The sequence below is a fragment of the Vicia villosa genome, linkage group LG5 (genome assembly GCF_029867415.1).
Source record: "Vicia villosa cultivar HV-30 ecotype Madison, WI linkage group LG5, Vvil1.0, whole genome shotgun sequence".
NCBI classification, from domain to species: Eukaryota; Viridiplantae; Streptophyta; class Magnoliopsida; order Fabales; family Fabaceae; genus Vicia; species Vicia villosa.
In genome coordinates, this window is record NC_081184.1 from 44,396,345 (window position 1) to 44,468,433 (window position 72,089).

General features: G+C 37.3%; 1 protein-coding gene and 2 non-coding genes across 3 annotated transcripts; 2 read left to right on the forward strand and 1 right to left on the reverse strand.

Moving 5' to 3' along the window:
• Window positions 1-21,894: 21,894 nt before the first annotated feature.
• Window positions 21,895-49,554, reverse strand: LOC131604588 (uncharacterized). The gene is made up of 8 exons (XM_058877021.1): window positions 49,387-49,554; window positions 48,943-49,258; window positions 47,956-48,084; window positions 36,815-38,162; window positions 36,558-36,739; window positions 35,456-36,053; window positions 22,945-23,080; window positions 21,895-22,545 (listed from the first exon to the last, which is right to left on the reverse strand). Exons 1-8 carry the CDS (start codon window positions 49,552-49,554, stop codon window positions 21,895-21,897), a joined length of 3,528 nt encoding a protein of 1,175 aa, XP_058733004.1.
• On the forward strand, window positions 40,191-40,297 carry LOC131608345 (small nucleolar RNA R71). Its single transcript, XR_009285611.1, has one exon. It is a non-coding gene; the product is annotated as a small nucleolar RNA R71 (small nucleolar RNA).
• On the forward strand, window positions 46,113-46,219 carry LOC131608391 (small nucleolar RNA R71). The gene has a single exon (XR_009285655.1). It is a non-coding gene; the product is annotated as a small nucleolar RNA R71 (small nucleolar RNA).
• Window positions 49,555-72,089: the final 22,535 nt, after the last annotated feature.

A 72,089-nucleotide genomic window follows, 5' to 3' on the forward strand; every position in this document is an offset into this window, starting at 1 on the left:
ATTTGATATGAATGATTGTTGTGTTATAATTGTGATATATGTGATTGAAACATATGTGATGTAGATGCGAAATTATATGTACTTAGAATCTAGATGTTGGTGAAATATGATTATGTACATTGTTTAGTAATCATGTATGATTATGTGGAATTGAATGAACTAGGTTGTATGGCAAGAACATGTGAATCTTGATTAATTGCATATGATGCATGTTTATGGGGAGAGTGAGGAATTCTTGAAATGTATTCTTATTGTATCCTTTGTTGGTAACATGCAGGTTTCGTGGATAGTGATGCTTCGAAGGAGGCTTAGCGTCGAGATTTAGATCTCTAGTAGGGTGTCGTGACTAAGTAGTCACTTGTGCTCTGGTCATATGTAACACATGGGGTTGGGTTTATATTTTATAACTTGTTGTTATGAGATATTTGTTTACTCGTACTGTATTTTGTATTTGAATGCGTTATTTTGTTGGTGAATGGCCTTGAGCAGAGATGTTGAGATATGGTGGATGATGTATGGGAATCATTCGAATTTACCATTTATTTGATGAGATGATTATTCCGCTGTGATTTGCATGTTGTTTTAAATCCCGTGTTATTTGGAAATGACTATTGCATGTTTAAAAATAAAATATTTGTTTTATTTTGAAATATGTGTAACGCCCTCGTGAGATGCATGCTTCTTTACTCTGATTTATGCGAATATATGCCTTATTTGCTTAGTATAGAAATGGGGGTGTTACATAGTGGTATCAGAGCACGGTCGGTCAGTTGGCCAGGTCATTTATGTTTTTCTATCCCTTTTTGTATTGGATTTGTGTATCTGACACGATCAATACTGTTTGTCTGTCGGTCGTTGGATGTCTTAGGACAATGGCTGCGAGAAGGAATGTTGACATTAATGTTGAGGCGGTGATGAGGTGGACTGGTGCGATTGGACAAGTGCCGCAAGAGAATTCCGGTTATGGAGGGAATGATGAGTTCTGGGCTTTTGGAGACTTCCTAAGGTGCAATCCGCCGACTTTTGAAGGAAAGTATGGACCGGACAAAGCACATGCATGGATGAGAGAAATGGAAAAGATTTTTCAAATCATGATTTGTACGGATGTACAGAAGGTGCAGTTGGGTACTCACATGTTGACGAAAGGAGCTGACGATTGGTGGAGTAATACTGTGTAGAGATTTGAAAGAGAAGGTATTGAAGTCACTTGGACTCTTTTTTGTGATGCATTTTTGGAAAACTATTTTCCAGAAGATGTGCGTGGGACGAAAGAAGTGGAGTTTCTAGAGTTGAAACGAGAAAGAGAACAATCCAGTGGGAGACCTTATGATGTCAAGAGGAAACAATCTGGTTTTGGCAAGAAGCTAAGTGGGGGAGGGACTCCTACTCCACTTAAGTGTTTCAGATGTGATGTTGAAGGTCATTGTGTTGCTGAGTGTAAGAAAGAGGTTGCTACTTGTTTCAAGTGTGGCAGGCCAGGCCACATAGCTGCTAATTGTGGAGAGCAAGGTCACATTAGTACCAAGTGTGACAAACCGAAGAAGGAACAAGTGAGTGGGAGAGTACTTGCGTTGTCTGGTGCTAAGACCACTACTAAGGATAAGCTAATCTGAGGTACGTGCTTTATTATTGATAGTGGTGCAACGTATTCATTTATTTCTTTGGATTGTGCTAAGAGGTTGAATCTTGTGTTATTTGATATGCGTGGAAGTATGGTTATTGATACGCTTGCTATGAGTTTTGTTTCAACTTCTTATGTGTGTTTGAATTGTCTGTTGAGTGTCTTTGGTAGAGATTTTGGGAATTGATTTTATTTAGTTCATTTTGTTAGAGCAAGTTGATGAGAATTTTGGTATAAATTGTTTGGAGTTGAAGAAAGTAATTGTAGTCTTAAGAGGATTTTGGATCTTGGTGTGTTAAGTAATTTCGAGTGTGAGTTCTGAAGGAACACTATTATGGTTTAGTAACGATGGTTTATGTTTCATTATGATTTTCGACTGTCTATTGACAAATTGAGGACTTGATCACCCTTAATATATTGTTGATAGAAAACGTGATCGTATTGGACGAGATAAACTTCTCTTACTAACTTGTAATTGTGTAAAGCGACTAAGGAGAAGTTGAAGAGTCGAATTGAGGAGTCGTTGAGAAGAGCTTCATTTGTCTAAGTGTATAGTCATAGAGTTTCACTTGTTTTGTCAAGTAAGAAGATGGAATGTCCTAATGAGGTAATGTTTTGAGGATGTTTTGATTCTAAGAGTGGCGATGATCATGTTGAGCATTTGAGAATTGTGTTGTCGGTGTTGAAAGAGAAGAGGTTGTTTGCTAAGTTTTCGAAGTCTGAATTTTGGTTAAAGGAGGTGAGTTTTCTTAGCCATGTGATCTCTAGTGGAGGTATTTATGTTGACCGTCGAAGATTGAAGCTATATCTCAATGGGAAGCTCCTAAGTCTGTTTCTGAGATTAGAAGTTTTCTTGGTTTGGCTGGTTATTATAGGAAGTTCATTGAGGGATTTTCTAAGTTATCCTTGTCGTTGACGTTGTTGACTAGGAAAGGACAAGCTTTTATGTGGACTTCGCAATGTGAATCGAATTTTCAAGAGCTTAATAGAAGGTTGACTTCTGCTCCTTTTTTGATTTTGCCGGATCCGTTGGAACCGTTTGTGGTGTATTGTGATGCTTCATTGTTGGGTTGGGAGGTGTTTTGATGCAAAAAGGACAAGTGATAGCTTATGCTTCAAGGCAAGTTAAAGTTCGTGAGAGGAATTATCTGACACATGATTTAGAGTTGGCCGCCGTTGTGTTTGTGTTGAAACTTTGGAAGCATTATTGTTTAGATCAAAATTGAGTCGCATAGTGACTACAAGAGTCGAGAATGAGGTAAAGAAGATGGTTGGATTCTTGAGAGAGTAGGATTTTGGTTTGAATTACCATCTTGGAAAAGAAAACGTGGTAGCCGATGCATTGAGTAGGGAATCATTGCATATTTCTATGTTGAGGATTCAAGAGTTGAAAATGGTTAGAACAATTTTCGAGATTGGAGTTTGGTTGTGAAGCGACGTCTTCTTGCGTTAAGCTTAGTATGTTGAAGCCTGCTTCTGGTGTTCTTAACGAGATTAGAGAGAGTCAGAAATTGGATTGCAATTGGTTGACGAGATGACATTGATTAATTAAGGTAAAGGTAATCACTTTTAGACTGACGAGATTAAAGTCCTGAAAGGTCGTGATCGAGTTTGCATTTTTGATATTTCGAAGTTGGAAGAGAGAATTTTGAATGAAGGACATCGTAATGGTTTGAGCATACATCATAATGCTACTAAAATGTAACAAGATTTGAGGAAAATGTTTTGTGGTAAATTATGAAGAGAGATGTAGCAAAATTGTGTATTTGAGTTGGACTTGTCAGAAACCGTTTAGTTGGCACAACAGCTATCTATTCCCGAGTGGAAGTGGGATCATATTTCTACAGATTTTGTTTCGGGTTTCTCGAGAACGTCGAGTAATTGTGAAGCGATTTGGATTATTATGGATAGACGGACAAATGTGTTCATTTTATTCCGATAAGGATGGATTATTTGATGGAAAGACTTGCTAAGTTGTACATCGAGAGAATTGTGTGTCTGCATGGTATTCCGTCAAGTATTGTTTTGGATAAAAATCCGAGGTTTTTCTTTTGGATTTTTAAGAGGTTTGCGGAGTGATTTGAGATTAGAGAGAAGATACTTGAAGGTTGAATGAAGGATTTGTACTTGGGGCTAGTTGCTTGAAGAGAATTTTCGAGGACGAAAATATTTTAAGTGGGGGAGAGTTGTAACAGCCTGATTTTATTAGATATTTTATTTATTAGCTTATTTGCGTGTTTTATTAATTATTTGTTTATTTAATTATTATGTGGTATTACTAATTAATTGAAATATCTAATTATATGCATTTGTGTTTAATGGTTTAATTAGGTTATTAGTAGTATACAATGTATTGGGCCTAATTAATAATTGGATGGGTGGGTAATAACATAACTAAGCCCATTAAGAAAAAGATAGTAAAAAGAGGAAAACTAGGGTTTTAGAGATAACACAATTTGGGGGAAAGGAAGAGAAAGAAAAGAATAGAGGAGAAAGAACATAGAAGAGAAGAAGAAGGAAATTGTAGATTTCTTGAAGAGGGTGGATTTAAGAGTTAGAGGTAAAGGTTTGAATACAAGTTCTTATAGACTATATGATTTGGTAATGTGTTTTGTTGTGATTATCTATTCATCTTTGCAATTTCATGGAAACATAGAAAAGTTAGGGTTTATGAACAAATGCATGAATTGATGATTTGGAATGTGTTTAATGGATGTTTAATGATGTTATGATGTTAGAAGATCCATAATATGTGTTGTATTTGTGTTTATAACATGTGTTCTATTGTTATTCGTGATGCTTGGTGTTTTCCAACTTGATTGGGTTGAGTTTGGGGGTTTTGGGATGGGTTTCGTATGCTGTTTTCTGTGTTTTGGGGGTTTCTGAAATCGCCAGTTCGCACCGTGAACCTCTGTTGGCGCCGCGAACTGCTTGGCAGAAATTTAGGAATTTTTGAATTCGCTCAGTTCGCGCCGCGAACCCTGTTGGCGCCGCGAACCCTGTTTTTACAGAACTTTTTCCAAACTTTGAAAGGCCATAACTTTTGATCCATAACTCCGTTTTATGCGCCGTTCGAAGCGTTGGGAAGCTAATGAGATTGTCTATATGATAGGATAGAATGGGTTGACACTTGTTTTATAAATTATGATGATAAATGAGAATAACATTTACCTATATGTGTATGTTATGGATGAATTGTGCATGATCAATGTTCATGGATGTGTTATGTGATATGATAACTGTGAATTATGTGATTGAATTCTAAATGCTAGTTGATGTGGAATAGTTTAAATTTGATGTTAATATATGGATAACATGTATGTGTGTATTATGAATTAAGACTTGTGGTTAATATTCATATATGTGTTAAGTGATGTGATATCCATGATATGTTGGAATGAATATAAATATACATTTATATGTACTATTTGAATGTGTCTTGTTGATAATGATCATTTAAAGGTGTATGTATTGAGAGGTGGATTGTATACTTGTAAATGCTTTTATGTGCGTTACGTTTTGGTATGTAATGAATAACAACTATTGGTAAGATGTGTGGTAATATATGCATGATGATTGTGATTGGATATATGATGGTTGTTATGCCTTGTTGTAATTGTTAATTGTGTTGTGAATGTTGTGTACAATTGGCGGATAATTCATAGAGTTGGATTATTGTGGTATGCGGTAAGTTAAGATTGATGAGATAATCTTAATTGCATAAGTTGTTGGTAATTGTACATACATTCATAGCATGGTCGGCTTTATGGTGGAAGCGGTGAAACTTGGGTTCACATGGTAAGAGACGTTGATCCTTGAATGGATACAGGCGTAGCAGATGTGATCCTTAATTGGAAATAGGCGTGTTGGCTTTGATCTTGTCCGGATCGGGAGCGTGGCTTGGATTCTAAACATTGAATCGGAAAGCGGTGAAACATTGGATTCACATTGGGTACCACATGCATAGTCACATGTCTTGCATTGAGTCACATTGGTGTTATGTGATGTTTGAATGTATCCAATTATGTGATTGTTATGTGTGTATGAGATGTGATAAGTGAATTTGGTGATTCATTTGATATGAATGATTGTTGTGTTATAATTGTGATATATGTGATTGAAACATATGTGATGTAGATGCGAAATTATAGGTACTTAGAATCTAGATGTTGGTGAAATATGATTATGTGCATTGTTTAGTAATCATGTATGATTATGTCGAATTGAATGAACTAGGTTGTATGGCAAGAACATGTGAATCTTGATTAATTGCATATGATGCATGTTTATGGGGAGAGTGAGGAATTCTTGAAATGTATTCTTATTGTATTTTACATTTCCCATTATTATGTTTTCTATAAGAAGTTGAATTCTCACCCTTCTGTTTGAATGTTATCCTTTGTTGGTAACGTGCAGGTTTCGTGGATAGTGATGCTTCGAAGGAGGCTTAGCGTCGAGATTTAGATCTCTAGTAGGGTGTCGTGACTAAGTAGTCACTTGTGCTCTGGTCATATGTAACACATGGGGTTGGGTTTATATTTTATAACTTGTTGTTATGAGATATTTGTTTAATCGTACTGTATTTTGTATTTGAATGCGTTATTTTGTTGATGAATGGCCTTGAGCCGAGATGTTGAGATATGGTGGATGATGTATGGGAATCATTCGAATTTACCATTTATTTGATGAGATGATTATTCCGCTGTGATTTGCATGTTGTTTTAAATCCCGTGTTATTTGGAAATGACCATTGCATGTTTAAAAATAAAATATTTGTTTTATTTTGAAATATGTGTAACGCCCTCGTGAGATGCAAGCTTCTTTACTCTGATTTATGCGAATATATGCCTTATTTGCTTAGTATAGAAATAGGGGTGTTACATAGTGGTATCAGAGCACGGTCGGTCAGTTGGCCAGGTCATTTATGTTTTTCTATCCCTTTTGTATTGGATTTGTGTATCTTACACGATCAATACTGTTTTTCTGTCGGTCGTTGGATGTCTTAGGACAATGGCTGCGAGAAGGAATGTTGACATTAATGTTGAGGCGATGATGAGGTGGACTGGTGCGATTGGACAAGTGCCGCAAGAGAATTCCGGTTATGGAGGGAATGATGAGTTCTGTGCTTTCGGAGACTTCCTAAGGTGCAATCCGCCGACTTTTGAAGGAAAGTATGGACCGGACAAAGCACATGCATGGATGAGAGAAATGGAAAAGATTTTTCAAATCATGATTTGTACGGATGTACAGAAGGTGCAGTTGGGTACTCACATGTTGACGAAAGGAGCTGACGATTGGTGGAGTAATACTGTGTAGAGATTTGAAAGAGAAGGTATTGAAGTCACTTAGACTCTTTTTCGTGATGCATTTTTGGAAAACTATTTTCCAGAAGATGTGCGTGGGACGAAAGAAGTGGAGTTTCTAGAGTTGAAATGAGAAAGAGAACAATCCAGTGGGAGACCTTATGATGTCAAGAGGAAACAATCTGGTTTTGGCAAGAAGCTAAGTGGGGGAGGGACTCCTACTCCACTTAAGTGTTTCAGATGTGATGTTGAAGGTCATTGTGTTGCCGAGTGTAAGAAAGAGGTTGCTACTTGTTTCAAGTGTGGCAGGCCAGGCCACATAGCTGCTAATTGTGGAGAGCAAGGTCACATTAGTACCAAGTGTGACAAACCGAAGAAGGAACAAGTGAGTGGGAGAGTACTTGCGTTGTCTGGTGCTAAGACCACTACTAAGGATAAGCTAATCTGAGGTACGTGCTTTATTATTGATAGTGGTGCATCGTATTCATTTATTTCTTTGGATTGTGCTAAGAGGTTGAATCTTGTGTTATCTGATATGCGTGGATGTATGGTTATTGATACGCTTGCTATGAGTTTTGTTTCAACTTCTTATGTGTGTTTGAATTGTCTGTTGAGTATCTTTGGTAGAGATTTTGGGAATTGATTTTATTTAGTTCATTTTGTTAGAGCAAGTTGATGAGAATTTTGGTATAAATTGTTTGGAGTTGAAGAAAGTAATTGTAATCTTAAGAGGATTTTGGATCTTGGTGTGTTAAGTAATTTCGAGTGTGAGTTCTGAAGGAACACTATTATGGTTTAGTAACGATGGTTTATGTTTCATTATTATTTTCGACTGTCTATTGACAAATTGAGGACTTGATCACCCTTAATCTATTGTTGATAGAAAACGAGATCGTATTGGATGAGATAAACGTCTCTTTCTAACTTGTAATTGTGTAAAGCGACTAAGGAGAAGTTGAAGAGTCGAATTGAGGAGTCGTTGAGAAGAGGTTCATTTGTCTAAGTGTATAGTCATAGAGTTTCACTTGTTTTGTCAAGTAAGAAGAAGGAATGTCCTAATGAGGTAATGTTTTGAGGATGTTTTGATTCTAAGAGTGGCGATGATCATGTTGAGCATTTGAGAATTGTGTTGTCGGTGTTGAAAGAGAAGAGGTTGTTTGCTAAGTTTTCGAAGTGTGAATTTTGGTTAAAGGAGGTGAGTTTTCTTAGCCATGTAATCTCTAGTGGAGGTATTTATGTTGACCGTCGAAGATTGAAGCTATATCTCAATGGGAAGCTCCTAAGTCTGTTTCTGAGATTAGAAGTTTTCTTGGTTTGGCTGGTTATTATAGGAAGTTCATTGAGGGATTTTCTAAGTTATCCTTGCCGTTGACGTTGTTGACTAGGAAAGGACAAGCTTTTATATGGACTACGCAATGTGAATCGAATTTTCAAGAGCTTAAGAGAAGGTTGACTTCTGCTCCTATTTTGATTTTGTCGGATCCGTTGGAACCGTTTGTGGTGTATTGTGATGCTTCATTGTTGGGTTGGGAGGTGTTTTGATGCAAAAAGGACAAGTGATAGCTTATGCTTCAAGGCAAGTTAAAGTTCGTGAGAGGAATTATCTGACACATGATTTAGAGTTGGCCGCCGTTGTGTTTGTGTTGAAACTTTGGAAGCATTATTGTTTAGATCAAAACTGAGTCGCATAGTGACTACAAGAGTCAAGAATGAGGTAAAGAAGATGGTTGGATTCTTGAGAGAGAAGGATTTTGGTTTGAATTACCATCTTGGAAAAGAAAACGTGGTAGCCGATGCATTGAGTAGGGAATCATTGCATATTTCTATGTTGAGGATTCAAGAGTTGAAAATGGTTGGAACAATTTTCGAGATTGGAGTTTGGTTGTGAAGCGACGTCTTCTTGCGTTAAGCTTAGTATGTTGAAGCCTGCTTCTGGTGTTCTTAACGAGATTAGAGAGAGTCAGAAATTGGATTGCAATTGGTTGACAAGATGACATTGATTAATTAAGGTAAAGGTAATCACTTTTAGACTGACGAGATTAAAGTCCTGAAAGGTCGTGATCAAGTTTGCATTTTTGATATTTCGAAGTTGGAAAAGAGAATTCTGAAAGAAGGACATCGTAATGGTTTGAGCATACATCATAATGCTACTAAAATGTAACAAGATTTGGGGAAAATGTTTAGTGGTAAAGTATGAAGAGAGATCTAGCAAAATTGTGTATTTGAGTTGGACTTGTCAGAAACCGTTTAGTTGGCACAACAGCTATCTATTCCCGAGTGGAAGTGGGATCATATTTCTACAGATTTTGTTTCGGGTTTCTCGAGAACGTCGAGTAATTGTGAAGCGATTTGGATTATTATGGATAGACGGACAAATGTGTTCATTTTATTCCGATAAGGATGGATTATTTGATGGAAAGACTTGCTAAGTTGTACATCGAGAGAATTGTGTGTCTGCATGGTATTCCGTCAAGTATTGTTTTGGATAAAAATCCGAGGTTTTTCTTTTGGATTTTTAAGAGGTTTGCGGAGTGATTTGAGATTAGAGAGAAGATACTTGAAGGTTGAATGAAGGATTTGTACTTGGGGCTAGTTGCTTGAAGAGAATTTTCGAGGACGAAAATATTTTAAGTGGGGGAGAGTTGTAACAGCCTGATTTTATTAGATATTTTATTTATTAGCTTATTTGCGTGTTTTATTAATTATTTGTTTATTTAATTATTATGTGGTATTACTAATTAATTGAAATATCTAATTATATGCATTTGTGTTTAATGGTTTAATTAGGTTATTAGTAGTATACTATGTATTGGGCCTAATTAATAATTGGATGGGTGGGTAATAACATAACTAAGCTCATTAAGAAAAAGATAGTAAGAAGAGGAAAACTAGGGTTTTAGAGATAACACAATTTGAGGGAAAGGAAGAGAAAGAAAAGAATAGAGGAGAAAGAACATAGAAGAGAAGAAGAAGGAAATTGTAGATTTCTTGAAAAGGGTGGATTTAAGAGTTAGAGGTAAAGGTTTGAATACAAGTTCTTATAGACTATATGATTGGGTAATGTGTTTTGTTGTGATTATCTATTCATCTTTGCAATTTCATGGAAACATAGAAAAGTTAGGGTTTATGAACAAATGCATGAATTGATGATTTGGAATGTGTTTAATGGATGTTTAATGATGTTATGATGTTAGAAGATCCATAATATGTGTTGTATTTGTGTTTATAACATGTGTTCTATTGTTATTCGTGATGCTTGGTATTTTCCAACTTGATTGGGTTGAGTTTGGGGGTTTTGGGATTGGTTTCGTATGCTGTTTTCTGTGTTTTGGGGGTTTCTGAAATCGCCAGTTCGCGTCGCGAACCTCTGTTGGCGCCGCGAACTGCTTGGCAGAAAGTTAGGAATTTTTGAATTCGCTCAGTTCGCGCCCCGAACCCTGTTGGCGCCGCGAACCCTGTTTTTACAGAACTTTTTCCAAACTTTGAAAGGCCATAACTTTTGATCCGTAACTCCGTTTTATGCGCCGTTCGAAGTGTTGGGAAGCTAATGAGATTGTCTATATGATAGGATAGAATGGGTTGACACTTGTTTTATAAATTATGATGATAAATGAGAATAACATTTACCTATATGTGTATGTTATGGATGAATTGTGCATGATCAATGTTCATGGATGTGTTATGTGATATGATAACTGTGAATTATGTGATTGAATTCTAAATGCTAGTTGATGTGGAATAGTTTAAATTGGATGTTAATATATGGATAACATGTATGTGTGTATTATGAATTAAGACTTGTGGTTAATATTCATATATGTGTTAAGTGATGTGATATCCATGATATGTTGGAATGAATATAAATATACATTTATATGCACTATTTGAATGTGTCTTGTTGATAATGATCATTTAAAGGTGTATGTATTGAGAGGTGGATTGTATTCTTGTAAATGCTTTTATGTGCGTTACGGTTTGGTATGTAATGAATAACAACTATTGGTAAGATGTGTGGTAATATATGCATGATGATTGTGATTGGATATATGATGGTTGTTATGCCTTGTTGTAATTGTTAATTGTGTTGTGAATGTTGTGTACAATTGGCGGATAATTCATAGAGTTGGATTATTGTGGTATGCGGTAAGTTAAGATTGATGAGATAATCTTAATTGCATAAGTTGTTGGTAATTGTACATACATTCATAGCATGGTCCCTTTATGGTGGAAGCGGTGAAACTTGGGTTCACATGGTAAGAGACGTTGAATCGGATCGGGAGCGTGGCTTGGATTCTAAACATTGAATCGGAAAGCGGTGAAACATTGGATTCACATTGGGTACCACATGCATAGAGTCACATGTCTTGCATTGAGTCACATTGGTGTTATGTGATGTTTGAATGTATGCAATTATGTGATTGTTGTGTGTGTATGAGATGTGATAAGTGAATTTGGTGATTCATTTGATATGAATGATTGTTGTGTTATAATTGTGATATATGTGATTGAAACACATGTGATGTAGATGCGAAATTATATGTACTTAGAATCTAGATGTTGGTGAAATATGATTATGTACATTGTTTAGTAATCATGTATGATTATGTGGAATTGAATGAACTAGGTTGTATGGCAAGAACATGTGAATCTTGATTAATTGTATATGATGCATGTTTATGGGGAGAGTGAGGAATTCTTGAAATGTATTCTTATTGTATTTTACATTTCCCATTATTATGTTTTCTATAAGAAGTTGAATTCTCACCCTTCTGTTTGAATGTTATCCTTTGTTGGTAACGTGCAGGTTTCGTGGATAGTGATGCTTCGAAGGAGGCTTAGCGTCGAGATTTAGATCTCTAGTAGGGTGTCGTGACTAAGTAGTCACTTGTGCTCTGGTCATATGTAACACATGGGGTTGGGTTTATATTTTATAACTTGTTATGAGATATTTGTTTACTCGTACTGTATTTTGTATTTGAATGCGTTATTTTGTTGATGAATGGCCTTGAGCCGAGATGTTGAGATATGGTGGATGATGTATGGGAATCATTCGACTTTACCATTTATTTGATGAGATGATTATTCCGCTGTGATTTGCATGTTGTTTTAAATCCCGTGTTATTTGGAAATGACCATTGCATGTTAAAAAATAAAATATTTGTTTTATTTTGAAATATGTGTAACGCCCTCGTGAGATGCATGCTTCTTTACTCTGATTTATGCGAATATATGCCTTATTTGCTTAGTATAGAAATGGGGGTGTTACACAGAGAACCTTCCCACCAAGGACAACTTCAATGGTACACGTTGATTGGCTACTCGATGGCCATGAGACTTGGTAACTGTCTTGAACGGTCACCAGCCGCTACCTTCTACATACTCCCGAATCTAAGGGATTTCCATTGGCATGTCATAACGTCAATCTTGCAAGGATTTCACTAGGGTCAAATGTCATCCCTAAATCCACATAGGCCATCCTTTAGGATTATATGTCACACGTCTGCATTGCATACATGGAATTACAATACAAGGAGTCTCTCACATGCCCACGCATTCGCATTTTCATGCATTCATACATTTACATTCGCATCTTCGCCCGCACCCACACTTCCCGTGCTAGCCGGTTTCCCAAAATTCCCGAAGAAAATCAAAAGATTAGACTGTGGAGAAAGGAGGATAAACTATTGAAAACGAACGCAACCTTACAAGGAGAAAAAAGGATGCCTTTCGCCATGCCAGCCGCATGTCCGTGCCTTGTCATAACAAGATTGTAAACACAACAAAGGTTATCATCAAGCAAGGATTAGTTCAACAAAAGAGTTCCCTCATAGATACACTCAAGATGTATCTAGTCATAAAGGGGTTCATCTTAGAACATATCAAACTTACAAGGACGCTCTACGATAACCTGAGGGCAAGGGTTTGTCCAACTGGGGCGACATCCTGAACAAAGAGGCATAATTACGATGGAGGGAAGGCGACGTGCGTTAATTCCACACCAAGGGGCAAAAGGGTCATAGGCTATCTTTATCAATCTACAAACCCTGAAGGTCGCAATGGTGTGATACTATCCATAGGAAAAGCAAAAGAGGTTCAGTCAAAGGAAACTCATGAAGTTCCGATACGACGAAAACCCACCGCTAACAATTTATTCCCAATAGGTTTGACATGTCCAAGGAGAACTCGAGGTTACCCTTCATTTCTACAAGTTCATCAACTAAGGAGTAAAACAAGGTCGATGGATCTACAGAAGAGGTTGTCCCTAGGATCAATAGGTGTTTATCATGTCAGAATTTCGACCCCTACGATTGCTAAGTGTTACTCAAGATAAAAGTTGTACCTTCGGATTGGCAATTTTAATGGGATGATCATGCAGGTTTTGGAGTAAATTCATTTGCTCACCACTACGAATTTCCATTCGCGCACTTCTATTCTATTCCCAATTTCAAATTCAGGGTCATTAACAAAATTAAGGGAGAATGAAGAATACAAATAACTAAGTCCAGCTAAACATATGCTTTCAAGGTAAGACCGAGCCGATGATGTACAGGCATTGTTTCAATCCCTAAACAGTGGAGTCATAAGGATGTTAATCCCTCGTCACCCCCTCGAGCCAGGAGTTGGAGTTTGTTTCTACTTTTTAAAAAAACCCTTGATTTTAACCAGGGGCAGGGTAGATTTCAATTAATTCAATGGTGTATTTTGGTTGTCAAGAGAATCAGTCAATTTAAGCAAGGCAAGCAAAGGTTCAAGCATAAGCAAGCAAAGTTTCAAGCATATCTTCTTCCTCGCGTTCATCCAAGATTGAGGAAGCAATGGAGGTAACATTCACAACATCTTCTTCCTCATTACATCATTCAAGATCAAGGAAGTGTCAAAGTCAAAGCTTGCAAATCAAAGTCATGGCAGTCACAATATTCAAAATCCAAAGATCAAAAGGAGCATTAAAAAAAAAGGAGGAAAACGTCCGCTAAGTCAAAACGGAAAATTTCATAAAAGAAAACAAAAATGACTTAGGCAAAATTAGGGTATCCCGATGGATCAAACTCAAAGGAGTTGGTTCATGCAAAAATAAGGGATAAAAACAAAGGCGAAATACAAAGGATAATCTTGTGACTACTAAACCATCAAAGCTTCACGTTAATGCTTGAATCTTTACAACATTTTTCATCGGTGCTTGGATCTCTACTAAATCTTTCCTCAACATCAAAACTGAAAGGATTCTCTTACATACAAAGCACATCCATTGGATTAGGAGAATTTTTAGGATCTGGAGAACATCAAGGAGAAAGGGGTGGGATAATTAAAACTTTGAGCCTTATATCTTTTGTTTCTTAAACCCTGAACCAAGGCCAAGTTACAACATTCAAAAGTCCTAATTGAGGCAAGGTTAACCATGAAAGCATATTAAGCAGGATTTTGTTATACTGACTCCTAGGTTTGTTAAAACTATTTCTAAACCATTGCGCTTCTTCAAGCATTCATTTCTAAATCATCCCGTCCTAATTCATAACGGTCTTCGATTTCAAAACTTGCATACACATCGCATTGGATTTACTTCTCAAATGGTACAACGTCATCTGCGAGTATACACTTAGCATCAAGGAGATCTCGAAATGGGTTAATCAAAGGTGATCCTTTCTAATAAAGACTCTGGAATGGGGGAAACACATCAAGGGGGTTCTCCTAAACAGGGGCAAAAATTTCAAGGATCACAGGGGCATGCAATCAAACATCCTATTAACTAGGGGCATTCATCCTAAAGGTTCAACCGACGTGGGGCACTCCTCGAAGCAATCTCAAATAGGGGCATGTCAAACATGGGAAGAAGTCAAATTCAAAAGGATAGAACACTATGGATAGTCCTCCATATCCTGGAGATCAAGGGCATATCCTTCAATCTAAACGTCAAAACACATGACAAGGTTATTCCTCGAGGCACCTCCCTCATAACTTGGAGATCATAGGCATCTTTTTCTACTAAACATTGAGGCATTGGATATAAAACCCATAAGGTAAACAATTCAAAGGTTAAAGGCGTGGAGAACCTCAAAGGGTTAAAGGCGTGGAGTAATTCAAGGAGTCAAACTGGGGCAAGGCGCACAACAAAAGAAAAAGGTGTTCCCACATTTTACAGATCTTTCTCCTAACTACGATCTTCAAAAACAGGTATCGGGGAATCGCGCTAGCATCACACCTTATCTTATTAAACAAACCTACAACTCCAGCGAGCTATATACGCTTTGGTTATTAATAACCTATCATTGGGGCATCATGCAAGTATATATAAATCATGCATTACATACATTGGTTAAGACATTACACCACACCTTTTTTAGGTAGTCTTCTTTTGGACAATGTTTACGATCCTTTATAGGAACCTCTTCAGGCAGTCTTATTTAAGACGAATCGTCATCCTTTCCAGGAACCTCTTCAGGTGGTTTTCTTTAAGACGTTCTACGAACCTTTCTAGATAGACGTCTCTAAGATATTCATTGTCATTCCAAGAACCCTTTCAGGTAGTCCATTTTAAGACATCTCTCAGCCTTTCCAGGCGGTCTTCTCTAAGGCAAATTGCTATCATTTCTAAAAAACCTTTTCAGTAGTCTTCTTTAAGACAAATTTTCATATCCATGCCAGAAACCTTTTCAGGTAGTCTTATAGAAGACATTGCTTCGTTTCACCCATTACATCAACCAACATATGCATAAGCATTATACACATACATAAACATTACCAAGCCGGCATAAGCATAGCCGAGGTATAGGTGCAAATATGGTTTAAACAAAGTTCAATGGGTTTAAGGAGATAAAGTCTTGGGATTGCATCAGCATTAGCATACATACATACGCATTAGCATATACATATCACGAAAAGCCCAATTTTTATTGGCAATCCAAACCACTTTAAAGTCCAGTTCTCGTCTTGGCAAATCACTTTAAAGTCTAGTGCTCACCCTAGAAAATCATTTTTAAAGTCAGCTCCCGTCTGACTGTTACCTCAAAATCCAGTTCCCGTCTGACTGTTACATTAAATCCAATTCTCGTTTGGTAGTCAGTTCCCGTCTGACTGTTACATTAAATCCAATTCTCGTTTGGTAGTCAGTTCCCGTCTGATTGTTACATGAAAACCCCATTCTCGTTTGGTAGTCGGTTCTCGTCTGACTGTTACAACAGCCCAGTTTCCAACCCTCGTGTTGTGATAGGTTTGTTTTCCGACCCACGTGTCGTGGATATTCGACCCTCGAGTCATGAATCTCCAAACAGGTGAATCTTTTCCATGCAGGTACGCTTGTCAGAACCATGGCAGGTAATTCCTTTGGTGCAGGTAAGTTTGCTAGAACTATAAAAAAAAATTCCTATTGGTGCAGGTAACTTGTCCGAACCAAGGCAAGGAACTTCTATTGGTGCAGGTGAAATTTGTCCGAACCAGGGGAAATGATCCAAATGGTGTAGGTGAAATTTATCCGAATCAGGGAAAATGATCCAAATGGTGTAGGTGAAGTTTGTCCGAACCAGGGCAAATGATCCAAATGGTGCAGGTGAAATTTGTCCAAACTAGGGCAAATGATCCTATTGGCGCAGGTGAGTTTGCGATAACCCTCGCAAATGACCCTATTGGTGCAGGTGAGTTTGCGATAACCCTTGCAAATGATCCTAATGGTGCAGGTAAGTTTGCGATAACCCTCGCAAATGATCCTAATGGTGCAGGTAAGTTTGCTATAATCATAGCAAATGATCCTATTGGTGCAGGGATTTATTTTTCCATATCAAGATTTTCTACACGGAGTTATCAATACATTTCAACCACATAGTGGTCATTCCGCAATCAAATGAATATTATCAGTCCTTTTTAGGAATCTTTGTAGATAGTCTTCTATAAGACATATTTCATCCTTTTCAGGAACCTTCCCAGGCAGTCTTCTTTAAGACATATTCCATCCTTTTCGGGAGCCTTTCCAGGCAGTCTTCTTTAAGACGTATTCCATCCTTTCTAGGAGCTTTTCCAGGCAAACAGAGTTTTACAAAGAATTTTACAACAAGGATCTACAAAAGGGTTTTCTCAATTGGGTTTATCACGTTAGTCCCTCGGCAGTGATCTGCTCCAAAACATCACCAATAACACGCAAAGGTTTTATCTTTCTTTTATTACTAACATACTTCAACTGACATAACTAACAATCATGCATCATTCAACTAACGTACCTCATTCATACATAATGCATGTACATGCATTGCTCTCATTTATTTTGAGAAGCTCACTGCATCATTCATTACATGCATCATAAACATTGCATAAAATTCAGGTTGCCTTTCTGGCCGTGCTACAATCAAAACACAGTGATTCCTTTCGAAAGCATCTGCTTCGCATTCGAAAGAGAGGGGTATTTACCTTGGGTGGCATCTGTAAGCCCATCTCCCATGGAATTTCTTCCCAACAAAGGCAAATTTTAGGGCATTTCAGTGTTCAACCATCTTCTACCATTAGATCACGATAGGCAGACGTGCCTATCCGACTCTTCAGGTTTAAGAAGATTGAATAGGGGCAGCTTTCATACCCCAAAATTTGCCCGATCAGATCTATATCTTTTAATTCATCGAGGGTCAAAATTAAGAGTCATGGGGTTTGACATTCCTATTGTCAAACCCGCCCTCTTATAAAATATCCTGAGAAATAAATGGGGTGCGATTAACAGGTGTTTCAAGGGTTTCGTCATTTGTTAATATTATTTTCCTTTTACTAACATTTGCATTTTTTTTTAGATTATTATTAGTAATTTTTATTACTTCTAACTATTAGTATTTAATATTATTAATTTTATTATTAATATTAATATTAATATTAGGTGATATTATTATTAATATTATCTAGGGTTATTATTATAGAATTTGTATATATTATTATTAACTATTATTATTATTATTATTATTATTATTATTATTATTATTATTATTATTATTATTATCAATTAGTATTACTCTTAGGTTATTAAAATGGAAAAGGAAACAAATCAAATTGGCCAAATTGCATCTGTTCACGTTTCCATGTGCAAAAGGACTGGATTTGCAAGCTTCCCAATATTCCTCCAAATCTCTTCAAATCTTCACTACATCAATACAAATCAAATCTTCTGCAGAAAATAAAAAGGATCTCTAATTTCCTAATGAAAAAAAACCCTAAAACTATAAAAGAAAAAAAGAAGAAATAAAGGGGGGGCAGACGAAAATTAGAGGGGTTTTCTGGCCTCCAAAACCGTAAAAAACCAAGAAGAAGTCAAAAATCAATTTTTGAATAAAAGCTTGATTCAAGGCGTTTTGTGGACCTGGACAGGTTGCTGAAGTCTTCCTGAATTGATCCCGATCATCACCCATAACCAAAGCACTCGTAATCATGGACATATAAGTCACTGTTTGTCTCTATATAAATCAAGTTCGTTTTCACATATGGAGGCATCATTGATGTATTTCGTTTGCATATTATGACTAATACAACCGTTTAGAGTGTTTCTGGATAGTTGGATTGAAGTTCCTTTGCTGATTCTAGAATCCACCATTGTTAGGTTTTAGAGCTTCAGAATTGGGGACTCTCGTTCGAGGCAAAATCACACCAAATCATGGGCGCTATCGTGATCGGGAGACAATTCCAAGTCGATTCATGGTCTTCTCTTGGATTTCTATCATGTATTGTTGATTTGGGGAATTGGCAGACCTACAGCAACGTGTAGAAACCGTTGCCAAAGCCACTGCGTTATTCCACGAAGAAGAAGAGTAGTCTGCGCGCCCTGTTTTTTTTTTTAGTTTTAATTCACGTATTTGTTTCATATATTATTTCCGTCAGGGATTGATTAAACACGAAAGGAAACATGGCGCAGTGGCAAAGGCTATGGTTTGGTGATAACCAGCATGTCTGGGGTTCAATTCTTCCCCAAGACACTTTTGTTTTGATAATATTTGATATTGCCTACAGATCCAGTGCCATGCATCCCCATACGTTCACCATGCACCTTCAATTCGCCACCATCGGATTGCCCATATCCTGGATCCAACGCACACAGGCTTGAGGGCATACGATAGACCTTCAAAGGGCCACACACACAGGATCTGATCCAGGTTTTATATTTGTTTTTTTATATATTATTTGTATATAACTCATATGTTTATTTAATTATAAAAAATGTGTATAGATTTAATTTAATTAATTTTAATTAGGTTAGGATAAAATTAGGATTAGGCTAATATTAGAATTTAGGATTTATCTCCCGATTATTTTAATTACTCGATTTAATTATTTAATTAATTATTAAAAATCATAAAAATCCTATAAAGGTTATAATATTAGGGTTTGTCTAATCCCATTGCCCATTTGGCAAAAATATCAATCCTTAATTAATTGTCTCCTTGACCCGACTAAATCTATTAGTCGCATTAGACGAGAGATAAAAATAATAAAAACAATAAACTCTAACTTCCCCTTGAACGGATAAATGGCGGATGAATATCTATTTCATCCCGCCTTCGAATTAGTCGACTCTCTATGTCGTACTGATCAAATATCTGAATAAAGCAATAAGATAATTCAATTAATCCATTATTTATAATTCTCTCCTCGACCCGACTAAAGCTATTGGTCGCATTAGGCAAGAGATAAAATATACAAATTTAAAACACATTGAATTTGCTGCCCGCGACGATCAATCTATCGATCTGAGTAACCAGCAATGCCCCTTAATCCGTTAGCTATACTGACCAAATCTCTTGGTCACCGCATCTAACGGTGCCATATCAAATCAGTGTTGTACGCCCAAATACTTAAAACACATCAAACCACAAACTACGGATTTTCATCCCTTTCAATCAGTGTTGTACGCCCAAATACTTAAAACACATCAAATTCAAACTACGATAGGCCATTCAAAAAGCCTCGAAACAACTTCTAGCTATTCAAATTAAATTCTAAGGCGTACAACCCTGTGCCCGAACTACGTTGACTCTGATTCTCCCTAAGGAGATACGTAGGCACCTGGATAACCAAGGCGAGTCCCCTTCCTTAAAATCTCAATTTTCCCCCTATTCAATTCCTTAGCTATTAACCTTAATAAATTTAGCCATAAAACTGTTACCTTAGATTCAAAGCCAATAGGAAAGGGTTGAGGGTGCCTAACACCTTCCCTCAACCTGATTATAATAACTTACCCCGAATCTCGTATCTGCGTAGGGTTTCCTATTCGCCCTTCAGAATAGGTGGCGATTCTAAAAACTCTATTTTTAGGGCAGGTTGCTACACTATAAAATCCAGCATTTCCCAAGAAACTCCTAACACCCTTTATGTTAACAGGTGGGGGAAGCTTCCCAATGACCTCTATTTTAGTTTGGTCTACCTCTAAACCTTCTTTTGAGATTTTATGCCTTGGAAAAAATCCTTCTTTTACCATGAATTGGTACTTCTCCAAGTTCAGCACCAAATTAGTCTCTTCACACCTTGTCAGGACTGTATCTAGGTTTTCTAAACAATGCTGAAATGACTCTCCAATGACAGAAAAGTCATCCATGAAAACTTCCATGGAACTCTTTATAATATTAGAATAGATAGTCATCATGCACCTTTAGAAAGTATATGGTGCATTGTACAATCCAAAAGGCATCCTCCTAAAGCCAAAAGTGCCATAGGGACAAGTAAATGTTGTCTTCTCTTGGTCTTCGAGTGCAATGGCTATTTTGTTGTAGCCCGAGTAGCCATCCAAAAAGCAATAATACTTCTTTCCCGCTAATCTATCCGACATCTGATCAATAAAGGGGAAGGGAAAATGATATTTCCTTGTGGCCTTGTTCAACTTCCTATAATCTATGAAAATTGTCTAGGCAATTATTGTTCTTGTGGGGATAAGCTCATTCTTTTCATTGTTGATGATAGTCATGCCTCCCTTCTTCGGTACACATTGGTCAGGGCTAACTCTGATGCTATCACATATGGGATAGATGACCAGAGCTTCAAGCCATTTGATGATTTCTTTCTTGACTACCTCCTTCATGATGGGGTTCAACCTTCTTTGGCTCTCCACACTATTCTTGGCATTTTCATCTTAAAGAACTTTGTGCATGCAAACAGTAAGGTTGACACCATTTATGTTAGAAAATTGCCAATCAATAGCACTCTTGTGTCTCTTCAAAACTTCCAATAGCTGGCTCTTTTATTCTTCATCCAACTCTGTTGCTATAATTACATGTAGCTTTTTCCCTTCCTCCAGAAATGCATATTGTAGATGGGCAGGTAGTTGTTTCAGTTCCACTTCAGAAGGTACTTCTATGGATGGTGAATTTAGCTCTTGATCAGACTCCAAGTCGAATATTTCCAAAGGTTCCTTCTTCACTACTGACTTTTTCATAGGGCCAAACATGATTCCATCTTGAAGCACTTCCTTTACTTTTCCTAGCTCTTGAGTCAGGACATCAATGGTCTGTAATTAACTCTTGTGAACAATTATGTCCCAGAAATAAATCATTGAACAATCAGCTACTTCTTCCTCAGGATATTGTAATGCATTCAACACATTAAACACCACTTGTTGACCATTTATCCTCGCAGAGAGTTCACCTTTCTCCATACCAATCAATGTCCTTCCTGTAGCAAGGAAAGGGCTTCTAAAAGAATGGGAATGTCTTTATCAGCATCGAAATCCATGATTATGAAGTCAGCTGGAAATACGAATTTATCAACTTTGACTAGTACGTCTTCAATCTCCCCTTAGGGGTAGCAAATGCTTCTGTCTGCTAGCTGCAAAGTGATGGTTGTAGACCTGGCAGCTCTTATCCCCAATTTCATGAATACGGACAAAGGCATCAGATTGATGCTTGCCCCTTGGTCACACAATGCCTTTACATAAAATGTTTCTCCAATGTTGCAAGGTATAGTGAAACTTCAAAGATTCTTCAACTTAGGAGGGAGCTTGCCTTACACTAATTGACTGCATTCTTAAGTTGGTGAAATAGTAGCAAATTCTCTCACTCTTTTTCTTTTATTGAGCATGTCCTTCATGGACTTGGAATAATTTGGCATTTGCTCAATTTCTTCTATCAAAGGTATATCGATATGGAGATGTTTGAGTATCTTCATAAACTTTCCAAATTGTTGCTCTTCTTTTGCTTTCCTAATCCTTTGAGGAAAAGGAGGTGGTGGTAACTCTTGAACAAACTTCTTCTCACTAATTGACTTTGTCAAGACTTCATGTTGCTTTACAGACTTTAGAGTCTTGTCACGCTTGATTTCAGCTCGTCTGTCTTTATCATCTTCTAATGAGGTAGGTTTCTCATCAGACTTGTCTTTTTCTTCAGTGTTATCCTTATCAGACAAGACTTCATTTGTCTCAGATTCTTTGTGTGTTAGGGGTTCACATTCCCTTCCACTTCTTAACTTGATAACTTTGCATGTCTCTACATTCTTCACTCTAAAAGAAAATGGTATTTTCGTTAAACTAGGGAGTGTCCCCTGTGGTCTGGATCTCAAAGCGGGTGCAATCTTCCCCAGTTGGTTCTCTAGATTTTTAATACTCACACCTTGTGCTAAGAACTGATTCTTTGTTTCTTGAATGAATGATTTCAAGATGTTTTCCAAGTGATTGTTGCCCTGAGTAGGTGCGGCAAAACTAGGAGGAACTTGTGGTGTCTGATTAGCTTAGGTAGTTTGAGGCTTCGATTGACCTTGATTGTTGCTCCATGAAAAATTTGGGTGGTTGCGCCATCCAGGATTGTAAGTGTTACTATAGGGGTTGTTGTACCGGTTGTTATTTCCCACATAGTTTACTAAAACTGGGTTTGCGGTACACTCTTCAAACAAATGTGCCCCTCCATAATAGACATCGGAAACCTCTTATGCGTCTGTAACCACCTTTACTGGCTCAGGTTTAGGCGCGTTTGGAGTCATCAAACTCTTCATCATCCTATGAATTTGTGCTACTTATGCAGCAAGTGCAATAGTCTCGGTGACTTCCTGAACTCCAGCTAGCCTTTTTTGAGTTGTACTCACATTAGCTCTTGTTGTAGGCCATTGATACGTATTGGTCGTGATACTTTCTATCATTCGATATCCTTCTTCATAAGACTTAGACAATAGCTCTCCTTCACTATATGCATCAAGCATGTTCCTTGATGATGGAACCAACCTGTAGCAGTGAAATTTGTGAGACTAAAGCCAGTGAATAGACTTAGCTCATTTGTTTTAAAATAGAGTCGCCACCGCGCTTTTTTGTTTCCAAAGGAAATGGGAGAAATAGCGAATAAAACCCACTGAAGTTTTTAAAATCAAAACTAATAAAATAAATAGAGATTTAGGTACGAGGGGTTTGTTATGAAAGGGGAAGGTTTTAAGCACCCCTCACATCTATGGTACTCCATAGGAACCTCTTTAAAAATATTGTTATCATTGTTGTTTTTATTTTGAAAACGCCTTTATGTTCTTTTTTAAATAAAGTGGGGGATGAGAAAATAAGGTTTTAAAAGTGAGCTCCGTAAGACATCGCATCTTAGGCCTACATACCCCTTAAGTACAATAGGGAAGTTAGACCTTTTGTAGTTCCTCTTAAAAGGAAAAATAAAAGAGCCAAAGTGGCCAAAATCTTTTTGGGTGTTGAGCTTTAACAATACTCAACGGGTTTTAAAATGTTAAACTTTAACAATACTTAACAAGTTTTAATAAAAAGGGGACCAAGCTTTAACAATACAAGGTCAATGGACTAAGAGTAGTTTTACCGGGAGTAATTCTCCTCTTAGTACCAAGGTTTTAAAGAAGGGATTGGTTGAGCTTTAACTATACAAAACCAAAGGTTGATTTTTAGGGGTTGGTTACGCTTTAACAATACAAAACCATTTTCAAAAACAAGTGCAAAGCTTTAACAATACTAAGCACAAAGATAAAAAAGAGATTAAGTACCTTGACAATTTTAGTCAATACCATTCCCATTCCTAAGGATTTTTCAACAACAACTTTAAGTACTCACTCAATGGATACCTCAAGTGTGTGTGTGTGTGTGTGTGTGTGTGTGATAACATGTGTCACAAAAAACAATAAAGTGAGTATAACGAAGATCAATGTAAACTCAAATTATAATGGATAAAAGATGTTTAATACCTTTGGATCATTTCATGTATGAATGAAGATGATGAATGATGGATGGATATATGTATCTCATGCATGTAGGGTAGTAAATAAAGTATATACAATGATAATACAATGGATAACAAGTACAAAAATACAAGGATGGCAATCAACAAGTATATGTACATTAACAAGATGAAGAGATCAAAGCAACAATTCATATTAACATGGGGAAGCAAAGATCAAGAAGTTTTGAATTAGGGTTTTGAAATTAGAGTTTTGAATTAAACCTAATTGATTTTTATTTTATTTCAATATACCAAACTCTAAAAGAGAGTTGGTTTATGGGTACATGGTATAGTCAAAGGAACATTGATCTAACCCTATAAATATTCACACAATAATATTGACAATTTATTTAGAGAAAATCTTAAAAGGAAAATGATTTTGTGTATTTTAAAATCCATAAAGACTTGTTTTTATTTTAATTTTTGAATGATGAAAATAAATAATATTTTTGGATTTTTAATCATAATATCGTGAATAAGCAACACACAAAAAATTGGGGTCAAAATGATTAATTTTTCTATCTTTTATAGATTTTCAAAGTTTAAATAAAAATGAAGGAAACAAGTGCTAAAAAATAGACTTGGCCTTGGTGGGGTTTGAATTCAGGTCACCAAGGTTACTAGCGCAAAACATAACTAACCAACCAACACGCGCTATTTGAAAATAATATACATTCAGTTCAATATAACACAAAAAAAAAAAAGTGGTGAATGGTTTTGAAAAATAAAAGAAAACAAAGTGTTAAAAGGGGGGATCGAACCCACGCCCTTTGAGACATGCTACAAACACACACACACACAAACCAACTTAGCTAAACAATGTATTCATACATAAAACACCTTGCAATAAATATATAATAAACTTAGTTCATAAATTTAAACATTCAGACTTCATCTTCAACCTCACGTTCAAAATTTATGGAAAATCAAAATCCTCAAATCTTAATCATTTTCAACAATTCAAGATGTAAATATGTTCATCATTCACTCACGAATTCAGCCATATAAGTATCATTCATTTATTCAAACTAAAACACGTGAATTTCTAAAAATACTCAAGAACCCAAAAATTTCAAATTAAAACTAAATGCTTAATCTGAACAATTGATCCCTAAAATCTTAGGGCTATTACTCCCTACATTGTTCTGAGTGGAATGGTATCAAGAAATGCAAAAATTGATGCTTAAATGATAGAGTTCTTGTTTGAGTTCCTTACCTCTAAAAATGGAAATCAAACTCTTGCTTAGAGGTGTTACAGAACTGATGCAATGATCTGGATAGCTTCCCTAATATCCAAGGGTGCTATCTGGGTGCTTGGAATGGATTGAACTCCTTTGGAACCTTCTACCCAAAGTTACCTATTAAACAAGAAAATAAAAATGGAACTTGAGGTTCCAAGTGTTACATATGTGGTTTGAGGGTTTGTATAGTCTCTATATGTGATATAGAAGGTATTTGGATGCCTGGTTTTGACAATGTGTGTATTGAACAAGAGTTGGATGGTTAAGGTTTCAAGTGATGCTTTAATGTAGGTTAGAAGGTGATTTCTGGCTAGAGGTGTTTTTGAGGGTGGTGGAGATGATGTAAACCTTCTAAATGATGATTAGAAGCTGTTGGAATGGTTGTTAGACACTAGGAACTTGTGGAACTCAAAATCACACAAAAAAATGCAAAGCTGGAAAAATGAGAATCTCAAGTGAGGTAGTGACTAGGAGAATTCCGGTTCGTTTGATGCTAAGAGCGATGCTCTCTATTTATAGGCATAAATTAGGGTTTATGGAGGGAAAAATCTGATCAATTAGAGTTAACATGTGATACTTGTACCATTTTGCTTCTTCCTGAAGAAACATGAAAGTTATGGTTTCAATGGAAGGTACAAGGCTTTAAACATGCTTGTATGGAATTTATCTAAACATTAGGAGCCTGATTGTGGTGTTTAACTTGCTTTTGATGCAGAGCAAATAAGTTAGAGGCTCAATGCAAGAGTTGTTGGTGATTAAAGCCTCTATTTCAAAATACAAGTGTGATCTTTATGCCATAAGTGGAATGATTTAATGGTTAATGATCAAAGCACTTGTTTAATAGCTCAAAAACACTCAAAATCATCTAATTATGGTGTCTCCAACAAGTTATGGGAGCTATAAACAAGATTCCTTCAGATTTGATTTGGTGTTGAATCTTTGTGCTTCGTGTTCATGCTTGAAATTCAAGTGTTATGGAGCCATATTGACAAAATAATATCTCCTAGCTCAAGTGATGAAAGATTGTGCTAATGGTATCTTTTGAAAGCCATTTCTACATACTTCAGTCCACTTGTTTAAAGTTTTCACAAACTCATTTGGGATCATAGTGAAAAATGGCCATAAAGTTGGAAGAATTCCATGTTAAAACACTTAAAATTTCTCTAAGTTTTTTGAACATAAACTTCTTGATCCTGTTAGAACAAGATTTGTTCTGATCAATATTCTTAGTTTTGATGATAACAAGGATATGAATTTTGTATGAGATAATGTGGTACTCTAATACTATGCAATTTCCATTTCAGGAATTATACAAAGAGTATGCACAAAATCAGCGCAAGAGGCAACTGACTCAGAAGGTTCAGCATGCAACATCAGAACATGGTCTGGCAAGACATCAGAAGATGGTCAAGCAGAATCAAAACATGGGTCTATGGAAGCATCAGAAGAACTTGAGATCAGAAGCAGAAGCACTGAAGTTCTCATGGTATCACGCTCAGAAGCACTTCAAGGTCATAAGACAAGAAGATGCTCTGCACCAAGCTGTTTGACTCTGATGACATTCAAACGTTGTTTACACAAACATCAGATCAGAAGCAAGTACTAGACTGGCAGGCTACGCTGACTGACAAAAGGAACATTAGAAGCTATTAAAGGCCACGTCAGTAGACACAGCGGAAACAAGGCTCGAGGTAGTTGACAAAAGAGTGAAACATTAAATGCAATGCTGTACGGAATACGCAAAGCATTAAATGCTCCCAACGGTCATCTTCTCAAGTGCCTATAAATATGGTGTTCTGATGAGAAGCAATGTTACGAACTCTAAACCAACTTGCACATACGCTGTTCAAATCAAAAAGCTCTCAAATTTCGTCATCAAGCTCACTACATTGCTGTTGTAATATATTAGTGAGATTAAGCTTAAACTTTAAGAGAAATATCACAGTTGTGATTATAGCTTTTCAGAAGCATTGTAATACTCTTAGAATTTGTTTACATTAATTTGTAAAGGACTAGAGTGATCAGGGTGTTGATCAGTATACTCTAGAAAGTCTTAGAAGTTGTCTAAGCAGATTGTTCCTAGAGTGATCAGGTTGTGATCAGGATACTCTAGAAGACTTAGAGAGTCTCTAAGTGGAAAACCATTGTAATCAAGTGTGATTAGTGGATTAAATCCTCAGGTGAGGTAAATCACTCCAAGGGGGTGGACTGGAGTAGTTTAGTTAACAACGAACCAGGATAAAAATCTTTGTGCAAAGTGTTTTTATCTTACAAGTTTTTAAAGCTACACTTATTCAAACCCCCCCCCCTTTCTAAGTGTTTTTCTATCCTTCAATTGGCATCAGAGCACCGGTTCTAAGGTGCAAGCACTTAACCGTGTTTAGAAAAGATTCAGGAAGAGAAAAACGCTTCAGTAAAAGATGGCTGGTGAAATTCCAACAAACACACCTACATCTACATCTGGTTCTGCTGAGCAATACAATGGAAATGGTAACAATGGTTATACTAGACCACCAGTATTTGATGGTGAAAACTTTGAATACTGGAAAGATAATTTGGAAAGTTACTTCCTTGGTCTAGATTGTGACTTATGGGATCTTCTGGTGGATGGTTACAAACATCCAGTGAATGCTACTGGCGTAAGGCTTACAAGACAAGAAATGAATGATGATCAAAAGAAGCTTTTAAAAAATCATCATAAATGTAGGACTGTTTTGCTGAATGCTATCTCTCATGCTGAGTATGAGAAGATATCTAACAGGGAAACTGCCCATGATATATATGAGTCATTGAAAATGACCCATGAAGGAAACGCTCAAGTCAAAGAGACCAAAGCTCTTGCTCTAATCCAGAAATATGAAGCCTTCAAGATGGAGGACGATGAAGATATTGAGATGATGTTCTCAAGATTTCAAACGCTAACTGCTGGATTAAGAGTTCTGGATAAAGGCTACACCAAGGTTGATCATGTAAAGAAAATCATCAGAAGCTTGCCCAGAAGATGGAGCCCAATGGTGACTGCATTCAAGATTGCAAAGAATCTGAATGAAGTCTCTTTGGAAGAGCTAATCAGTGCCTTGAGAAGCCATGAGATAGATCTGGATGCAAATGAGCCTCAGAAGAAAGGTAAGTCTATTGCATTAAAATCTAATATTAAAAAATGCACTAACGCTTTTCAGGCTGAAGAAGTAGATTCTAAAGAATCAGAATCACAAGAAGAAGATGAACTGTCCATGATCTCCAGAAGGGTAAACCAACTCTGGAAGAGCAAACAAAGGAAGTTCAAAAGCTTCAGAAGTTCAAAGAAATTTGAACGAGGAGAATCTTCTGGTGGCAGAAGATCTGACAAGAAGAAAGTTGTCTGCTATGAGTGCAATGAGCCTGGACACTGATCGCGACTTTACGTGTCTATAAATCTGATAACTGCAAGTGCACAGTCGTGTCGTGTAGTTTTAAAAGATATCGAATCCACAGGGACTATGAATCGATCTACCGTTATCTAAGGTTACTATGTAAAGCTAGGAGTACTAAAATTTCGATTGTTCCTAAGGGAAAGTGATTGTGAGAGAATAAAGAATAATAATAAAAGACAGGTATCAGTATGTATTTCGTTTAACTAAAGGTAATCCGAAGGTCCATTGGCTTTTGCGTAATTAAATTAAAAATCTTTACTAATTGCAATTGGTTAAAAATCCTCGTCTCAAACTTTCGCTCTGTTGAGTCAGACTACTATCCTAATCCTAATGTACGCTTTCGCCATCCCATTAGATTTTAGAAGAGCTTTTTGGAAACAATGTAATTAATAAAATGCCTATTTTACGAGGTCGTTATCTATTTAAATCTCCTAATCTCAAACTTTCGCTCTGTTGACTCGGAACATGCTAATATCCCTAACGTACGCTTTCGCCATCCCGCTCGAGTGTAAAAACAATTTTTGAAAATAAATAAGTTCCAATTAGTTTTAATACGCTTTCGCCATCCTTAAAACTAATGTCCTATGTCTACTATCCAGTTAAAGATCTCAAACTTTCGCTCTATTGATTTTAACCTTTGACCGTCCTAATCCCTCAAACTTTCGCTCTATTGGTTTTAAGACTTACTAATCAAACTAGACATATAAACCAAAAATAAGTGATAATTAATAAAACATAATTTAAGCCAATTTATTTCGGACCCCTACGATTAACTTACTTTACATACCGACACCTTTAGTATTTTAGCCAGACATATTAATACGATTAAACATGCATAAATCGGTTCGGTTCATAATAATAAGCATATTAAGTGGCATATAATATATCATGCAAATAAATAATATAAATAAGGCGGTAAATAAAAAAAACCTGAATTAAAATAAATCTGGATTGAATTGAATCTTGAAGTACTCGAACTTCCACCACAGGTTGGCTGGATCGTTCTTCGGAATTTAAATGGCAGAAAATAAAAACAAGGAAAATAAAGCGATAAACCTAACGTAAGGCTAGATCTATGAAAAGTTCACAACAATTTCCAGTGTAGAAATCGTTGTGAGAAAATAGACGGTTAAATGAAAGCAGAATAAGGAAAAGCAGTTCGCGGTACAATTTCGGCAACACTTCGTTGGCAGGAAATCGGACCCTTTGGAAGTGGGATAGCAGGTCCTATTTATAGGAGGAGGTTTGCAGTTGGAATCCGTGAAGTGAGGAACTTTCTGCAGACTGGGCGTGGAGACGTGGGTCTCCGTTTCTTCAGGAAGACTTGAGACGTGCGTCTCAAGTGGAGAAAATCTTGGGCAGTTGGAGACGGGCGTCTCCTCTTGGTGACGTGGCTGAAGAGAACGTGGAGACGTGCGTCTCCACTTGCTTGCAGGTCTGGGCCACGCGCCTTTTGATTCATGGTGGGCTGAATATCTCTTTTGGGCCTTTTTGGGTCTTAATTGCACCCCTCTTTCGTTTCAGCACTCCCTTTTCATCTTTTAGGCATAAATATTGGTCATTTAAGCTCAATTTTCTTTCCTTTTCGCAAATAGTCGTAATTGAAGTGTAAAACCTGAAATAAAGCAAATACACGCGTAATATCATAATAAATTAACATAATAAACGGAAAATGCTATAAATATCTATGGATTTTAGGCTAAATATACGATATAAAATCGTGTTATCAAATTCCCCCAGACTTGAACCTTTGCTTGTCCTCAAGCAAAATAAGAAGATAAAGATAAATGAAACACACTTCCACCACGTCGTTCAATCATACTTAGCTACATAGTGTTCTTATTCGGAAATAACGAATCTTAGCAATAAACCTATAGTAACAACACTAAACAACTCCCAGTATGCATACCAATCCGAATCATGCCATTATAGCTCGACCTATTTGACTTGTCATCATGTTTCACCCTTTTCATTCGCGCGCAATCACATTAAGCCCATTATCTTGACACGCACATAGCAGAGTAGTCGGTTAGTGACTATGATCCTTCTCATGGAGTTCTGGCACAATATGTGGTATACTCCTTAGCATTCACTTGTGGATTGTGGGGAATCGGACAATAGTCCTTCCTACCAAGTTCATTACCAGATGACTTCTGAACCAATCGACAGTGAGTTTTTAGATTCTTTGTATATGAGATTTGCGACCGTTAGGTTAAATGATCTTGTGAGGATCACCTTACTTAGTAGGCACATTTCTTCTTATAGCTGAACACATAATTATTATGAGGATCATACACTTATATTCATCGACTCTCTGCGTAGTTTGTATCTAAGACGGTGCCGACTGCTAGAATAAACTACTAAGGGTTATTTCAAAACTTAAAGTCGATGGTTTTGGTATAACGGGTATTCAAATCGGTTATGTATACTCGGGGGTTTTAGAGTGTTGCGATAATAAGGATATTGACTAATTCAGTTTCGGTTCGTTGAGTGATTGAGTAGCTTCGTATTTCTTGAACGTGTGGGGTTTGCGTTTATCGTTTAGGAGCAAAAATTTTTGTTATGGCTCAAGAAAATGGAAGAAATTGAAATAACTACGGAATTATACATATAAGACTTAAATTCCATAAATATTCTTTTATTGAATTAGAAAAACATTACAAGGAAGGGAAATAAACAGAAGGGAAATAAAACTAAAGGAAATATAAATAATACGACTCCCCCAGACATAGATGATGCAATGTCCTCAGTGCATAAGAACTACTCCTCATTGTTGCGGTTTCGAGAACTGCTCGCGCCTCTTGTACGAACACGGCGATGTCTATCAGGAGAGTCATTAACACGAATGTCAAGATCATGCAAATATGTGGCAATTTCAGCGTATTGACTTTCGTTCCTAATAGCATAGTCTCGGTGCTCCTGTTGCATCTCTCGGATGAGCCTAATTGTTTCAGTTTGGTTTGTCTGCATAGCTTGAACGAGTTGATCTTGGCGATGAATAGCAGCATACATGGCTTCAAGAGTGATAGGCGGAGGGTTGTTTGGAGGAGGTTGGTTGACATCAGCTTGTCCTTGGTTGAGCTCTTCTTCATTTGCATCCATAGGTTCATTAGGATGATCAGGTTGGTTATCTTGAGGATTGTCTTCAATAAGCCTCCAACGCTGAACATAACGGATGTTGATTCTTTCAGGACATGGAAGGATGACATAAGGAATCAGAACTTTGTTGACGACCAAGGTGTATCGGCCATCATGGCGTGGCGAAACCAAGTGGGAGTCACGGCAATAGGTGAGGTCAAGTGATTGAGCAGGCATCATGAGATGAGAGAGTGAAAGGAGCTCGTCACCAAGACCTAAAGCACAGGCCAAGGAAGTAATAATTCCGCCAAACAAAAAGGGATTTGTAGCGGGGGCGTTGACACAGCCTTGGATGTGTTGGAGCATAAACGGTGCGGCATTAAAACGGATGTTGTTTAGCGCACAGTAAAGGAAGAATAGTTCATGTTGATTTACCTTGTGGTTGTTGGATCGCGCAAAAATAGTATGCCCCAAAACACGTTGAAAATAACGTATAGCGGGGTTTTGAATGTGAGAAGCATGTAGGGCCCTCCAACCAGTTTGAACTTCGCCAGTGAGGTGAAACCATAGGTCGAAGGCATGTTGTTCCCATGAACGACCATTGAGTTCTTGAAAGATATTGCGGAGAGCATTCGGTGATGTATTGAAATTCAAGTACGTAGCCACAACTTCTTGATCCAGTGTATATTCACGGTTGAACATCCTAAATTGGATGCTACCGGTTGAGAGTGGTTGATCAGAAGGAGTGTCGTAACTGAAAGAACTCAAGAATTCTAAGACGAGCGGCTCATAAGTGGGTACGAGTTCGGTACAGAGATGGTGTAGGCTAGATTTAGTGAGTAAACGGGTAACACCATCAATGAGGCCTAGAGTTTCTAGACATTCGGTGTTCACAAATTTTGTGGGAACAACCGAACGTTCGTAGAAAGCGAGGTATTTGGTTCTTTGAGCATCATTGTCGTCTTCGCGGAATATAATATTGTTAAGGTTAGGGGGTGGTCTCTCAGGACGCACACTACGGATGATTGAACGTGGAGGCATGATGAGTTTGAAGATGAAAAATAAAGATGGTATTAGAATGGTAGAAAAGAAATGGTATGAAGGTTGTGAAGAATAAGAGTGGTGGTGGTGTGGTTTTATAGTGAGGTTTGAAAATGGTGTGGTAAATGGAGAATTTAATATGGATTTATGGTGGTGTTTGAATTTTGAATAGAATAGAGAAATGGGAAATGAATGGAGTTTAAGAGGTGAATGATGGAGGATGAATGAGGTTAATGGAGTTTAAATGGAATAAATAGGGGAAGAATGAGGAGAATGAATTTTGAAATTCAAATTCAAAATTCAAGAGGGAGAGAGGAATGGTCTGCGTGGTCAAATGCAGACTGCTAGCCTTGGGAGACGTGCGTCTCAGGCAGTCAGTCTGCTGGGGCAGAGCATGGAGACGTGCGTCTCCTGTCCTTGCATGCTGAGGTCTGGTCCCACAGAGGTGGAGACGGGCGTCTCCTGTGACATGCAAGTGGGTCACGCATGCAGGTGACCAGACAGTGCTGACTGATACCATTAATAGCAAAAAGGTGTCCATCAGTTCAGAACAGTGTCGAATTTCAATACCATTAACAGCAAAAAGTGATAGCCAGGCAAATATATATAGCAGTTAATAGCAGTGTAATATAACACAACAGCAGTAGTGAATAAAATATTGCATTTTAAAATTAAATCAGTACTGAGTGTTAACAATAGCAGAATGGAAAAGTGCAGAAAAAATGAAAATCTAAACTAGAAATAGAAATTACTAAAACTAGAAATAAAAATCTAATAATCTAATGCGGTAACATCTAGCCACGTCTATTGTTGTTCTGATTAGACTGAATGTGTTTGAAAACTTCGTCGAACTGAGCATTGACGGTGTCGATGAAATCGAAGAAATGCATTTGCAAAGTGTGAAGCTCGTTGCGCACATGTTGTACATCTTGTTGTAGCGCATTGATTGCTTGTTCGTGCGTATTCAGATTAGGCATTCTTTGATTCACCGATGCGGTGGATGTAGCGGGTTGTTGTTGCTCGACCTCGACATCAGTCATATCAACAGTGTGATCTTCAACGGAATCTTCAGAACGAGTTTCAGGCTCATACTCAGATACAGGCTCGTCAATAGGAAGAGGTTCATAATCAGGAATGGGTTCATCAACAGGAAGAGGTTCATAATAACCAGGAGGTGTTTCAGGTTCAGATTCAGATGCAGGCATTTCCTCATCAAAATGTTCATAAGCTTGAGGAGTCTCAGGTGATGGCTCTCTCTCAGGAATCTGACCATAGTAAAGCCAGTTGGTAGGGTTGTGCACACTTGTCCTAGGATTCGGTAAGGTGAACTGATACCAAACTTTGTTATCAATGAGCAATTCAAAACGATCAGGTCCAAGATTACCGATGATACCTCGATTAAAGCAGAAATTGATGTCCATAGAGGTATGGGTACCAAAAGGTGTCAATCTAAGCAAAGGCACTCTCATTCCTATGGCATTAGCGATCATAGTGACAAATCCGCCAATCCTAATGGGTGAAACTTCGTCTTGCGTGATGCGCTCGAAGTTTGTTAGCATGAATGCGATGGCATTGACCGGACGATTCTGAGATGTACAAAACATGATGAACAACTCTTCTCTAGTTACTTCAGTGACATTATCTGGTTTGCCAAAAATATAGTGAGCAAGGATTTTGTGAAAGTAGCGGAAAGCAGGATTGTGGATATTCTCAGATTGAAATTCATTCTCTTCAGGGTTGTCGTTTCCAGTGATCTTGCCCCAGTATTTTTCCAACTCCCAGTATGGAAGATTTTCTTCAGCTACTTGGGCGTATGCATCAGGTCCATGAGGTAGTTCTAACATTTCAGCAAAATCTCGGATGCAGAAATTAAACTCCATACCAAAGAGTCTAAAGAGAATAACTCCTTTTTTCAGCCCTTGTCCACAGTTTGGAAGATAGGTCAGGGAGCTCAGGAATTCCAGGGTGAGCTTCCGATAAGTGCTAAACTTGCGGAACAAGTGAGAACCAGTCCAACCGATTTGGTTAAGCAGGTGTAGGATGCTTTCTTCGATACCAAGCTTCACCATAGTTGGTTGGTGAGGATAGCAAGTCAATTCCATGTGTCTTTCAGCCAGCTTGTTAAATCTTGCTTCTTGTCCTCTACCACGGAACACAACTTCCATATTGTCAACTTCTTGCATCGTAGTTAGTAATTAAATGAAAAACCTAGAAGTTGAAAATATTAGGATAAGTTAGAATTAGGCTAGTGTTAATTTAAAATAAAAAAAATATTAAAATTAAGCTTAGGTAACAAGTTATAATAATAGATATAATTATAACGGAAATATTTTCTCAAATCAAGATAGTAGTTATAATTATAATAATTATTATAAGATGTATGAAAAATCAAAAATGATTAAAATTAAAATTAAAAATAGAATAAAGTTTTAAAAATGAAAAATAAAAATAAAATAAAAAATATAGAAAAATTAAAGTTCTAATAAAATAAAATAGAAGAATAAATAAATGTGGGTTGTCTCCCACCAAGCGCTTTGTTTAATGTCGTAAGCTCGACGATTTAAAAATAGAAAACTATTTTTTCGAAAAAACGGGCAGTTCGTCAAGTTTAAAAACTTCGATGTTTTCATCGTATTCGAGATGATGGTAATACTTAAGACGTTGCCCATTTACGACAAAAGGTTTGACGGTTTCGCCTTTGATTTCTATCGCTCCACTCGGAAATATGTTAGTTACTTCGAAAGGGCCAGACCATCTAGATCGTAACTTACCAGGAAATAATTTTAGCCTAGAATTAAATAAGAGCACTTTATCGCCTATGCTAAAATTTTTCCTAGATATACGCTTGTCGTGCCATTTTTTCGTTCGCTCTTTATAGATTTTGGCGTTTTCGTAAGCGTCTTGTCTAAGTTCTTCTAATTCGTTTATGTCTAGAAGTCGTTTCTCACCAGCGGCAGTGTAGTTTAGGTTTAAGTTCTTAATGGCCCAATAGGCTTTATGTTCTAGCTCTACTGGTAGGTGGCATGATTTTCCATAAACGAGTTTGAATGGGGTAGTTCCTATTGGAGTTTTGAAAGCTGTTCTATAAGCCCATAAAGCTTCATTTAGCTTGGTTGACCAATCTTTCCTCGATATAGCAACAGTTTTCTCTAATATTTGTTTTATTTCACGGTTAGATACTTCTACTTGACCGCTTGTTTGTGGATGATATGGTGTGGCTATTCGATGATTTACTCCATATTTTCGAAGGAGTTTCTCAAGTATTCTTGAAATGAAATGGGAACCACCATCGCTAATTACCAATCTTGGCACACCGAACCTAGGAAAGATGACGTTTTTGAAAAGTTTAATAACTACTCGTGTATCGTTTGTAGGAGAGGCGATAGCTTCTATCCATTTTGAAACATAGTCGACGGCTACGAGTATATATTGATTTCCAAACGATGACGGAAACGGTCCCATGAAGTCTATTCCCCAGACGTCAAATATTTCTACTTCTAGAATGCCTTTTTGAGGCATTTCATCGCGTCTTGAAATGTTTCCAGTTCGTTGGCATCTATTACAGCTTAGTACAGCAAAATAGACGTCTTTCCACAGGTTGGGCCAGAAAAGTCCAGATTGAAGGATTTTGGCGCAGGTTCTAGATGTGCTATGATGTCCTCCACACGGTGCAGAATGACAGTGTGTTATTATGCTTCTTATCTCTTCCTCGGGTACACAACGTCTAAAGATTCCATCGGGGCCTCTTTTGAAAAGGAGTGGGTCGTCCCAATAGTAATGTTTTAGGTCATGGAAGAATTTCTTTTTCTGTTGGTAGCTTAGATCAGGAGGAAGCACACCAGCAGCTAGGTAATTTACGAAATCTGCATACCAAGGTGCGTCAGATCGGGCTAAAGCTATTTCAGCTAATTTCTCGGTTTCAGAGTTTGGATGGTATGGTTCGAATTCATTTGCTTCTAATTGGGCGATGAGTCTTTCATAAGGGAAATCATCGTCAATTGGTACTTGTTCGGGTTTCAGATTTTCCAATCGAGAGAGGTGATCTGCTACGACATTTTCAGTGCCTTTCTTATCTTTAATTTCCAGGTCGAATTCTTGTAGTAACAAGATCCATCTCAAAAGTCTTGGTTTAGCGTCCTTTTTGGTTAGGAGGTACCTAATGGCGGCGTGGTCAGTGTATATGATTATTTTGGCTCCTACCAGGTAAGAACGGAATTTGTCTAATGCGAATACGACAGCTAATAGTTCTTTTTCTGTCGTGGCATAATTCATCTGAGCTTCGTCTAGGGTTCTACTCGCATAATATATGACATGTAGTTTCTTATCCTTTCTTTGTCCTAGAACGGCTCCTACAGCATAATCACTTGCGTCACACATTATTTCGAAAGGCTCATTCCAGTCGGGAGGTTGCATAATTGGCGCAGAGATCAATGCTTGTTTAAGCGTTTGAAATGCTTCAGTGCATTTATCGGTGAAAACAAATTCGGCGTCTTTCATGAGTAGTTCAGTTAAGGGTTTGGTTATTTTAGAGAAATCCTTAATGAAGCGTCGGTAAAAACCAGCATGTCCCAGAAAACTTCTTATTTCTCTAACGGTTTTGGGAGGTTGAAGGTTTTCGATAATTTCGATTTTTGCTTTATCAACTTCGATTCCTCTATCGGATACGATGTGTCCAAGTACAATTCCTTGTCGAACCATGAAATGGCATTTTTCCCAATTAAGGACTAGGTTTACGCTTACGCATCGTTTAAGCACCATTTCAAGGTTTTCTAAACATGTTTCAAAACTTCCTCCACAGACAGAGAAGTCGTCCATAAAGACCTCCATTATTCCATCTAGGAAGTCGGCAAATATTGCCATCATGCATCTTTGGAAGGTCGCGGGTGCATTGCAGAGTCCAAAAGGCATTCGTCTATAGGCGAATGTACCATAAGGACAGGTGAATGTGGTCTTCTCTTGGTCGTCAGGGTGGATAGGAATTTGGAAAAATCCGGAGTATCCATCCAGATAACAAAAATGTGAGTGTTTAGCTAGGCGTTCGAGCATTTGATCTATGAAAGGTAAAGGGAAATGGTCTTTTCGGGTAGCTTTATTTAGCTTCCTATAGTCAATGCACATCCTCCATCCAGTTTGGGTACGTTGTGCTACAGATTCTCCTTTTGCGTTAGTGATTACAGTGACTCCTCCTTTCTTTGGTACGACGTGAACAGGGCTAACCCATTTACTATCAGATATAGGATATATTATTCCAGCTTCTAGCAGTTTTTGGATTTCCTTTTTAACCACATCGCTCATAATAGGATTTATTCGCCTTTGATGTTCCCTAGAGGTTTTACTATCGTCTTCGAGCATAATGCGGTGCATACACAGAGAAGGGCTTATACCTTTCAGATCTGATATGTTGTATCCTAAAGCGGTTTAGTTCTTCGTCTAGAAATTCGTATCTAAGATCGGTAGGAAGTGTCTTCAGCTCTATAGCAGGTTTCTTTGGTCCAGGTATAGGATCAGGGGTTAAAGCTAAGCATTCACTCAGGTGGTTATCTTGATATTCCTCACGCCAGTTGTCATCTTCAAAAATTGGCGGCATAGGAATTCTTAGGGTTTCGGTTTCCTTATTTGGTTCGGATTTTATTTCCTTGACACACTCGTCGATTATGTCAGCAGAACAGCATGTGTCAATTATAGAAGGTGCTTTTAGGAATTGGGAAAGGATAAATTCTATTTTCTCTTCTCCTACTTCGAAAGTAAGCTTTCCTCGCTTTACATCTATAATTGCACCAGCGGTCGCTAAAAATGGTCTTCCTAAAATGATCGGGATGTTAGAATCTTCTTGGATATCCATAATGATGAAGTCAGTCGGGATGTAGAATTGACCTACACGAACAGGGATATTCTCTAACATTCCTACAGGATATTTGACTGAACGGTCTGCTAGTTGAAGAGACATTCTTGTTGCTTTAAGCTCACCTAGATTGAGTTTCTTACAGGTCGAAAGAGGCATCAAACTAACACTAGCTCCTAAATCGCACAAGTCTTTCTCTATGATGGTTTTTCCAATTACGCAGGGTATAGAGAAACTACCAGGGTCTTTCAGTTTTGGAGGCATGTTGTTTTGGATGATAGCGCTACATTCAGCGGTAAGCGTTATAGTTTCGTTATCCTCGAGTTTCTTTTTGTTTGATAAGATTTCTTTTAAGAACTTAGCGTACGAAGGCATCTCAGTTATGGCTTCTGTGAATGGTATGGTTATGTTTAATTGCTTCAGAAGTTCTACAAATCTTTTAAATTGCGCTTCGGTTTTTGATTTGGCTAATCTTTGAGGGTAAGGAATTGGTGGCTTGTAAGGTGGTGGTGGAACATAAGGTTTCTCTTTTTCGGGTTCCACTTCGTTATTGTTCTCATCAGTCTTAGCAGTTTGTTCGTCGGTTGTTTTCTTTTGGGTTTCCTTTGGCTCTTGTTGTGACATGGGTACGTTTTGGGTTCTAGGATCTATGGGTCCATCGTAATTAGTTCCACTTCGTAGTGTTATCGCGTTCGCATGTCCTTTAGGATTAGGTTGTGGTTGAGCAGGAAACGTGCCAGCAGGGGCAGCAGTAGGTGCTTGTTGTTGAGCTACTTGTGAGATTTGAGTTTCTAACATTTTGTTATGCGTAGCTAAAGCATCTACTTTGTTCGATAGTTGTTTTAGTTGCTCGCTATTGTGGATGTTTTGATTCAGGAAGTCTTTATTGGTTTGTTGTTGGGAAGCTATGAAGTTCTCCATCATGATTTCTAGGTTTGACTTCCTAGGGGTGTTTTGAGCAGCTACAGGCGCTTTTTGGTAGCCAGGTGGTACAGCAGGTGCTTGTCCAGGCGCGTACAACGCATTGTTGTTCTTATAAGAAAAGTTCGGGTGGTTTTTCCATCCAGGGTTGTACGTGTTAGAATAAGGGTTTCCTTGAGCGTAATTTACTTGATCAGATGGGACTCCAGTCAAGAGTTGGCATTCAGCAACTACATGCCCAGTCAATCCACAAATCTCGCAGTTAGGTGCTACAGCGGCAGCGGTGGCTGAAGGAGTGATGGTCAAATTCTCGATCTTTTGAGTTAAAGCGTCTACTTTAGCGTTAACGCGGTCTATACCACTAATTTCGTACATTCCTCCTTTGGTTTGGGCTTTCTCTAGAGCGGCGCGTTCTCCTCCCCATTGGTAATGGTTTTGTGCCATGTTCTCTATGAGTTTGTATGCTTCATCATGGGGTTTGTCCATTAATGCTCCGCCAGCAGCGGCATCTATAGTCATTTTAGTGTTATATAAGAGACCACCATAAAAGGTATGGATGATCAGCCATGGTTCGAGTCCATGATGAGGGCATATTCTAAGCATGTCCTTGTAACGTTCCCAAGCTTCGAAAAGCGATTCGTTATCTTTCTGGGTAAATCCGTTGATTTGACCTCTAAGCATAGCAGTTTTGCTAGGCGGAAAGTATCTTGCTAAGAATACTCTCTTCAATTCGTCCCACGTAGTTATGGAATTGGAAGGCAGGGATTGAAGCCACGCTCTCGCTCTATCTCTCAAGGAGAAAGGAAAAAGGCGTAATCGAATAGCTTCGGAACTAACGTTGTTGGCTTTGATAGTGTCGGCGTATTGCACGAACACAGATAAATGGAGATTGGGGTCGTCTACAGGGCTTCCAGAGAATTGATTCTGTTGAACAGCTTGGACCAGTGAAGGTTTCAGCTCGAAATTGTTCGCTTCAATCGCAGGTGGTGCGATACTTGAATGCGGTTCAGCGCGCGAAGGAGCGGCATAGTCTCTAAGAGGACGAATAGCAGCCATCTCTAACTTCGGGGTGATTTGATTGATTTGATCAGTAAAAATCAATTCCTGATTAATCGGGATTTCTGCTACTTCGGGAAGGTTGCGAGCTCGACGTTTAACGTTAATGAAACGTTCGATCTCGTTAATTCGTTGTATTAAGTCTCCTCCTTGTGAACGAGTATTTGGCATACAATCGTTCAAAAAGAAAGGGAAGAATTTTCCTAGTCTCTACGGTGTAACAGTGAGTTACGATATCGACTTAAATAGTCCCCGGCAACGGCGCCAAAAACTTGATCGCGACTTTACGTGTCTATAAATCTGATAACTGCAAGTGCACAGTCGTGTCGTGTAGTTTTAAAAGATATCGAATCCACAGGGACTATGAATCGATCTACCGTTATCTAAGGTTACTATGTAAAGCTAGGAGTACTAAAATTTCGATTGTTCCTAAGGGAAAGTGATTGTGAGAGAATAAAGAATAATAATAAAAGACAGGTATCAGTATGTATTTCGTTTAACTAAAGGTAATCCGAAGGTCCATTGGCTTTTGCGTAATTAAATTTAAAATCTTTACTAATTGCAATTGGTTAAAAATCCTCGTCTCAAACTTTCGCTCTGTTGAGTCAGACTACTATCCTAATCCTAATGTACGCTTTCGCCATCCCATTAGATTTTAGAAGAGCTTTTTGGAAACAATGTAATTAATAAAATGCCTATTTTACGAGGTCGTTATCTATTTAAATCTCCTAATCTCAAACTTTCGCTCTGTTGACTCGGAACATGCTAATATCCCTAACGTACGCTTTCGCCATCCCGCTCGAGTGTAAAAACAATTTTTGAAAATAAATAAGTTCCAATTAGTTTTAATACGCTTTCGCCATCCTTAAAACTAATGTCCTATGTCTACTATCCAGTTAAAGATCTCAAACTTTCGCTCTATTGATTTTAACCTTTGACCGTCCTAATCCCTCAAACTTTCGCTCTATTGGTTTTAAGACTTACTAATCAAACTAGACATATAAACCAAAAATAAGTGATAATTAATAAAACATAATTTAAGCCAATTTATTTCGGACCCCTACGATTAACTTACTTTACATACCGACACCTTTAGTATTTTAGCCAGACATATTAATACGATTAAACATGCATAAATCGGTTCGGTTCATAATAATAAGCATATTAAGTGGCATAAAATATATCATGCAAATAAATAATATAAATAAGGCGGTAAATAAAAAAAACCTGAATTAAAATAAATCTGGATTGAATTGAATCTTGAAGTACTCGAACTTCCACCACAGGTTGGCTGGATCGTTCTTCGGAATTTAAATGGCAGAAAATAAAAACAAGGAAAATAAAGCGATAAACCTAACGTAAGGCTAGATCTATGAAAAGTTCACAACAATTTCCAGTGTAGAAATCGTTGTGAGAAAATAGACGGTTAAATGAAAGCAGAATAAGGAAAAGCAGTTCGCGGTACAATTTCGGCAGCACTTCGTTGGCAGGAAATCGGACCCTTTGGAAGTGGGATAGCAGGTCCTATTTATAGGAGGAGGTTTGCAGTTGGAATCCGTGAAGTGAGGAACTTTCTGCAGACTGGGCGTGGAGACGTGGGTCTCCGTTTCTTCAGGAAGACTTGAGACGTGCGTCTCAAGTGGAGAAAATCTTGGGCAGTTGGAGACGGGCGTCTCCTCTTGGTGACGTGGCTGAAGAGAACGTGGAGACGTGCGTCTCCACTTGCTTGCAGGTCTGGGCCACGCGCCTTTTGATTCATGGTGGGCTGAATATCTCTTTTGGGCCTTTTTGGGTCTTAATTGCACCCCTCTTTCGTTTCAGCACTCCCTTTTCATCTTTTAGGCATAAATATTGGTCATTTAAGCTCAATTTTCTTTCCTTTTCGCAAATAGTCGTAATTGAAGTGTAAAACCTGAAATAAAGCAAATACACGCGTAATATCATAATAAATTAACATAATAAACGGAAAATGCTATAAATATCTATGGATTTTAGGCTAAATATACGATATAAAATCGTGTTATCAGACACTTCAAGAATGAATGTCCAAAACTTCAGAAGGAGAATCCCAAGAAGAAGTTTCATAAGAAGAAAGGTCTTATGGCAACATGGGATGATTCTGAATCAGAATCAGAATCAGACTCTGAAGGAGAGCAAGCCAACTTTGCACTGATGGCCACAGTGGATGATGGATCAGAATCTACATCAGAATCAGATTCTGAAGAGGTATTTTCTGAACTATCTAGAGATGAATTAGTTTCCAGCTTGACTGAACTTCTGGAACTCAAGGCTCATCTTAGTATCAAATACAAAAAGCTGAAAAAGCAATTTGAATTTGAAACTAAGAAGCTGGAAGTGGAAAATTCTGAGCTTTCATGGAAAGGCAGAATGAGAGCAACAATGGGATTCATGATATACTGGCCAAGATCATGTCGATGCTAGGGTCATCTTAGATTGAATCTTAGACTGTTTCTTTTTTGCTTTGCAACATCTGTTTTTCTTTGCATCTTCTCTTGCCCTTCCTCTTGTACTTCTGAACTTTTTCTTCATGCTTAATGAAATTTATCCTTTTCTTCTATGTGTTTGTCGTGTTTTTCATCTAAATCTTTTATGTTTTTGATGTTATGACAAAAAGGGAGAGAAAAATGTGATAAATGGTGTGATTTATTTTATCAGTTGCTGGGAGAAAGGCTCCACATTTCTAACAGAACTTGCAAAGTTCTATGTCTTTGAGTGTTGTCTTGCAGGAATTGAAGATCCTCTTTAAAAGCTCAACATGAGAAGCAAAGAGATGGGGAAAAGCAATTCTATAAAGAATCAAGCTCTTGGAAATTGAAGCAAGCTGAGTGCTATAAAGCTTTAAGAATCGGAAGCAAGAAGGAAGAATGTTCTGATATTCTGATGATAGAATATACTTTCATTCTTATTCTTTATATGTTCTGATGCATGTTTTAGTTACAAAATATGCTCTGAAACATTTTATGTTTGTATGCTCTGATACATAATTATATGTTCTGATACATAATTATATGTTCTAATACATATTTTATGTTCTGAATCATTCATGCTGACTTTTGTCGTTTAGTTTGTTCTGTAACATTTCAGAATGTAGAGATGCTCGGATGATGCTCTGGTACATTCAACAATGTTCTGATACAATCTAGCATGCAATGACTCAAGAAAATATTCAAGTTCTGAAGCTGTCCTATGGAAGCAAGAATCAAAAGCTGTGAATGTTCTGAAGATCTAAGCATATGTAAAAGTCTCTACTAAAATACTCAGGGAAGTCTTTTATTTATAAAAATTCTCCTCGTATTTAATTCAGGGGGAGATTATTTATCTCAGGGGGAGATTGTTAATCTCAGGGGGAGACATTTTCACACATTGTCTATATGCTTGTGCTATAGCTGTGTAACTGTCTTTAGCCGTCTGATATTCTGATCGCAAATTCATATCATTTATGTATGTTTTTGTCATCATCAAAAAGGGGGAGATTGTTAGAACAAGATTTGTTCTGATCAATATTCTTAGTTTTGATGATAACAAGGATATGAATTTTGTATGAGATAATGTGGTACTCTAATACTATGCAATTTCCATTTCAGGAATTATACAAAGAGTATGCACAAAATCAGCGCAAGAGGCAACTGACTCAGAAGGTTCAGCATGCAACATCAGAACATGCTCTGGCAAGACATCAGAAGATGGTCAAGCAGAATCAGAACATGGGTCTATGGAAGCATCAGAAGAACTTGAGATCAGAAGCAGAAGCACTGAAGTTCTCATGGTATCACGCTCAGAAGCACTTCAAGGTCAGAAGACAAGAAGATGCTCTGCACCAAGCTGTTTGACTCTGATGACATTCAAACGTTGTTTACACAAACATCAGATCAGAAGCAAGTACTAGACTGGCAGGCTATGCTGACTGACAAAAGGAACGTTAGAAGCTATTAAAGGCAACGTCAGTAGACACAGCAGAAACAAGGCTCGAGGTAGTTGACAAAAGAGTGAAACATTAAATGCAATGCTGTACGGAATACGCAAAGCATTAAATGCTCCCAACGGTCATCTTCTCAAGTGCCTATAAATATGAAGTTCTGATGAGAAGCTATGTTACGAACTCTGAACCAACTTGCACATACGCTGTTCAAATCAAACAGCTCTCAAACTTCATCATCAAGCTCACTACATTCCTGTTGTAATATATTAGTGAGATTAAGCTTAAACTTTAAGAGAAATATCACAGTTGTGATTATAGCTTTTCAGAAGCATTGTAATACTCTTAGAATTTGTTTACATTAATTTGTAAAGGAATAGAGTGATCAGGGTGTTGATCAGTATACTCTAGAAAGTCTTAGAAGTTGTCTAAGCAGATTGTTCCTAGAGTGATCAGGTTGTGATCAGGATACTCTAGAAGACTTAGAGAGTCTCTAAGTGGAAAACCATTGTAATCAAGTGTGATTAGTGTATTAAATCCTCAGGTGAGGTAAATCACTCCAAGGGGGTGGACTGGAGTAGTTTAGTTAACAATGAACCAGGATAAAAATCTTTGTGCAAAGTGTTTTTATCTTACAAGTTTTTAAAGCTACACTTATTCAACCCCCCCCCCCCCTTTCTAAGTGTTTTTCTATCCTTCAGATCCAATATCTCTCATATAAATATTTTTTGAAGAAATGTTATAAGTGAAAAAGTTGTTTTTTTGATTTTTGAGTTGAGAGATTTTTGAGTTTGTAGGTGAAATTTGAAGTTCCCAAAGTGAGGTCAAAATCACTTAAAACCTTAATTTTGACTTTTGTTGAATTTTTTATCTTTGATTGATATTCTTGATTTTTCTTGATCAAATGGCTTTAATAATCATATTTTGATGATTTTGATCCTCAAAAATCCATAATTGACCAAATTTCTCAAAAGTCAAAGGTTGACCCACACAATTGACTTTTTCAAGATGAATTGCAATTTTGTGGATTCCACATGAATCAAGATCTCCTATTCAAATGAATGATATGAGTGGATTATAATGTTGATTTGGAGACCCTTGAATAATAGTTTGAGCCATGGAGCTATGTCTTGATTAAAAGTTAACTCTCCAAGTGAATAAGGTCAAAACCCTAATTTGGGCCTTAAATGAATTTGAAAGTTGTTGATCTTGGATTGAACCATCCTTGGTATTTTATTTTGATGGTGATAATCACTTGGGCAAATTGGAATGCTTGAACTTCTTTGTGGGCCTCAAAACCCTAATTTGCTCAGTCTCCTCGTGATCAGTCTGTTGTCTTGGAACACAAGCAACAAGCAAAAATTTTTGGTATTTTGGGTTAGCAAATGATGGATGCATGATGATGGTGATCCTACTATTTGGAATAGGGTGGGATCTCAGTGGTAAAAAATTGGGGTACAACAGAACCCATTGTAAAATGTCTCAAGTTGAATACAAATAGGAATGCCATGGTGAGGGCACTGCCTAAGTAACTCTTTAAATCTTTCCCAAGCTTCAAAAAGTGACTCTTCATCTCCTTTCCTAAATGAGGTAATTTCATTTCTCATATTTGCATTCTTGGAAGATGAAAATACTTAGCCAAGAACTTCTCAGCCAAGTCATTCCATGTAGCAATGGAATTTGGCTCTAAGGATTTCAACCAACTCTTGGCTTTATCCCTTAGAGAGTAAGGAAACAATATGAGCCTGAAGGCGTCATCAGTCACGCCTGTGATTTTGAAGTTTCTAGCTACATCCAGGAATTGCCTCAAATGTACATGAGGATCTTCAGTAAGTGCTCCAGAATACTGACTAGTGGTTTGTAACATCTGAAACATCATGGGCTTTAACTCAAACTGGGGTGATTTCTGGCAAGACAATGCCAGTACTCATGGAGTTTGGATCAAAAATAGCATAGTCTCTGATGTTTCTTTCCCTGTAATTGGAAATACCAATGATGTCAGTATTTTTTCCATGACTAGAATAGGCCCTAGAACAGGATCTTCAGCCATAACTTGTGGTATCTCAAGAGGGTCAATATTGGCTTAATCCGCCACTAGAACCTCTGGTTGACGTCTAGCTCTCCTTTGCGTTCGCAGGGCTCCCAATGTTTTGTCAGGTTCAGAATATCCACTGTGAGTTGGACGTGATGATTTGTGCATGCAATAACGTAACACGTGTCGTGACACCAAACTACAGCGGACTGTCAAAAACACAATTGCTTAAAATGAATAGAATCAAATAGAAAAATAAAAAGGTAATAATCATTCCCCGACAACGGCGCCAAAAACTTGTTTGCAATTCTATAGTGTCACATGCAAGTATACATGTTGGAATTATAGCAAGTGATCAATAAAATAGTATCGTACCCACAGGGAGTGCTACTACGGAGACATGACTTTTGTATTAACTCTATTTTTCGTTTTAAGCATAAGTAGGTAAGAAATAAAAATGATTGTTGGATTTGAGTCTTCAAGAAAGATAATAACCTAAGAGAGGCTTGAAGTAGAACTTGAGACAGCTAAATCTTCGAGAAACAACTTCAGTCGTGCCAGTTTTCATCAACAAGCATAGAAAGGAATAGGGAGAGAAACTTCAGCACACTTCCTCAACACACTTTAGGAAATTTTATCTTTGTAACCAAAAAATGCTGACCTTTTTCCAAATGATTCTTCAAGCTGCTTTTATAGACCAAGAAAACTAGGGTTTCTATTGTGTCTTGGATATTGGGCCTCGGATCAAGAATCACCCAACCCAAGGGATCCTAAACGTCTTTAGTAAGAACAAAAAGGGCTTCATTACTAGAAGACAGTAGTGGGTGGACAAGGTGAATTAAGCAGGCTCTCACAGCAGGCGGCGCAGCAGTGTACTTTTTGCAGACTTTTGTTTAGTAGTGCTGCTTGCTTCCACTTTGTATTTGAATATTTTCCCTTCTCATTTTCAGTGCCCAATACACTTCTTCCCTCTAGTATGACTATTTCGCCTCTTTTATACTAGCTTGCACTTTATTCCCTTACGAATTAGACTTCCTTCCTCACGGTATACTTTTTTAATTGCTTAGTCATGCCTCATCATGCCTCTTTGCTAACTCCTGCGTTCAAAACAACATTAAACCAACAAAAGGGAGCACCTAATATGCTCCACACTAACTAATCTAACACAACAAATAAACATAAAAACTCAACAGGTTTAAAATAAAATAACATTAAACAAATTACTAACAAGGCATGCATTAACTCACAAAATATGGGTTAACATAGGAACAATGTTAGCAATCCATTGAGGGTATACTGAAGTGCCAAGGATACCTGCATCTATCTGCTTTAAAACCTCAATCTTAATCTTCTCCTCCATATCGAGATGACTTCTTCTCAACTTTAGCTTGACAGGAGGGCATTCGGGCTTCAACGGAAAATGTTGCTCCACAGTATCTGTGTCTAACCCAGGCACGTCATGGTAGGACCAAGAAAAAATGTCAACATACTATTTTAAAAGCTCTACCATCCTCTTCTTAACATCTTGAACAAGCAGTGCCCCAAGTTTTGACTTCCTTCTTATCCTCTTCAGAACCTAAGTTAATCACTTCCAACAGCTCTTTGTATGGATGAATGGTGTCTTCTATGTACTCAAGCAATCGGGAAATCTCATCAGGAATACGTTCTTCATTTTCTTCTTCTGCCTCATACACTAGACATTCAAAGTTGGGAGTGGGTGCAGGGTCATTACTTTCAATGGTTTTATTGATTAATCTGCACATGTGATTATTTTTATTTTAGGAAAAGAAAAGATATATGCAAATAAGTAATCATGCAAAATATGGCAATTATTAACACATTTTAAAGGTTTTTTGTGTTACCACTTTACAGAAAAATAAAAAAGAAAAAAAATCACATATATGCGAGAATAAAATGACTTTTATTGATGATTTTAATGTTTGAAACAAACAGGAAAAGCCCCAACAACATCATTTTCACCTTAGGCAGAGTGAAAGGATTTTGAAAAACATAAAAAAATAAATTACTTTGAAATAAGAGTACACTTAGGAACATATACGGAGATCCAATTCTTGGTCATCTATCCACAGGTCACAAAGTTTGGCTTCTCTAGCTCTGGTTCATCTTCAATAATGGAATCTACCTCTGGAGGAGTCGAATGTAGGAACCCAATGCTAAGAAATCTCTCCTGGTAAAGGCAAGAAGCAGATCCTGACTTCATCATTGACTTTCCTGAGGAATAAAATCCCAAGCCAGCTCTATTCTTGTTCTCTTACAAACTTACAACTTTTCCACATACACCTGAGGGTCCTCTCTGCACCACTTGCGAAGCATCTTTAAAAGATGCAATAGAAGCTTTATCTTTCTTGAATTCATCATTAACAAACAGGGCCTGGAACGCTATTCTAATGACAGTTTCATCAGCTTCTATAGTAGGAAACAAAGAGAGATAACTAATCAGCAAGGCTTGCTTTCCATTCACAACAACCAACTTTCCATTCTTCACAAATTTTACCTTCTGGTGCAGGGTGGACCTAATTGCCTCAGCTTCATGATTCCATGGGCGTCCCAACAAACAACTGTATGCTGGGAAGGTGTCCATGACCTGAAATGTGACCTAAAAAACGAATGGACCAATACAAATGGGCAAATCGACTTCCCCAATCATTTACTTCTTTGACCCATCAAAATCTTTCACTATCACATTGATATATCTCATTGTTGTGCCTCCATAAGACAACTTACCAAGAGTATTTTTGGGATAACATTCAGCAAAGAACCAGTATCAATCAACACATTGGAAAACGTGTCTTCTTTACAACTAACAGAGATGTGTAAATCCATGTTGTGATATCTTCCTTCCTCAAGCAAATCCTCATCATTAAAGCTCAAGTTGTTGCACGCAATTATCATACCTCAATTTTTGACCCTAAGATTATTCATTCATTTGGATTCTAATCATTGGTCGAGATCACAATCTTGGGGGTTTATCTTTGGTGTTGTGCTCGCCTCATCTTTAAGGGGGGCCACCAAGCACCTATAGTTGTTTAGCTTGTATATGTTATACTAACCAAAATACCAAAAATATTGCTTTGTTCCTTTTGCATGTTTGTGTTTTGTAGGTACCAAGCCAAAGTATCCATTAAAAAAGGGCACTTTTCAACATTTTCAACAGTGAAAATCAATTTGCATAAGGGAGAAATCGATTTGCATAGTTGCTTCTGTGCTAAAATTTTCCTTTTTCACAAGTGCAAATCGATTTGCATAAGGGAGCAATCGATTGCACCAATCTGAGCTTTGAAAAATGAAGGCAATTTTTCAACTTTTGAGGGTTTTGTCACCATTTTTATGTGTGGGAAGAATATTCTTGATCTCATAATTAATTCTCTACCTCATAATGATCAAATCCTATCATACACCTTCATTGGATGACATGTGCACCACTTGATCATTTTTTAACACCAATCCCATTTATTTGATCCCTTTTTATTATCACTAATATTCCACATCATATTAACATAATTTCCTTCATAAACCCCATTTTAATCTCATTTCTTACCAATTAAATTCAAATTAATATCCAAAAGACAATTACCAGTTTGCCATTACCCTCACTCCCAATTCTATAAATAGAGGTCTCCTCTCATTCATTTCACAAGCTTTTGAGAGCCAAAATCACTCTTGCAAATTCTCTTCCCATTCTTTCCCAAATCACTTAAAGCTCTTCTTTAACAAAAAGTTATTGATATTCACATTTAATCTTATTAATCTTTGAGCTAAATCTTCATCCAAACATTTTTTCTTCTTCCATTCTTGGTAGATCAATGATGCGTCTGCAAGTGTACAAAAATATCGAAGTAATATATAAGATTGTCGAACCCACTGAGACCAATGTCAACCTACCGCTATCTACTATTGCTTTGTAAATCTAAGGCTAATGAATGTTTAACTAAAACTGAAATAGAATAAAGACTAAGTTAAATATAAGAAAAGAGAGACCAGAGTGTGATTCCGCGTACTTCGGGAATTTTGTAACTTGTTGGCTTATAAAAAAATGTCAAAAACATATCTACCATATAAGAAAATTGATATGTCTGGAAAATCTTTTTCTACCCCTTGCCCTTCTTGCAACACCTCACCAAAATGAGGGTATTTTGTGTCTAAAAAACTCTTTTTCTAACTAGCGATGTCATATAGTTCTAATTCAATTACATGATTGGTATTTTTTGCCTTGGATAATTTGGTTGGAATCTATTGATGATGTTACTTGGTCCTATGATAAATTTTATCTTCTCTCATTATTTCTTGGCAAAATACCTTTTTTGGTCCCTTATGTTAACCTCGGGGTTCATTTTGGTCCCTTAACTTCAAAAAGTGTCATATTGGTCCCTTAACTCTTCAAAGTGTGTCATTTTAGTCCTTTTTGTCATATTAGCGACGGAAATAGCGACCAATTTTTGAGTTTTTCCGTCGCTAATATGACAAAAAGGACTAAAATGACACCTTTTGAAGAGTTAAGGGACCAATGTGATGCTTTTTGAAGTTAAGGGACCAAAATGAACCCCGAGGTTAACATAAGGGACCAAAAAGGGTATTTTGCCTTATTTCTTTAATTCAAAATTCAGAATTCTCAAAAAATTTCCCTCTCTCATTGTCCTTTTCCTATCCATCTCTCCCTCTCTATTTTTATCTTTCTCTCTCTCTCTCTCTCTCTCTCTCTCTCACGACTTGCACAGAGGTGATGAATCCTCTTCCTCAACTATCTTCCTCTTTCCATCTTTATTCCTTCTCTTCACTCTACTCTTTCTCTTTCTGTAACATTGAGAGGAAACCCTAATATATAATTTTTTTAATTATTCTCTTTCTCTTTGTATGACGTTGAAGAGAAAACCATAACTGAGAACATGTTAGGTGATGTCGTTCCCAGTTTTTTAGCTTTCGGTTACGTGATGTCCTTTCCGCACAACCGCACTGCCTTTGTACCATTGGACCCGGCTTGCCCTCTTTTTATGTTACTTTTGCATGTGTTGGTGTGTGGGGTACTATTCTTTGGGTTTGAGAAAACAGTTGAAACATAAAAAAATTGGAAAAGTTGAAGAAAGAGGCGAGTAATGGAGCACGCGGAGAAAGATAACACATTAAGGTTGGCTTTTGTTTCCGTTTTCAGTTAGGTTAAATATTATGGGTTATGATTCCATGTATTAATCATTAACCATTCTATTTTTGTTTTGTTTTTCTTCTGGTTACAGGGTGTATAGTGTGAGTATATGCACCATGAGATTACGAGGCTTAACAATAGGGATTATTGGTACTTCTTATCGGGGAAAATTCACGAGATTGCAAGGCTTAACCTATAGGTATTTCAAAAAATAGTAGTTTTAGATGATTTTGGTGTTGTCTATATGATTTCGGTGAATTGATTAAACCATACAAATGTTTGCAGAATGATTTGATGCAACTGTTATGTTAGCATTTGCTCCCGACGTTGCTCCATGGGTTCAACAATAAGAACGAAGCCGCGAAGAGTTTATGAGGTAAATTAGTTTATCTATGTACTTTCTGGGGCACATAGTTGGTTTCTATGCTGTTAACAGTTTGTGGAACCTTTCATCAATTTTTTGCATAATGATTTTGATACAACGTTTTGGCTTCCTTTAAAGACTAAACATTATGGAAACCTTCTTCTCGCAGGTCCTTTGTGTTCATCAATGCTTGTGTTAAAAAATAGGTCAATACCTTTTTGTAGTGGGCAATTTTCCACCTGTTACTTATAGAGTTCTTTCACTTCATATCATGTTCTTTTTTTATGATGTTCTTTGGCTGCATATGATTTTGTAATCATACCGTTGAATGCGACAAAATTATCCAATGTTTTACCTTTCTGGTTTGAACACTCTTTTTGTTGTTTATAGTTTGGTTCTTTATGAACTTTGTACTTTCATTCTTTGACAGGGGACTGGCATACACATCTTTTTGCCTACAACATATCTATAAGAATCAGGAGCAAATGCGTAAATATCCTAGCAAGGTACACTAAATAAGGGCTATGTGTTTATCCAATGATTCACCATGTGTACATCCTTGCAAGGTACATATTTGGGGCTTGTGTACTTAATGGAATTAGTGTGTTCTGGTGTGATTATGCATGTCTAGTATAATGGTGTGGCATTTGGGAGAAGTTGGGAGAGGCAAAGTGTTTATGTAGGGCCATTGTAGATGGTGACTTAAGAATGGAATTATTTGGTGACTTTTACATATTTTGTATTCTAAGGTAATAGAATTCTTTGTCATTTGGAGAATGTGACTAGCTGCAATGTGTGTGTATGAAGTACGCTTCGTTCATGTTGGGTTCCAGGACCGCTCATTTCCTTTTGGACTGAAGGATATGAAATTTTGATGTATGATTTTATTTAGTCTAATTTTCTGCTGAATTTTAGCATAAGGTCTTTTTTATGATACTAATGTTGCCTCTGGTTTGGTAGGGTTCAGACTGTTAGGGCAGAAGTGAACTGCAAAATTATCACCAGTATGCATGGACCGTATGCGAGATCAAATATACTAACTCTAGAATTTGTTTCACTTGCAGCTTATGCATGACCAAAGATAGTTTGTTGGAAATATTAGCATGTCATGTCCATGCGTTCCCAACAAAGATCGTGATGTTTGCTGGCGGTCCTTTACAATTATACCAGGCGAAGATCGTGAAGTTGTACTTCGAAACCACATATTTACAGTGCACGTCGTGCGAAAATGTCAGTCAAAAAACACATTCCACAATATAAACCCTGAGAATCAGGCTCTCATGGTATGTATGATTTGGTTTGACCTTTAATGTGTGTTTTTGTATTATGCATTCAATAATATATCCCTAGATTTCGTTACTCAGCTATTTGTTAGAACATAGTTTGGTTCTAATCATATTTTAATGTTTTGATGATAACAATTAAATAAAATTTGTATAAGAAAATATGGTACTCTAGTTATATGTTTCTTATTTCAATAGATGTTACAATACAAGTACCATCAGAACATCTGAATGCACCAACCGCTGTAGACAAATTCTAATAGGAGCTATATTCACAAGTCAAAACAGAAGTTATGAAAGATGAAAAGTTCTGAATCAAGATAAGATGTCGTTAAAAACATAATGATTAAAAGATGGCTGAAGCGCTCAAATGGAACATTTCCAAAGATTGATTGAAGAAGCAACGCACATGTAGTTCATCAGAAAAACAAAAATAAAAAGCAAACACGCAAACATTTAATTCTCTCTCTAAAGATCAAGACAACAGAAAAATTCTTGAAGCTATAAATAGAAAATCACTTGAAAAAGAGGACGGATGAATGTACATTATCAAAGCCAAAGTGAAATTTTACGCTGAAGAAAAATATTTTTCATACTAAGTACATATTCATTATACTTAAAATTAGTGAAAATCACATTTGTAATTACATCTTACTAGAAGCAATCTGAAACGCTATTATTTGAAGTTATTTCTTGTAATTGTTCCTTGAGAGACCAGTTGGGTCAGATTTCTAAAGAGGGCTAGGACTAGTTTGTCTTAGAGGTGTTAGTCACTTGCAGTTGGCTTGTGCATTGTATGGTTAGTCACAACAGTTGGTTGCGCATTTGTAATCATTTTTTATTATAGTGGATTAAGTCCTCAATTGAGAGAGGCTAAATCACCTTGGCGGGTGGACTGGAGTAGTTTGAGTTGCAAACGAACTAGGATAAAAATAATTGTGTTTCGTCTATAGTTGTTACGAACGAAAAGGAAAAACTTATTCAACCCCCCTTCTAAGTGTTTTTATGTTAGAACAAGAATTATTCTGATCAATATTATGTGTTTTGATGATAACATTATATATGAATTTTGTATAAGACAAGGTGGTACTCTAATCCTTGGCATTTTCCATTTCAGGAAATATATAAAGAGTATGCACAAATCAGCACTCAGAAGCAATTGACTCAGAAGGTTCTGGATGGCTTCATCAGAACATGCTCTGGCAAGACATCAAAAGATGGTCAAGCAGAATTAGAACATGAACTGAAAGCATTTAGAACAATGAAAGTCATAAGAACAAGCTCTGAAGTTCTGAATGGTATCACGCTCAAGCTCTTCAAAGTCAAAAGACAAAAGATGCTCTGCACCAAGCTGATTGACTCGGATATTCAAACGTTGTTATCTTCAAAATCTGAGTCCAGAAGAAAGTTCAAGATGAAAAGGTGAAACGTCTAATCTCTGACTGACAAAAGGAACGTTAGAAGCTACAAAAGTCAAAGTCAGTAAAAGCAGCAAAAGCAAGGCTCGAGGTAGTTGACAAAAGTGTGAAACATTAAATGCAGCGTTGTACAATTCACGCAAAGCATTAAATGCTCCCAACGGTCATTTCCTCTCAGCGCCTACAAATAGAAGTTCTGATCAGAAGCAAAGTAGAACACTTGTGCAAATATACTGAAACGCTTTCAAATTCAAAAGCTTACGAACTTCATCTTCAACCTCACAAACTCTTGTAATATTTAGTGAGTGTTAAGTTTAGCACTTAAGAGAAATATCACAGTTGTGATTATAGCTTTATTAGAAGCAAATATATACTCTTGTAAACATTATTTTTACATTGATTGTAAAAGGTTCCTAGAGTGATCAAGTTGTGATCTGTACACTCTAGAAGAATTCCTAGAGTGATCGAGTTGTGATCAGTGTACTCTAGAAGACTTAGAGTGTTTCTAAGTGGATAACCATTGTAATCAGTTGGATTAGTGGATTAAATCCTCAGTTGAGGTAAATCACTCTAAGGGGGTGGAATGGAGTAGTTTCGTTAACAACGAACTAGGATAAAAATCATTGTGTTGATTGTTTTTATCTTCTAAGTTTTTGAGATACACTTATTCAATCCCCCCCTTTCTGAGTGTTTTTCTATCCTTCAATTGGCATCGGAGCGCCGGTTCTAGGTGCAAGCACTTAACCGTGTTAGACAAAAGATTCAGGGAGAAAAACACGAAGTCAAGATGGTTGAAACAAGTTCATCTACTCCTACTCTTGAACAAAACAACAATGGTAATGGAAGCAATAGTTTTAATGGCTATAATAGACCACCAGTGTTTGATGGTGAAAATTTTGAGTATTGGAAAGATAGACTCGAAAGTTACTTTCTTTGTCAAGATGGTGACTTATGGGATCTACTGTTGGATGGTTACACACATCCTGTAAATGCTCAAGGTGTCAAAGTTTCAAGACAAGCCATGAGTGATGCTCAAAAGAAAGACTTCAAGAATCATCACAAGTCTAGAACTATATTGTTAAATGCTATCTCTCATGCTGAGTATGAGAAGATAACAAATAGAGAAACAACTCATGACATCGTTGAATCTCTAAAAATGACTCATGAGGGTAATGCTCAAGTAAAGGAGACAAAGGCCTTAGCTTTAATCCAGAAGTATGAAGCATTCAAGATGGAGGAAGATGAAAACATTGAAGCAATGTTCTCAAGATTCCAGACTCTAACTGCTGGATTAAGAGTGCTAGATAAAGGCTACACCAAAGCTGATCATGTCAAGAAGATCATCAGAAGCTTACCCAGAAGATGGGGTCCTATCGTGACTGCATTCAAGACTGCCAAGAACTTGAATGAAGTGTCTCTTGAAGAGCTGATCAGTGCCCCGAGGAGTCATGAAATAGAGCTGGATGCAAATGAACCTCAGAAGAAAGGTAAGTCAATTGCATTAAAATATAATAATAAAAAATGCACTAACGCTTTTCAGGATGAAGAAGAAGATTCTGAAGAGTCAGAATCAGAAGAAGAATAAGAAGATGAACTGTCTCTGATATCCAGAAGAGTAAATCAACTCTGGAAAAGCAAGAAGAGAAAGTTCAAGAACTTCAAGAACTTCAAAAGGCCTGAGAAAGGCGAATCTTCTGGACACAGAAGATCTGACAAGAAGAAGGTGACGTGCTATGAATGCAAAGAGCCTGGACATTACAAGAATGAGTGTCCAAAACTTTAAAGGGAAAAGCCCAAGAAAAGATTTGAAAAGAAGAAAGGCTTAATGGCTACTTGGGATGACTCAGATTCTTCTGATCAAGAGTCAGACTTAGAAGGTGAGCAGGCAAACATAGCACTGATGGCCACTGTTGATGAAGAATCAGAATCTACATCAGACTCATACTCTGAAGAGGTATTTTATGAACTTTCTAGGGATGAGCTAGTTTCCAGCTTAACTGAACTTCTGGAAATTAAGGCTAAACTTAGTATCAAATACAAAAAGCTGAGAAAGCTCTTTGCATCTGAAACTAAGAAGCTTGAAATAGAAAATGCTGAACTTAAAGAAAATGTTTTAAAATCATCTAAAGATGCTGATTCATCTTCAAGTTCAGAAAAGTCTATTCCAAGTGTCAACAATATTCTTAAGGAATATGACTTGAGTTTCAGGAAGTTTCTATCTAGAGGTATTGGCAGAAGTCAGCTAGCCTCTATGATATATGGTGTTAGTGGAAACAATAGAATAGGCATAGGCTATGAGGGTGAAACCCCATATAAACTTGAACTAGTTGATGAGATGGTTATAACATACAAACCTTTGTACGATCAGTTCAAGTTTGGCCATTCTCATGATATAAAGCTCACATCTAACTCTAAGAGTTTCCACATAACACACACCAAGAAATATGTTGCACACACCAGAAAATCCTATGATAAATCTTTTGCTAAACCTCAGTTCAATCAGAACTTGAGAAGATATAACCCAAAAGGACCCAAGAAACTGTGGGTACCTAAGGAAAAGATTATACCTGTTGCAGATCTCCTTCAAAGCTCAAAAGACAAAGGAAAACATGTCATGATACCTGGACTCTGGGTGCTCGCGACACATGACAGGAAAAAGGTCTATGTTCCAAGACCTGGAGCTTAAATCTGCTGGAGAATTCAAGTTTGGAGGGAACCAAAAAGGCAAGATCATTGGTTCTGGAACCATTTGTATTGGTAACTCTCCCTCTATAACTAATGTACTTTTATTAGATGGATTAGCTCATAACTTATTGTCCATAAGTCAATTAAGTGACAATGGTTATAACATTATCTTCAATCAAAAGTCCTGCAAAGCTATTAGTCAGAAGGATGGCTCTATCCTATTTACAGGCAAGAGAAAGAACAACATTTACAAGATTGATCTTCAAGATATTAAGAATCAAAAGGTTACTTTCCTTATGTCTGTTAGTGAAGAGCAGTGGGTCCGACACAGAAGATTAGGTCATGCTAGTTTGAGAAAGATTTCTTAGATTAACAAACTTAATCTGGTTAGAGGACTCCCTAATCTGAAATATAAATCAGATGCTCTTTGCGAAGCATGTCAGAAAGGGAAGTTTTCAAAACCTGCATTCAAGTCTAAAAATGTTGTCTCTTCCTCTAGGCCGCTAGAACTTCTGCACATTGATCTTTTTGGCCCAGTCAAAACAACATCAATCAGAGGGAAGAAATATGGAGCAGTCATCGTAGACGACTATAGCATATGGACGTGGGTAAAGTTCTTAAAACACAAGGATGAGTCTCATACTGTGTTCTTTGACTTCTGCACTCAGATTCAATTTGAGAAGGAATACAAAATCATAAAGGTCTGAAGTGATCATGGTGGGGAATTTGAGAACAGATTCTTTGAGATTTATTTCAAAGAAAATGGTATTTCCCGTGATTTCTCTTGTCCTAGAACTCCACAGCAAAATGGAGTTGTAGAACGAAAGAATATGACTCTTCAAGAAATGGCTAGAAACATGATCAATGAAACCAATATGGCTAAGCATTTCTGGGCAGAAGCAATTAACACAGCGTGTTATATTCAGAATAGAATCTCTATAAGACCTATTCTAAATAAGACTCCTTATGAATTGTGGAAGAACAGAAAGCCCAACATTTCTTATTTCCATCCATTTAGATGTGTATGCTATATTCTGAACACTAAAGATCATCTGCATAAGTTTGATTCGAAAGCTCAGAAGTGTTTTCTACTTGGATATTTTGAACGCTCAAAAGGCTACAGAGTATACAATACTAAAACTCTTGTAGTTCAAGAATCAATCAATATCAGATTTGATGATAAGCTTGGTCTTTAAAAGCCAAAGCAATTTGAGAATTTTGCAGATATTGAAATCTCTAACCCAGATCATGAAGAACCCAGAAGCAAAGTTTCAGAAGATCAAGTTGCTTCCTCTTTAGAGAATCTCAGAATATCTGAAGAGCCAACACCCATAAGATCTTCCAGACTCACCTCTGCTCACTCAGAAGATGTTATCCTTGGGAAGAAAGAAGATCCTATCAGGACCAGATCATTCCTTAAGAACAATGCAGAATGTCAATTTGGTCTGGTATCTCTCATCGAGCCAACTTCTGTTGATCAAGCTTTGGAGGATGCAGACTGGATAATTTCCATCCAAGAAGAACTTAATCAGTTTACAAGGAATGACGTATGGGATCTTGTTCCTAGACCAAAAGGATTCAACATCATTGGAACCAAGTGGGTCTTCAGAAACAAGCTAAGAGAAAAAGGAGAAGTTGTAAGAAACAAAGCCAGACTGGTTGCTCAGGGCTATAGTCAGCAAGAAGGCATAGACTATACAAAAACCTTTGCACCAGTGGCCAGGTTAGAATCTATTCGCTTATTGATTTCTTTTGCCACTCAACATAACATCACTCTATATCAGATGGATGTTAAGAGTGCCTTCTTAAATGGTTATATAGAAGAGGAAGTGTATGTCCACCAACCTCCTGGTTTTGAAGTAGTGGTACCACCGGTTAAGCCACTTGAAGAGAAAAACAAGAAAGAAACTAAACCGGCGATCAAGCTACCTTTCCCCTCCCGAGTGACAAAGAAAGATTCAAAAGAGAAAGACTTTGAGAAGTTTATTGCAATGTTGAAAAAGTTGGAGATCAACTTACCTTTCTTTGAAGCACTTGAAAATGTGCCTGCATACAAGAAATTCATGAAGGAGGTAATTTCAAAAAAAAAGTTTAGTGGGAGATGAAACAGAAATTGTGACTGAAAAGTGTGGTAGAGTCTCGCCAGCAAGGAAGATCCCCATTAAGAAGAAAGACCCTAGAGTGGTAGCAATACCATGCACCATCAATGACAGAGTGTTCAAGAAGGTGTTAATTGATTCTGGTTCAAGTGTGAGTTTGATGCCATTGTCCATCTTCAAAAAGCTGGAGATTGGAAAAATAAGCGAGAGTGAAACAAAGTTGAAATTTGCTGATCACAATATTAAGAAGTCATATGGGATAGGCGAAGATGTAATGGTAGAGATTGACAAGTTTGTCTACCCAGTTGATTTCCACATCATGGACATTCCTGAGGATTGAGGCATCTTGGATCATTGGGAGAGAAAATTACAGAAGAAAGGAGAGCTAGCAAGGGTTTTGGGGAGGAGATCTTCAAGAGCACTAGCAATTAAAGATCAAACAAATCCAGAATTTCTTGTAATGTTTACATCAATCTTTGTAGTTTTCTTAAACACTATGAGTAGCTAAACTTATTTATGTTAGGGGGTGTCCCTGAATCGCTTTAATGTAATGAATCGAATTACCGTTGTTTTATGACTTTGAAGTTTTATGATTTAAGTTTATATTCAAAGTGTCTAATGCTTCTTTCTATTGGAAAATAGATTTTTGATTTATGGTTAAGGTCAGGTCGGACAAACCACTTTAACGCTTTTTGAATAATAACACGATCAGTAAATCGCTTAGGAATGAGGGTTTAACTATAGTGATCGTCTATTCTTGTTTATGTGCATACGGTTCTTGATACAAAATTGAGTTGTTAAGGAATTAAAACATAATTTGAGTATCAAATGATTTTCCGCTAAGGAATTAGGGAAAATAACTATTGAGAATCGATACTTAATCATATTCACGAATCTTTCATGAAATAGCGGTTACATGAATTACAAGGCGGTTCATGCATCTACCGTAGCATGTCTTCTCTTACTTTTTACAAAGTCCAGTTTTAAATATTGCTTATTTCAAATTATTGTAATCTTTAATCAACCAACCAAATCAACCCCATGTGCTTTTTGTTCAATTGAATTCTTGTCATAACTTATATTACCACAGTAGTCCTCGAGATCGATACTTTGGGAATCTCCACTTTTATTACTACATCAGTAAAAATTAGTACACTTACTATTTTCCGATCAGGTTCCAAACAACCAACACTATCACGATTGTCCCACTGATGTTCCAGGTAGATGCTAGTTCTTACTCACTTGAACGCCCAACGCCAAGCGTAGTTCTATGGCTTCACTCGGAGTCAGATGAATCATGACTAGCAAGGAACTTAGGCAACTGCAATTCACGCTTCTATATCATTTCATATTTCATCTAGCGTAGTTCTAGAACATAAGTACAAAATGATGAGAATGGAATACAGTTGTTCCCTTCCTTCGGTCGGTTATCCAAGATTCGCCCAATCTCAAGTCATTACATTTGCACATCTACCAACCCATAACTAGGTGACCACTCCCGCTTAGGTACACCAAGTTGATTCAGAATCTAATACTTCGCCCTTTCAATTACTGTTTGTATCCGCGTAATAAAATGGGTCTGACTTCTGTGTCCACACTTCCAAAGGTTATTCTGTCCTATCAGCTCATCAGTCACGCCTAACACCAACAGCATCATTGGTACTGAATCCTATTAATTCCCAGCTCAACACCTTCGTAGAATCTCACTTACAAGGCTCCTACTCAATCCTATTTGGATTTCCCTTTCTATTACCAAGACTTAGAGAAAGTTTCACTTCGCACAGTAAAAATCCTGGGGGTTCTAGTTGTCTCGATCCACGCCTTAACAGTTCGGGTATCACTACTTCGCATCAAACACTCTCCTTAAGCTTGACGACTCCAATATCATCCACTTAAAACGTCCAACAATTCATTACTCGTCCCACTCCAACAACTTGGGTTCACAACCTTGCAGGTTTTACGAGTCCTCGTGGCGGCCCTGCCGTAATCCTACTGTCACGCACTCAGTTGATGAGTTGATCAAGTTCAAAGACTGAATGAGATATCAATAAAATCATACTCGCAACGCACACATGTGAGGAAGAAAGGATTTGCTAGCGATGTCTCATGGCTCGGCCGAGAATCGACCTGCTCTGATACCAACTGTAACACCCCATACATAACTGACTAGTATATTATGCATGAAACGTTAAAAATTGATATTGAGTACATACAAAAGCTAAATATACAAGAAGATCCATAATACAATACAACATGAAATCCTATTCACAATTGCAAAACTGGTGTCTTCAATGGATCTGCACAACAGAAAAGAGATCTAACAAGGTCTTTGAGCCAACACCACTTCTATTCTTCACTCCAAGCCTGCTACTAACCAAACGCTACTAAGATGCACCTGAAAATGATAAGTTGATTGGGGTGAGATTACTAAATCTCAGTGAGTTCCCCTATTTTACGGGTTCACTCGGTTCTACAGGGTACATGCATTAACAAACTGAATCCACCATTGATTCGGGGTTTATCCTTACGGCCAGGTGCAAACACACAACAAGGATACAACCCACATTGGAAGTCCCTTGACTAACCAATGGGATCAACAAACAATCACGAGTACCATTTTCCTCCAAAAAAGGTCTTCCGGGTTTACCTGCCTGCCTCCTATCGGGCACGACCCTCGAGGTCAGGTCTTCCAGGTTTACCTTCCTTTCTGCTCTCGGAAGTTGTCCTCAATCAATGCAAACAAGTATGCAAACCCACATCCATATACAGGGAATCCATAAGTATAATAATACCTCGACTAAATTATGGAATAAATATACCCTCGATGAGTTCACCCATGCCTATTGTCAAGGGACTTGTACAAGCACACTGCAAGATGGTTAAACGGGCTCGCACAAGCCTAAATGGACGCGTTATGACCTTACCCTAATTGGCTCCATTGTCCCATTAACCTTCTTCACGCAAGTGAGTTACGCCGAGTACAAACCGCCACCTTGACGCATGAGCCCATCGGGCGAAAGCCTAGCATTAGTATACTTGACTTCACTAGAGGTGAGTTATTCATTATGTATTAGCCTATGTAGCCACATAACCCCACCATACCGAGCATGCAAGTGTGTTAATGCCAAGTGAGTAAAATGCCTTGCTACCCTCACAAGCACACTGCAACGATAACTCAGGTGCACGTCCTTTGATCAATACACATGAGCAGACTATTCCATGGACCACAAAGCCCGGGAAGACTCATTGACCACATAGTTGGAGTAACATCCCAACCTAGCCCCCGGCCACTTCGATTCAAGCATACGCAAATATGACATAATGTCGAAATCACACAAGCACACAAATCCCGAATGTTTAACCGAAACAACGGGCATTAACAAGATATTCGGATTTCATCACATATGATATTAATATAATGCATCAATTAATAATCCAAATATTAAAAATCATTACATCCTTGATCATATACAATATTAGCATGTTCAAATACTAGATAAACAAGTTTCAGACGGCTAAGGAGGCATTCGGTTTCCTATACGGAACGGAACTGCTCTCGGCGGAAATAGTAACATAAAACTTCACCCGACGAGGCTCACTAAGCGGGGTTCCAATATCATTAAATCAAATATTTTGGTTTAGGGACCAATTTTATTAGATAGTACATCTAACTAGCTTTCCAACGATATAAACTTTGCGCAATTCCGATACCCGATGCGAAAGTTATGAATTTCTAAAGTTTGCAAATTTTTCCATTTACACCCAGGGTAACCGGTTACCTAGAAGCCAGTAACCGGTTACTGGCATACAAAATGCCCGGCAACTCATTTTTCATCAGCGTAACCGGTTACCCATAGACCCGTAACCGGTTACACTATATCAGAATGTGTTTTTCTGCATTTTTAAGAGTTCTAAACCAGATTCAAACACTTCTAATTAATTCCAATCATCATTATTCAATTCTAGACGAATTCCCAACATGAAATAGTGATCTAATGTACACATTACATACATAAAACACAATCTCATCGTTAAATCAAACATGCATCAAGTTAGCTCATCTAAACCCTTAACATGCAAACTTCCCCAAATTCCTACCCAAGGTTTCTAATCTAATGGAACTCACCTTGCTAAAATGGAGGTTGAGATGATGATCATGCAGCCATTGAACTCTTAACTTGTTCAAAGATTCACCTTCTTCTTCAACAAATTAGTAGCTGCACTTTACACACATTCAGCTTGGATCATTCAAATTTAAACTCATATAACTCCATTAATACAACACATATGAATGCAAACCATATATCCAAATCGAAGAGAATTTCGTCAGCTTTCCGAAAAATCCTAATTCGTCTCAATCGGATTTACGAGCAGATAGATATTACCATTTTAGTGGAGCTGTACCAAGAGTTGCGAAAATGAAGGTGATGAGGAATAACATAAGCTTCTCTTATTCCACTTCAACCATAAAAATCTGATTTGTAAGCCAAACAACACTTAAGCTCATGCAAATAAAGTCCAAAGTCCATTATGTCCACATGCAAGCAATACATAAGTCCATTAAGCCCTCCAATTGAGGTGGAATTACCACCTTGCCACTTAGTTCAATTCCAATAATCCCTTTTTATTCTAACCACTCCACTAACTCTTATTAATAATCACTCTTATATTAATATAAACCAACCCCAATGTGCCTTCTAATTATCTTTTAACCAATTAAATGATAATTAACTGGTATCGAAGAGTCGGGGTATTATATTGCCAGTTTCTGGGAAGTCATCTGATCTCTTGGTACAGCAAGAAGCAAGCCACAATTTCCCTATCTACAAAGAAGCAGAATATGTTGCTGCTACTGGATGTAGTACACAGATGCTCTGGATGAAGAGTCAACTAGAAGATTATCAAATATATGAGAGTAACATTCCTATCTTATGTGATAATATTTCTGCTATTTGTTTATCTAAGAATCCTATCTTACATTCCAAAGCTAAACATATTGAGATTAAACATCACTTCATTAGAGACTATGTTCAGAAGGGTGTTCTTTCTTTAATATTTGTGGATACAGAACATCAGTGGACTGATATCTTCACAAAACCCCTTGCTGAAGATAGGTTTAAGTTCATTCTGAAGAATATCAGTATGGATTTATGCCCAGAATGAAAGGATGAGAAGATCTGATATACGGATTAGATTTGAAATGCTTACTTATTTTTTTCTTATCAGATGTTCTGAAATTGTTGATCATTTAGATATTTTAATTTTGTTATTGCTAACATTTCATATGTCTAAGTTGACTCAGAATATCTTTTAAAGCAAAACAGCTGTCACCAGCTATTCCAGATGATGAACACGTGTTCATTCTGAAGGGACAAGCATGCGTGCAGTTGATGAGACGCCGCCCTAGGTAATTGTGCAAATCATTTCAAATATCACGTTTTCTTCTAACGTCACTCAACATTAAATGCATTTGATTCTCTGCATTCTGTAACTGTTCATTCTCATAATTTAATTGCATTTTGTTTCAAATTCGTGCCTATTTAAACACCTCTCATAATCCTTTTTACTCTTTTCCCACATTCATCATTCTCTAAGTTTATGCGTTTTTGTCATTTGTTCTCTCTCTTCTTAAACCCTAAAAAGAAACCCAGTAATCTCAGAAGTGCATCAATGGCTTCCCCTTCAAATCAGAATGTTGGTTCCTCTTCTCAGCAACAACATCAACTAGGACAAGATCAAGAGCAACCACTTGTTCCCCAGAAAACTTGTTTGATTCCATTGGATCAGTTGGAAGTTATCTGCGAGTGAATGGTAGATTTTGATAATCTGGAAAAACATGATGTTCATCTTACAGAAAATATGGTTTTTCATGGTTGGGGACCTTTGTTCTATGATCTGTGTGGACTAGTCTATCCAGACTTAGTGAAAGAATTCTGGGTTCATGCAACTGTTATGCCTAAAGCAATTCTCTCCATAGTTCATGGTGAACTCTTCTCAATTACAGAACCCCTCATAAGGAAGTTGTTTGGGTTGATGAATGTTGAAGGCGTTACTGAAGCAACTCCCATAACTGATTGGGATGCTGTTTATGCTGAGATCTTTCAGAATGGAAAGAAGTCAAAGGAAGTTAAGGATCTGAAAACTATATACAAGGTATGGACTAAGATCTTTCTAGGTTGCTTCTACCACAGAAAATCAACAACTTCATCAAACTTCGTAAACAAGGACCAAAAATACATTATGTTTTGTATTGGTAAACAAATCAAGGTGGATCTTCCCTTCATCATTTTCAATCACATTTAGCATGCTGTGAATGATTCTAGAGAAGAAAACAAACTGCAGTATCCAAACAAAAAGAGGAACGTTATTCCTTTTGGAAGGATAATCACAAATCTTCTGGTTCAAACAAAGATTGTTGAAAATCTAGAGAACGCTGGCATAATCAAAAATCCTTACACCATTATTGGAAGTACTCTAAATGCTCATACACTGAAGAAAATGGGCATAATCAAGTCTATTGATTCTACTCCTCAAGTGAACACAGAAGTTAGGTCCAGAAGAGGTCTTGTTCTGGCTGATTTTGAGTTGTTCTTCAAGAATGAACGTCCAGAAGTTATGGATCACTACATTGCTATGCACAGGTGTAACACCCTTCTAAAACCCCCGCGGAAAATATAATATAATCAGAGTAATAAAATAGCAAGGATGCTACAATTATTAAAATAAATAAAAATACCAAATCGATTGTCATGCTTTATTTGAATTTAACCAATATCAAACATGTGTTTAGCACAGCAGAACTTAATTCAACAGTATTAGGAAACATATCCACACAAATACTCAATACATAAATCCATAACCAAATTGTAAACAATGTATATCAAGTAACGCTAAGACTATCGATCCCAGTGTTACAATCAGAGCATCACTCGACACGAACTACGGGCTAGCCTACAAGCTATCTTCACCCAATCAAGACGCCGCTACATCCTTAATCTGAAATCATCAAAGTAAGGGTGAGTTTCATTCGAATTAATAACCATTATACAATCATAAGCAATAAAATCTCATAGCAATTATCATCCACTCAACATACATGTAATCGGAAATTATTATAACAAGCAAACATCAATACCTAAACATATTCTAATACACCACACAATCATTCAGTCATATCAGAATATAATGCAATGAATGGACTAGCACTAATGCATGTGGTACCATACATGGGATAAACCCATCCAACCGATCTTTTTCATCACCAAGATACAGTTTAACCAGCACAAATTCCACACAATGGGAATTATGCCCACCATTTTGATCCACTTTCATCACCGGGATCCATCACCAAAAATGTATCTGAATGTATGCAACATATAACATGCTTACAACATCACCAATCCGATGTATCACATCGTCTCATTATCATCACCAATTCATCACCAATAAGCATGTATATACTCTTAGCATTCATACAAACACATCACACGCATACATGGAAGACATCACCCAATAAATAATATAAACACGAATGTAAAACTCGGACTCTACGCCCATATCACTTATTCATCATATAGGCCATTAACTCGGCTTCGCAATGCTCAAAACAACACATAAATTGGATATTCGGATCAAAAGTTACGGGTTTTTAAAGATAAAACATTTTTAGAAAAATATGCTGCAGAACCCGGTTCGTCCCACATGGGAACCGGTTCCTGCCTGCTTCCAAAAACACGTCTCAGGCTTTTACGATGGGGAACCGGGTTGTCCCTATCTGGGAACCGGTTCCCAGCAACCCAGAATCCACACCTCTCTGTTTTTATAAGGGGGAACCGGTTCGTCCCACATGGGAACCGGTTCCTACGTACCTGCACAGCCAGATTCACCATTTTGACAGCATTTACCCTATCCCATAATCCCCAATTCATATATTACGAATATAACACACAAATACCATCAATTTTCACATCATCACATATTTTAGACAAGTTTTATACAAGTATTAACAGCATATATCATGAGTATTAACAGAATCATGTAATTCATACAAATTCATCGAAACCTAACAAAATTCCCAAACCCGACACGTACGATTGAAATAGACAACAATCCTAATCAATTCTATTACTTACAATCGCATAAGGATTACTAACCCGAAGAATCCCCCCTTACCTCAGAGTCGAATCTTCGAAGGTCTTCTTCTCCTTTGGCTCTTCTCCCTTTCACGTGTTCTTCAGTTCTCAGACTCTGTCTCTTTTGCTTCTACCTCCTCTTTTCCCAATTCTTTTCATTTTATGAAAAAATAAAATAAAATATTATAATGGGCTTGCTTAGTCAACACCCCCCTTTCTGCTAACCACCACTCTAAGCCCAAAGCCAATATTTCATCATTTTCCAAATAATTCCCAAAATTATTAATTCTAATAATTTAATTAAAAATAATTAAATTAATAAACAAGAATTAACGGGGTGTTACAACAGGGAAGCTGGTTGTGATTGTGATCCTATTTGGATAAGCAAGCAGAAAGCTGTCACTACTGCTGATCTTGTTCCAGAAGTAGTGCTAGAGCAAGAAAGAAGAACAAAGAGAAAGTTGGATCTTCCAACTATCAGTGAAGAGAAGAAGGAAGAAGAGAAAGCTGAAGAAAAGAAGGAAGATGAGAAGAAGAAACAAAAGGAAGAATGAGAAGTAGAAAAGAAGACGCAGAAGAAGAAATATAAGAAAAAGAAAGAAAAGGAAAAAAAAAAGAAGAGAATAAGCTACAGAAGGAAGAAGTTGAAAAAGAAAAGAAGAAGGAAATATTGAAAGGAAAGAAGAAGATAGTTAAGTAGAAGGAGAAGAAGAGAAAGACAGTTGGACAAGGACCTGCTAAGAAGAAGCAACGCACTTCACGTATTGTAATTTCTGAACCTGGTTATGCTCTTGTTTTAAATTCACCTTTTGTATCAACAGAAGCAACCCCAGTTATTCAACCAGAAAAAGCCCATGCTAAACCATCTCCAACCACCAAAGTTCTCACACCTCCTCCTTCACTCAAGTCTAAAGGCACCACGCCTATTCTTGATTTGGAACCCCCAGTTTCTAAAGCAATCTTTGAAGCCACACCTTTAAACACTATCATTCCCCCTCACGTCACTGTATCCAATTCTCAACCTCCTCCACATCTCAACTATACTCTGGTAAACAATGTTGTGTTATACAATTTCACACCTTCATCTTCTGAACCCTCTGATTCTGATTCTTTCACCAACCTTATGAACAAACACCATAAACCTAAACCAACTTCTGACCCTGTTGTTGTGGTTTTAGACTCATACCATGAAGCTGAATCCTCTCAACCACCCTCTTCTGAAACATTGTTTGTTCTGGATATAGTTCCTCAATCATATGCCCTCTCTTACCCAGATAAGCCTATCTCCTCTCTCAATCCTCAAACTCCCATCTCATCTCCCAAATCTAAACCTTAGACCTTCTGTTGATGCAAGTTTTGAATTTATATTTAACAAGGTCAGAACATGTTTAGATGTTTTGAAGGTTGCTCATGATTCCAAGATGGATCATGAAGTTGCTGGGAAGCTCTAGAGAGCTTTCAGAAGAGAGATTCAGTCTGATCTTCTGATCTTCACAAGGACTGCTTGGATGCTGCTCCTGGACCTTCTGGATTCCTTCTGGAGTATGATGATGGAAGATACTACCAACCCATCACCATCTAGAAGCCTCTTAAAGAGAAGGATTTTGTTGATGAGCTTGCAGAAGAAAATCCTATGGCAATCGTTGTGTGGAAGCCACATCCATACAAGGTTCTGACTGGAGATTTTCAGGCCTTATTCAAATGGCTCAGGGAGAATCCTTCTGACAGGGCTCCTAATATGGTGTTCCCAAAAGTTGTCTAACCTTCAGAACCAGAGACTCTAACCCCTCTAAAAAAATCTAGCTGCAATTCTTAAAGGCCTAGAACATCCTGCTGAAGAGATTCTTGTTGAGGAAAATCATGAAGATGTTCTTATGGTTGAAGCTGATGCTGCAAATCCTCCTGTTCTGGACAACAGCTTTGATGCTACTTCTGCTGGTCCTTCTGCTTATGTGCTGATAAATACTATGAAGGAGCTCCAACAGAATCAAGCTAACTTGGCTCTTCGTCTCGACAAACAAGAGGATACAAATGCTGAGTTCAGATCTTTTATGCAGACTCAAAAGGAAGGTACCAAGAAGCAAGTTGATGACACTGCTGAGATTAAGAACCTTCTGGCCGTCTTAGCTTCTAAGTTTTGCTAGTCGTAGCCTGTCTTGCGTCTTAGTGTGTTTTATTTTTTTTTTTGCATCTGCTTTTGTATTGCTTATCTTCTTATTCTACAATGAAAAATTATCTATTCTTTCTTCACTCTGTGTGTCTTTTTCATCTGAATCTTTTATGCTTTTTGATGTTATGACAAAAAGGGGGAGAAATGTGATAATTGATTTGGTTTATTATATCAGTTGCTAGGATTAAGTCTCAACATTTCCTAACATTATTTGCAAGTTTTTCTGTTTCTGATAGTTTTGCAGGAATATGATATTCTGGACAAGCTCAACATGAGAAGCAAATACATGGGGAAAAGCAATACTAAAACTCCTGAAGATTTCAAGCAAGATGAGTGCTCTGAAGTTTCAAATCCAGAAACAAGAAATGTTGTGATCAGAAGCAAGAAGAATGCTCGGATACAATATACAATTGATTACAAAGAGAAATTCAAAGATCTGCAACTATCCAAAGGAAGCTCTGAAGAGAAGCTCTGAATGTTCTGAAGTTCTATTCAAAGTGAAAGTCTCAACTAAAATGGAAAAATACTCAGGGAAGTCTTTTATTTATAAAATTCTTCTAGTATTAATTTCAGGGGGAGATTGTTAATCTCAGGGGGAGACATATTCACACACTTTGATTATATGCTTATTTTATATCTGTGTAATTGTCTTTGTTCATATGATATTCTAGATACAAATTCATATCAATTATATATGTTTTTGTCATCATTAAAAAGGCGGAGATTGTTAGAACAAGAATTGTTCTGATCAGTACTTTGTGTTTTGATGATAACATTATATATGAATTTTGTATAAGACAATATGGTACTGTAATCCTTTGCATTTTCCATTTCAAGAAATATATAAAGAGTATGCACAAATGAGCGCTCAGAAGCAACTGACTCAGAAGGTTCTGGATGGCTTCATCAGAACATGCTCAGGCAAGACATCAGAAGATGGTCAAGCAGAATCAGAACATGAACTGAAAGCAATCAGAAGAATGAAAGTCAGAAGAACAAGCTTTGAAGTTCTAAATGGTATCACGCTCATGCTCTTCAAAGTCAGAAGATAGAAGATGCTCTGCACCAAGCTGATTGACTCTGATATTCAAACGTTGTTATCTACAAAATCTGAGTCCAGAAGAAAGTACAAGATGAAAGGCTGAAACGTCTAATCTCTGACTGACAAAAGGAACGTTAGAAGCTACAAAGGCAAAGTCAGTAAAAGCAGCAAAAGCAAGGATCGAGGTAGTTGACAAAAGTGTGAAACATTAAATGCAGCGTTGTACTATTCACGCAAAGCATTAAATGCTCCCAACGGTCATTTCCTCTCAGCGCCTATAAATAGAAGTTCTGATCAGAAGCAAAGTAGAACACTTGTGCAAATATACTGAAATGCTGTCAAATTCAAAAGCTTACGAACTTCATCTTCAACCTCACAAACTCTTGTAATATTTAGTGAGTGTTAAGTTTAGCACTTAAGAGAAATATCACAGTTGTGATTACAGATTTATTAGAAGCAAATCTATACTCTTGTAAACATTATTTTTACATTGAATGTAAAAGGTTCCTAGAATGATCAAGTTGTGATCTGTAGACTCTAGAAGAATTCTTAGAGTGATCGAGTTGTGATCAGTATACTCTAGAAGACTTAGAGTGTTTCTAAGTGGATAACCATTGTAATCAGTTGGATTAGTGGATTAAATCCTCAATTGAGGTAAATCACTCTAAGGGGGTGGACTGGAGTAGTTTCGTTAACAACGAACCATGATAAAAATTATTGTGTTGATTGTTTTTATCTTCTATGTTTTTGAGATACACTTATTCAATCCCCCCCTTTCTAAGTGTTTTTCTATCCTTCATTTTAAACCTCCAATTCTTTCGTAATAAGTTAGAAGGGGTTGAATAAGATTTTCTTTTTCGTTCGTAATAACAATAGACAAAACACGGTTATTTTTCTCCTGGTTCGTTTGCAACTCAAACTACTCCAGTCCACCCGCCAAGGTGATTTCACCTATCTCAACGAGGACTTAATCCACTATAATCAAAATTGATTACAAATGCACAAGCAACTGTTGTGACTAACAATACAATGCACAAGCCAACTAACTACAAGTGACTAACACCTCTAAGAATAACTAGTCCTAGCCCTCTTGAGAA

Bases quoted from the DNA above. Each gene is read 5' to 3' on its own strand.
- LOC131604588 (XM_058877021.1), bottom strand. From the start codon at position 49,554: ATGATAATTGCGTGCAACAACTTGAGCTTTAATGATGAGGATTTGCTT. The intron at 48,085-48,942 runs GTGTATGTGGAA...TGCCTGGGTTAG, and splicing joins GGTGCAGAGAGGACCCTCAG to ACACAGATACTGTGGAGCAA. The intron at 22,546-22,944 runs GTGAGTACAACT...GCACCTACTCAG, and splicing joins GGCCTACAACAAGAGCTAAT to GGCAACAATCACTTGGAAAA.